Source organism: Balearica regulorum, chromosome 9, assembly GCF_011004875.1.
Source record: "Balearica regulorum gibbericeps isolate bBalReg1 chromosome 9, bBalReg1.pri, whole genome shotgun sequence".
In the NCBI taxonomy this organism is placed as follows: domain Eukaryota; kingdom Metazoa; phylum Chordata; class Aves; order Gruiformes; family Gruidae; genus Balearica; species Balearica regulorum.
The window spans coordinates 16,138,572-16,210,142 of NC_046192.1; the positions used below are offsets into that span (position 1 = coordinate 16,138,572).

At 46.6% G+C, this 71,571-nt stretch overlaps 1 protein-coding gene across 4 annotated transcripts; it reads right to left on the reverse strand.

Annotated features, from left to right (window-relative positions):
• Nucleotides 1–740: 740 nt before the first annotated feature.
• IL1RAP (interleukin 1 receptor accessory protein) lies at nt 741–50,243 on the reverse strand. Of its 4 annotated transcripts, none has more exons than XM_075761247.1 (11): nt 49,810–50,181; nt 33,219–33,286; nt 20,938–21,223; nt 19,987–20,179; nt 17,952–18,117; nt 16,911–16,982; nt 15,628–15,757; nt 14,525–14,673; nt 12,034–12,183; nt 10,937–11,080; nt 741–1,543 (listed from the first exon to the last, which is right to left on the reverse strand). In XM_075761247.1, exons 2-11 carry the CDS (start codon nt 33,283–33,285, stop codon nt 819–821), a joined length of 2,082 nt encoding a protein of 693 aa, XP_075617362.1. In that variant the 5' UTR covers nt 33,286; nt 49,810–50,181; the 3' UTR covers nt 741–818. The 4 variants fall into 4 exon arrangements, with proteins under 4 accessions (XP_075617362.1, XP_075617359.1, XP_075617360.1 ...); XM_075761244.1 differs by lacking the exon at nt 741–1,543 and adding an exon at nt 4,526–8,269 and having other exon boundaries at nt 49,810–50,243; XM_075761245.1 differs by lacking the exon at nt 741–1,543 and adding an exon at nt 4,526–8,269 and having other exon boundaries at nt 33,219–33,289; nt 49,810–50,211.
• Between the last annotated feature and the right edge of the window lie 21,328 nt (nt 50,244–71,571).

A 71,571-nucleotide genomic window follows, 5' to 3' on the forward strand; every position in this document is an offset into this window, starting at 1 on the left:
AAATCATATTTCCCTAGATTTGTAATGGTTTTCTTTCTTGCTGCGTGAAAGGCCACGCAACTGACAGAACAAATTCATCACATGATGAAGCTGGGAGAGGGACCAAGCCCAGGAGCCCACTGGAAGCACTGGGAACAGGAGGGGACCTCAGTCAGCTTGGGCAAACCACCTCCCCAGGCACCGCCTGGTGAACAAGGCTCCGGCATTTACCAGTTCCCACGGCACTTGTAACAACAGCAGGTTAAAGAAATCAGTTTTATTTAGAGAGAAGGGACTTGTCTTAAAACTTTTGACCAAGTTCTTTTAAACCACAGTGGATAACGCACCGTACGGCACGGCACACTCCTGCATTGGCAGGGGATCCTATTGCCCTCATTAACCAAGTTTTATCCTTTGCAAAATGCAGGCTTGCTCCCCCTTCTCCAGAAGTTACTACCAGGAGCACAGTTTCTCCCCCCCTCCCTCCTGACCCCCAGCTGGGGACCTCCCCTTCTGCACCCGACCCCAGCAGCAGCCCTGCAGCAAACACAACCACAGCTGAGGAAAAGCAACATCAGAGAAACGTATTTTCAGCTCCACTTTGCAATTTAAATTAAGGAGAAGGACCCGGGTGGGCAGCCCCCGGCCGCTGCTCTGTGTGTGGCTGCAGGTCCCTGGCTCAGGTCACCAACACCCGTGATATTGCTGCAGTCCTCTGTGTGGTGTGGGACTGACGGTGAACGACTCCACGCCAGCCTGTGATATCTTATAAATATCTTAGCTGAGGCTGCAGTGAGTCTCTTTTCCAGCCCAGCACCTGCGGTGCCTCAGCCTCTTGGCTAGAGGACGTAGAAATCGTTGTTGTTGGACAGGTCACTGTAATGGCAGAGGGCGAGAGCAGGAGCTTGTGCCGGCGGGGGCTCGGGTCGACTTCTGCCTTGAACCCCCTGCACCGTGGGCCTGCCCAAGCCCGGCTTGCAGAGATGAGTGTCCCACCTGGGCTCAGCCACAGCCTGATGCTTGCGCTTAAGTCTGCTGCTGCCATTGCAATATGTCCCACAACACCGGCACGTCAAGAAGTGCTTGGCTCGGTGTTTGGCCTTTGACTCAGGGGCTGGGGCCGTCCCTCTGGGAGTGAGAGTCCCTGCCACAGCACCCCGTGGGTCGGGCTGCCCTTTCAACCGGCTCCTTCTCCTCTGGACAGCGTCCAGGCTGATGTCCGACTGGGAGGAGCAGCTCTCGTTCCAGCCAGCGCCAGCACTCAGGCTGCGCAGCGGCAAGGCAAGCCGCAATGCCTTCCAGAACTGGGAGCCGGAGCGCTTGGACTTCTCCCCCTTCCAGGTGACGAAGGAGACGGACTCCTTCAGCTGGAGGATGCTGGGGTGGGTACACTGCAGTGGCCTGTACTCCACCACAATGAGCTTGGTGGCGATGGCGTTCTGGCACATGATGCCCAGCTTGAACTCCAGGAGGCTGATGCTCTTCTCCGTCAAGTAATCGGGACTCAGGACCACAATCATCCTGCGGCTCCTCTGGATGAAGTCGAACACGGCTTCGGTGGTATCTAAGAGCGCAAGGGCAGAGGAGTTGGGGTGGACAAGGGGGAGGGATCAGGGAAAGAAAAGCTGAAGGAAGCTGTTTGGTGGCATACCTGCACAGATCCCCCCTCCCCACAGAGGGAATCCTGGTGCAAACCCAGTGACTTTTGACTTGCCCATGCTCCTGCTGGCAGGGGCTGCAGGAGCAATAGCAGCATTTTTGTTTTGCAGCTGGTTTTTGAGAAGGCTGAAGTGGTAAATGTGAAGCCAGGATGGCAGGATAAGTCAGGACTGCACTCTGATTTCTGCCCTGCAAGGCATCACTCCTGCCCAGGGAAGTGCAGGTGATTGATGAAGGGCACCTTTTGTTTGGGAACCACCTACCACAGCTCTGGCAGCCCTTTGCATGGGGGCAACAAAGTGAAGCAAGCACGTAATCATGCCACAGCTCCCACTGCCGAGGCTGAGACCCACCCCCCTCCCTCTCATGCTTTCTCATCTAGAAGTGGAAGCCTCCAAACTTATGAAGCAAAAAATGTCAGCCTTAAACCTCTCCATCAGTTCCTCTAGCTGTGATGGGGGGGTGAAAATACTGTCCTTCAAAGCATTTCTTGGGATTAATTGCAGTTTGTAAAGCTCAGCAAGATGCTTAGCTGGAATGGTGCCAGGCAAGGGCAGCATCTCTTTTATTATGAACACTGAAAAGCAGCAAACCTGAAGGGTGTCCTTGGATTTCTATCTATGGCTTAGGATGTAGTAAGCATATTGAAGGTGTAACGGCCAATGGGCGAGCAGTGGAAGGGATGGGAATTCAGTGCTGTGGCACTTAGCAAATTAACCCAAGCTGATTAACAGAACTATGAAAACTTAAAAAAAAAACCCCAAACCCAAACCCACCCACTTACTGAGTGCTGGGGCCTGAGCTGGGGGGGGGGGGGGGTGTCTGAGGACAAGGTGGTGTTCAAGCAGAGCAGAGCGCACTGGAGTTAAGAGCTCTTCCACAGAGTAAGAAAAACCTTGTAGGAATGTCTTGCAAAGAGCTGTTCTGGGGAGAAGAGCTACCTGCTGCTTTCATCGCCTTTTGCACAGCTAAAGCCTCATTTCCTCAGTCTGGAGACTCCCCTTCCTCCCTGTCAGTGGAACACCGGTCTTTTATATAAATAAAAATACATCTTCCCTGCAACAGCAATGCCACTTATTCTTCCAGCACTTGGCTGTTTCTTTCCTTATCTCACAGCAGAAGGTGCACTGCGTTGCACCTGGATGCATCTTATTTTAATACTGTACAGAACAAATCTTTTTTTTTTTTTTCCAAGATATATGACTGACTAGCTGTAAAACTCATTGTCACTAGATTATTTGGGGACCAAGAACTTAGGATAGGAAAAATGATTGAATAATATCCTAATGGAGAAAGTAAGGTACTGTTTAGTTCTTTAACATAATATTGGAATTTAAAATCAAACTATTTGGAGTATTTTTTTCTTGTATACAAGGTTTGGGGGGATTTCCTCCCCCACCACCCTGATACACACAGGAAAACACTGATTCATTTAAACCAAAAGTAGATGATAAAGTAATTTCTATCAGAATTGTCACTTAATGCCGTGAAATGTTCTTACCACCCTATTTCAAAGGCACAAAGAATTGGCAGCAATCTCCCAATTTACCAAGTCCAGACCTCATTCAAACCTTTCTATAACTGATTGAGATCTATTTTGAAATCAGCCAAGCTTCAACATTTTGTGAAAGAAAAAGCTCCTTTGCTGGTTTGAAAGGTCTTTCTTTTTAAAACTGGAATCACAGAATCACAGCGAAACATAGGCAGGAGCAGCCCCTGGGAGGTCACCTATTCTACCTGCTTGCTCAGAAGGCACAGGTTCAATTAATGTGAATGATTCCAACACTGCTGAAATGAAATGTTTTGACTGAGCTGACAGTGATGGTTTTCTTTTATCGATTTTGAATTTGCAACACTTTTTGAGAGTTGACTTTTTTTGGCAGGGAAAATGCTCAAATTCCCAGAGATGGATTTTATTTCTGAGAATGTGATGTTTTTAGACTTGGCTGACCAGGATACCTTGGGATGTTCAGTTTACAACGCAATCCCAGCTCATGAAAAATCTTGAGGGGCCACTTCACAGTGTGCAGGTAGGATGGTCCCTCCCAGCGACACCAACAGCACAGGATGGGACAGGCAGCAATAATGCTGCGGGGGTTTGGGTACCAACAGAGCCTGGAATTTGAAGCTCTTGGATATCTGCTTTATACTAGAAAAATTCCATCTTTACTACACGGTTATGAAGGACACTGCATATTTTTGTTGATTAACTTGTGTCTCCCCTAATGCACCCCAGAGAGATAATAGAGAATTATAAGAGCCACGCATTTGTCCCAGCCCAGTAAAAGCTGGCAGATCATAGATCCCATACCCCATAGGCCCCAAATCCACAGCATTCATTTTGCCAGTGGTTTGGAAGTGCTAGAGTCTCTCAACTTACCTGCTAGCATGCAAACAAGGAAAAAAGCCAAGAAAGCGGCCTGGATGAGAAAATACAAAGCTGAATGAACATTTTCTAGCCAACTACCTGGGAGGTGATGGGCAAAGCAGCCTAACAGTGAGTTTGATTTCTGTGATTAGGGCAGATTTCCGAGATACCTGTTCAACACTCTGGCTTGGTCTCTCAAACAAAAGGATGGTATTTCCTTCCCATCTTTCGATCCTGTGATTGCCAAGTGAGCAATCTTTGGGTCAGAGACTTCCTGTGCGTGCATGTCCACTGCTGGGTGACATCTGAATGCTGCATGTCACTGTTTCTGCTTGCATGGCCCTGGTAGCAGTGGTGATGCCTCAGGATCTCTGAGGCACACCATGAAACAGCCAGGAAAATGCCCCCCTCTAAGGAGCTGTCCCCAAATGATCTTGATGCTTGGACTACACACAGCCATCCTTCTTTTCGCAGACGTAATGGGGAGGAAAATGATACTTATGAGAAATGCACAAGGACTGAAATGCAAAAGTGAAAATGTTTTATTGAAAAGCAAAATAAAATAATACTGACACTTCACAGACCAAATAACACAAAGGCAAAAACATATAGAAAAGAAAAGGGAAAACTCTGGAACAGCTGTACAACATCAAACAGCACGGGGGAAAGATATTTTTTCCAATTTGTGCCACGCTGTTTCTCCATGAAATAACAATGAGGAACTTTGTATGAGCTGCATATTGATAAATGTTAGGTTAAAGCACAGAAACTCAAATGAATCAACTGAACTAGACGGATGCTGTGACAGAATCCCATAATGGAAACCACACACGGCAGAGGATGAAATGGCAGGCGTGTTTGAGGTGCTTTGCAGATCTGCATTACAGCTGGGACTGGGATTTACCCCTGGCCTGACAGCTGCCAGTAAAGCCGGTGGTAAAGCTCCCGGGGGAGCGGAGCCTGCTCCAGCGTTATTCCTCCCATGCTGCTCCCTCTGGACCTCTCAGGCCCCGTTCAGAGCATCGCACCTTTTGCCTTGTGAGTGCTCTGCTGATGTCTCTCAGTAATCCTGTTCTGGGGTTGCAATGGCACCAAGGGCCACTGCAATGTATGCTGGAGAGAGTCCTAGTCCATTGTTTATTTGGAAAGCTCTTTGAATAAACTCAGTAAAATAAATGAGGTGGATTTAACTTCTGAAAATAATCAGACTAACTAAAACATCAGCAGAAGTTCTCTTGGTACCTCAGCCAAAAGCGAGACGTGATGTGATAAGGTCTGTGATGTTAATTGAATTTATGCGTATTTTAAAGTCAATTTTTTAAAAAGTAAATTGGAATCTAACAGAGTTGTGCTTTAGCCTCGGGGCCTTCCCTCTGCCTGCAGATCTGGCAGCCGATTACAGGGATGCTGAAAACACAAACAAAAAGGTGAAGCTGGGCAAAATGATGTCGTTGCAATGGCTTCATAAAAGCTAAGTATGGGTTTGGGTGCTATCTTATACAAATGAAGCTTTCTGGAGTGTGGGAAGCAGCTCTGCCCTTCCACAGACAGCCACAGTAGAAAAGCCCGTAACAGCAAAGCTTTTAAGCACCTCTGAGCAGACGAGGAGCTCCACCGCCTTCGGTGAAGCTGACTGCAATTTCACCTGCTTAAAGCAAAGCTTACTTGGGGGGGAGGATGAAGAGGAAGGTGGGAAAGAAGCTCTAGTTGTCCCAGGTTTGTACAGTACCTGCCCAATGGCATGGGTGGCTATGGCTCCCCGCTGCCTTGGAATAACATTATTAACCGTAAGAAGCTAAGAGCAGGGCTTTGCCGACGCCAGGGTTCAGCCCCACACCTTCAAGGCCGGGCTGTTCAGTGGGACGCCCTCGAACCTCCCTGCTCAGCTGGGTGAACAGCGCATAGCCTCCAATTTGTAGTGCTTTTTTAATACCATTATGAATGGCTATGCTTCACCGGCTGGACGCAAACAGAGCGAAAGCGTGAGTCAGAGGTGACTCAGGAGCAACCATTATCGACAAAAAATAAGCATGCACTTAGTGTGCATAATACTGAATTCCACAATTAAGTGGGTAGGCCTTTGCACTGGGAGCTACAGGAGTATGGAGACACTCCCAGAGCTTGTGGTTTTATGTGAAAACACTGTGAACAACGGTAGCAGTCAATGCAAGGATCCCGCCATGCTTTGGTCTGTCCTGCAAGGGAAGGGAAACTTCCCTCCTTGGTCTGAAAAGCCTGTCTGCCAGGGGTTAACTCACCAGCTCCTCTCCAATGCCTGCTGTCTCCCATTGAAGCAAGGACTGGTACTCAGCAGTTTTTTTATACTTCCACTTTGTGCAAAGGTTGCAGAAGCTGAGATACATCCTCTGTTCTGCAACCCTGGGCTAGAAACAAGCTGGATGGAGACTTGCTTTGTAAAGCCAAGGCTAGGTTTAAACCTGAGCCCTGAATTATGAATGGTGATGTTGTTCATACCCAGGCAGAGAACACTGAGTCTTCACAGAATCGTAGAATAGTTTGGGTTGGAAAGGACCTTTAAAAGTCATCTATTTCAACCCTACTGCAATGAGCAGGGACATCTTCAATTAGATCAGGTTGCTCAGAGCCATGTCCAACCCGGCCTTGAATACTTCCAGGGAGGGGGCATCTACAACCTCTCTGGGCAACCTGTTCCAGTGCCTCACCACCCTCATAATAAATTTCTTCCTTAAATGTAGTTTGAATGTACCCTCTTTTAGTTTAAAACCATTCCCCCTTGTCCTATTGCAACAGGCCCTATTAAAAAAATCTGTCCCCATCTTTCTTATAAGCCATTAAGTATTGAGCGGCCAAAATTAGATCTCCCCAGAGCCTTCCATTCTCCAGGCTGAACAACCCCAATTCTCTCAGCCTGTCCTCATAGTCTTAACCAGCTGGAGAGAACTAGTAGTTTTTAATAAGTTCAAATAAGTTTGTAGGGTCTCCTGGGGACTTGGACATATATACAGTGTTATCCCAGAGGCCTCAACAGCACCTTGCATGCTGGCTTTCCTGCAGCCAGCAGCACAGAGACAGTAGCCAGGTTCAGTAGTAAATTGGGGTTCTTTGCAGTGCTTGCGAAGTCCCTGAGTTTACAAAGAAGCATCTCTCTGACATGCTCCATGGCCTGTACTAATGAGAGATTTCCCCTGGATTATGAGCATTACAGCTCTGAAGGATCTGGGGTACTCCGGAGACTGATCACTTATTAGTAGATATGCTGCAATACAAATATCACCTAGCAGAGTTGGGTGGTTGGTGGGGGTTTTTTTTAAATACTTTTGTAACAGCCATTTCACATTGCCAAAATATCTGAATGCACCTGCTCCTACAGAAATGTGGTGAGCAAAGATGAGGAGCCTCAAGAGTCTCCGCTCCCCCCACCGAAGCAGAAATCTGTGACGCCACAGTGACTGTATAGCTGGGACATGTATGAAAGGCTCTATACTGGAGCCACTTTTCAAACTTCCCCAGCCTCTGCAAGAGAGACCAATGACCAGGAAGGAGTGAAGCTGCTGAGGAGGAGAAAGGACCTCCATCCTGGATGCTAACAAAGGTCCCATAGGAACTGGATCTAGGAGTACTGGCCTATACAAATACCGTGCTATCACAAGGTGTTGGCTGCATCCTGCCTGGACAGCCCAAATTTAGACCTTGAGCTTAGGGCTTGTGTGGTTGATGACAAGGATGTGCATTTGCAGAGAGGAAGTGTATGCATCTTTGGTCTCTGTACTGCCAGGGCAGTAGAAAAGCTGCAGGGAGGCATGACTGTCCTCTGAAATGCTTGGGGGACAGTCCTTCATGGCAAAAATCCCGAGTTCATTCCCGCTCCCTGACCTAACTTGTGGATTTTAGGGGTTTGTTTTGTTTTGTTTTCTGATGGTGTCAAACATTTTTCAGGCATACATATGAGCCCATCAAGGCTCAAACTCCTGCTAATTTTTTTCACTGGCATTTCCACCTGCAGCTGCTTCCAGAACCTGCCCTTTGGGAACTTGGATTTCTCGCCTTTCCATTTAATGACAGTCAAGGCCGCCTTGGCCTGCTTCAGCTCCTTCACTTTGCTCTTCTTGATGGCTTTGTACTGCACTAGAATGACTTTGATGTTGCCCTTGGAGGCCATATTCTCTAGACCAGCCTTGAGCTCCAGCAGGGCCTGTGTCCCCTGCAAGACGTAGTTGGGGCTCAGGACAACAAGCAGACGTCGGCTTTTCTGGATGAAGCTCAGGGTTTCGTCTGTGACAACTGGGAGAAAGAAACATTGAGGTGGTTAGTGATGGCCGAGAACGTGCTGCTGAGCTGTTAGCGTGACACCAGGTGTCTCTTGAAGGGAATGACAAAATCCCTTGGAGGCCCTTCTCTAGAGACTAAACTGGTGCTTCCCAACCCTACAAGCGATTCCAGGTAGGCCATCCTACACCATGGCCGGTATCCACTGCCCCATACAGCAATGTCTTCTACTCCCAGCCCCAGACTGCTACAGATGTGTTTCCTCCTCTCCATGCTATGTTGAGATGCCCAAGATGTAGCTACATCTAAAAGTCACTGTACTAGGTGGCAGTGACACCACCCAATGCTATGAGGATGCCGTATGGCCAAGAGGGCTGCTCTGTTAGCCTCAGATTTAGCTTCCTTCCAGTGAGAGTGGGAAAAAAGACTCTCTGGAGCAAAGCAGGAAAATTGCCAGCTGGACAACACATGACTTCAAGGAAAAGACTCAGCCTAAAGAGGCATGGGGAAGCCCGAATGTCTACGCTTACATCCTCCTCTGGCTGATGTCCAGAATGACTCTGGGTAATCCCTTCACTCCTCTTGCCTCAGTTTCCCCACACCAAACACACACAATAAGTACCTACACCCTCCCTGAGCGTCCTCATGGGTTAATTTGCTTTGGAAACACTACCATCCTAACTCCTGTTACTCATCCAGCTGTTCCTGTTGCTGTCATCGATGAAAGCAGATTTAAGTGTTTCTAGAAGTGACAAGTAAACTGCTCTGAGGATTTGTAATGAAGTGTCCCAAAAGTGACACCCTTTGAGCTGGAGACATGTCACGGTAACTGTAGATCCTCTTTGATTTTCTAACATCTGCAGGTAGACTGTCCTTATGCACCTTTCTGTAATTAATGTGAAATTTAACATGAATCATGGTGCCTGCACTCTCTGCTGCAGGATCTCCCACACTTCATTGACAAGGGAACGCTCTTGACTGGTCAGAAAATACAACGGAGAATAAAATAACACTGACAGGCAACTTAATTTAGCTGTCAAGCACATTTGATTAGTTCCTGTCAGCAAACTCACACGATAATCCATCTCCCACTGTTTCTTCACCAAGGACAACATAACTCTCTACCCGTAACACAGATGCACACTCTGGAGGCATGACACCAGCTGCCAAAAGCTATTTCCTGGCCTGCCATGCTTCCCTGAGAAGATTAGTGAAATCCCAGCTAAGAAGCAAGGGGGAAGCCCCAGCAGTGCTGCAAACGGCAGTGCCATGATGAGCCACCCCAGCAGTGCTCCGGAGGGCTGCGCTGGATCGGGGCTGGTGGTGACTGCCATGGTAAGCAGGGATGGGAGCGCTCCAGGGGCGAGGGTGAAGGGCAGGGAGACCACGAGAGCTGCGCTGGGACGAAAATTAGACCATCCAAAGGGAAAGGGGAAGGATGGCAAGAAGTGGCCGAGGGAACAGGAGATGTACGTCTTGAGGAACAACTGGTGAGAACAACCAGTTGCTCTGAGCCTGGTACTGGCATCAAGCAGAGCCTGGAGGGTGCCCTGCCGTGTCACCCAGGCTCTCTCCAGAAGGAACAGCACCAGGATTGCAGCTGTCTCCCTGTCCCCCGAGGCACATGTATTTATTTGCCCTCAAACTTAGAGGTGCTGTGCCTTGGCAACAACCTAGGAGATAAAGGTAAAAGATCCCAGACTGATTCTGCTCCTGTCATGCAGCTGGTGACAGAGGGAGCACAGATTCTGTCATCAGCAGGGTCCTGACCCAAAGCCCATGAATTCAAAGCAGGGCGATCTGCACTGACAAAGTTCAGGCTTTGACCTTTTAGTAGGCGTCAGGGATCATACAGCCAACCCAGCCCCCAGGACACTGGAAACTGAGAGCGTTGGGTAGATTTGTGCCCTTGCTGTGGTAGCTGTGTGGCTGTATGCATAGCTGGAGAGTCTCACAAACTTCTGTTCTTGGTGATTCCCTGCGTCTCTCCAGCAGATGCTGTGTCCAGAACCCTGTATGATTTAGCTTGAAACAGTGAAAAAAATCTACATCTTAGTGAAGAGATGAGTCTCACTACCTGCAACAAAGTACTCTTAAGCATAGCAACTTAATTGTATGCCGTGTTAGACACAGACTCTCTAATTAATGAGGGGGAGTAGGAGGCCTTCTGGGAGGGCAGGTTATCTTCTCACTGATGTTAGCGTAGTGCTCTCCACACCTCCCTGAAGCAGACACTCCTGCTTTTTACAGGCACTCACCATTACCGTCTGTGAGCTACTAGTCTGGTCCGGTATCACACTCCCCCTACCTCTTTTCTTTCTAGCCTTGACTTTATCCCTTTTTTTTTTTTTTTTTTTTAAGGCAGCTCAGAGGGTTTGCATGAAGGTCAGTGGTCCAGTTCCCTCATGTTGATAGATCAATCACTCCTGCGGAGAGCAACTGAAACAACCAACAGCCACCACTTGCCCACCACAGCCTTTTTGGTGGCCTGGGGCATCTGCAACATTGTCAGGTGAAGCAAAAACATTCGAAGATACCAACAAGAGATCGTTAATGGAGATGGAAAAAAACCCACAAAGGATAAAGTTAATCTGGATAGGTCAGTTCCTATCGATTATCAGTACCTCAAAGAACAATAAAGAGAGGATGCGCGTGGAGCACAGCTCCCTGTGAAATACTCACTTCCCCCAGGGAGGCTGTCTCTGTCGAAGATACACAGCTTGTACCCAAACTCATTCTCCAAGACTCCCCGTAGTGTCAGCAGCACAAATTCCTCCTCCTCCGCGTTGCGTGCGTAGGACACGTACACATCATACTCCTTCCCATCTGAGTGTTGGGAGCGCAGAAAACACAAAGGGCAGAAGAGACACTTGTGATACTGCACATGCTGAGCCTTTGACTTACGTCACGGGAAAAGCAGATATGAAGGCTTGCTTTGAGCCCAGGCGCTGCAGGTTAAGACACATCGATTTCCATAATTACAAGACAGCAGCGCTGCCTCTTTAACTACCCAGCCTGAACATGCAGGTACTCAGACACTGCTGGGTCACTGAAGGCATGAAACCACAGCAAGATGACCAACCCGTTCTGTCCAGGGTCCTTTTGTCTTTTAACATCTCTGACATTGCTTCCTCTCATTGCTGTCTATCCACATGAGCAGTCCCACCAGACAGAGACTTGCACCCTGCCTACACCCTCCGAGAGCTGCCGCACCCCCTTGGCAGGTTCACACAGCAAGCTGCGAGGGCTCAAACACCCTCCTCATCCTACAGAGGAAGAAATCTCAGCTCAGAGTCCCAAGAGATGAACTCCCAGTAACACAGGGAAGCTGTGGAAGAACTGAGGACAGAAGGGTGATTTCCAGATCTCCTTTTGGATGCCTTCCCACATTTTGAAGCAAATCACCCTGGATTTATGAATCCTCACATAGAGTCACCAGAGAAACTAGGGACTTATTGAAACTTGATGACTTATTTTGACCATCTAGATTGGATGAAACAGCTAGCCATCAGCAGGGCAATGCCCCAGGGAGCCTGACACACCCATGCTTCCCCTCTACAGAGAACAGAGAGGACTTCTCTCTCCTTTCCCCTGACCCAAGCCTGACTCCTCTTGCTCTAAAATGACCCACACAACTGAATGCAAGTATATAAATGGAAAGTCAAAAGTCGTTATGCTGTGAAAAGGGTTAAAAATAGCTTATATGAAAATTGCTATATGAAAATGAAGGATCTAGCCTGTAGCAGGATAACGTAAATGTAAGCCCTGTAACTCCTTACCTAGAATGGTTTCATCTGTTCCAAAATGAGCCCGATAGAAGAGAACCATTTCAAGCCAGTAAACGTGATAGATGACTATCAGCACCACAACCAGCAGGATGGTTGCCCCCAGTCCACAGGCCAGCTCCACGGTGTACTTTGGTGGTACAACTGGGTTTGAAAAAGAGAAAAAGAGGGGGTCTGGTTTACAGAACAGTTTGGATCTTCAGCTAAGCAGGAACAAGCTTGTCTCACATGCAGTCAAACACCCCAGAGGAACAGCCAAGGGCCAAGATGGCCCTTCAGAGAAAGGCAGCCAAGCCAAGGCTTTTCTGGCAGGACACGTGATGGCTGGCCACCCTGAAGTCCCCATTCTGGGTTACCAGGTCTGGTTGGGCTGGCAGAGCAAGTCAAAGCACAGACTGGACTTCTGTCTGCGAGTGAAACCCTGGGAGCAGCCAGACGTTAGAATGACCTGTTGATGGAAACCACCTGCACGGTCGAAAGCCAGCTCATGAATGTGACCTTCTCAGCAGTATATGCAAACTCTTGGGGCAACACAACAGCACTTCTAGGAGAGCCAGCCAAAGCTCACCTGCAGCAAAATAAAGGCAATGGCCACCATTTTCCCTCCCCAAATACAGACAGTTCTTGTGGCTTGTCCCAGACTGACAGTAAGGACATAACTAGCCATGGCCTGATTGTTTTCTACCAGGAAAGAAGAATCAGAGTTCATTACAGAAAAGCTGAAATGCTTGCAAACAAATAGGACAACCTGTGGATATCAAGCCAGAACATCACAGGTCCCCTTCCAACTCATACAGTGTCTGTCACACCACTGCTGCTTCTTTGTATTAAGGACAGAAAATAACTCTTCTAACTGTACCCCTGGGCAACTCTTTTTATGGCAATTCAGGTGGCAGCTGACAGGCACTCCGGCAAACTGCATGATAAAAGAACAGCAGTGAGTGGAAACACCACCAAATTCCAAGATTTAATAAGTTTTATTAGAAAGTGAATTACAAGAAAGAAAATGGAAGGAATTTAACAACTTTCATTAGGTGATGAGCAGCAGAAGCACGAGAAGGAGAGGGAAATCACCCAGGAAAAGCAGGAAACATATATAACTTAATGCAATAAAAGAGTTGGAGCCATCATATATAGCTACTTGCTAAAAACTGGCAGTGCTGAGGGGTTATGATGTTCTGACATACTTGATGTTCCTGTGTGCAGTGGGATGGTGTGCAGCGAGCTTAGCTTAAGGTTGCTCTGCCAGCAGCGTTTGGGGATGGTTCTTGGATTTTGCTGTGGAACAGAGCAGAAGGGGTGGTGAGTAAACAGGTCTGCTCAGAGCAAACCCACTCAACTGCCCAGGAGCAGATGGGGGAGGAAGAGAGAGGATAGTACAGATCAGTCCACTAGAAAACAGCATTTAGGCACTGCCATATAGAAGAAGAATCTGCAGATTTTAGATTCATTCATGCTACATGTAGAAACATTATCATCCTAGAATAATTATGTGTGTAGGATGAACACACTAGCAGATGGTTTCAGCCTCAGTTGTGTGTTTGGTCTATTGTTCCTTCCTAATGGTCCAGAAAAGGTTTGTCTCAAAGGAACGGGACTAAAAAGGAAGGAGGACAACTACTAAAAAGGAAGAAAAGAGCTCTTCCAGTAAAGACCTCTGTGAGCCTTCCCATGCTAATAGGGCAGAATGAGGGGAAGAAGGTGTCTGGCATGAGCTACACAAGGCAGGGCAGCATCCCTTATGGGAGAGGGAAGGTCCGACCTACAGCAAGCAGGTGTTGAAACTCTAGATGAGTTTCTAAACTCAATTATGAGGCTGAAATATCCACCTTAATCAGGAAACCTCACATGCCTATAGTGAACGTTCAATTCTTATTACTGAGAGGTGGGTCTAGGAAACACGAACAAAATCTTTGGTGAAAGAAAGATGTAGGAAAAAACCCACACCGAACAGGGCTGTATCAGTCCACACCATCCATGCTGAGATGGCTGTATCTAAACTGGAGCATCACCACCACAAAGAGTAAAACCACAGAACACTGCGGTTAGACTGTCTCACTCCCTGAGCAATGTCAACAAGTGTAGTCTGCCTTCTGGAAGATGCCAACTGGTAGCTGTTGCATCACACAAAACCCTGAAGCAACCAAGTAACCTGAAATCATTTCAAGCAGCCTGTCCCCTCAGGTCTGCTTCAATTGTGGTACATGGATGGGATGAGAACAACTGGTCTACGTGTCCCTCTATCTCCCCAGGCACTTGACTGTGGTAGGGTAAATATGACACGCGTCCTTTGCTCCCTGCCTCAAAGAAGTGGCGGTATGACAGCAATAATACAGCAGTGCGTACAGAACAGCATACGTTGGAGAAAAAAGGCTTTATAGAATTATTTGTTCCCCTGCTGTTTTGCAGGGCAAGGCTCAAGGCCGGACCGACAGCCCTCTCTGAGCATGCCTCCTTTCACACCCATGCTCTGCAAGTATTTTACCTTTCACGCGCACTACGGCCTGGCTATGGTCCTCGCCTTTGGCGTTTCTGGCATAGCAAGTATAATTCCGTTTCAAGTCCTCTGGTGTGGCTTTTGCAACTGTTAGAGTCCGTATGATAGTTTTGTCTTCAAAATCTCTAGTTATTTCACTGTAAGAGAAAAACTAGAGCATTACATATGTGAAACTGCAGCAAGTTCTTAGTGACAACTGCTCCTTTCCCTGATATAACCTGACTCTTTCTTTAAAAAAAACAAAACACCTAAACTGATATTTATAAATTGATACACACTTCAGATTTTAATAGAGCTGCAGCTGTTCATCTGATTTTCCTTAATATTTATTTTGCCACACATAATTTTCTCATTTCAGCTGTGTCACATTACATTTTATAGATAAAGGAAGTTCTTGCCTACAAAGCAACAAGATGTCATGAACTCAGGATTCAGAGCCGACGTCACATTCCCTGTGCAATCCTGGATGAGTCACTTTGTCTCTCTGCCTGAACTGATCATTTGCAAAATATTTCCTTTTGCCTTTTCTTTTCCTACGTAGGTTTGCAAACTGATTGGGGCAGTCACTGCCTTCCACACGTAATTCAGCACCCAGCAAAGGGGACTCTGAACCTCATTTGGGTTCTTCATCTAACTGAATCTCTATTCCTCCTAATCAATACTACGTATAATGAAAACATTTTTGTTTTCAGCCTCTGTTTTTTTGAAATACGTTTATCGCTTATGCTATTTGGGAACATCCTTCTAAATAAAATTGTATCTATCTGCCCTATTTTAGAAGTCCCACAATAGCACCAGCTGTTGGCACCACTACCAGGACCTGAACGATTGGTGATGTGAACCGGTAAACAAAGCTCCCTCAAACACTTCTATAAGATAAGACACTGTCCAGGTCTGGAGGCCTCCTTCCTGGAGCTTCTGGTGCTCCTCACAGCGTGGTGCAGACACAGAGGTTTCCGATTAACAGGGAAGCGGGAGACTCCCCACTCCCCTGCAAGGGAAGATGGAACTGCCGCCTATCCGCACCCAAGCCCCTCTGCAGGGCCCAAGAGAGGGTTAGATACAAACGAAGGTTCATGTTACTGTATCACCTTTGCGTGACTTTTATCCTGGGGTCCATGATGTCATCTGTGTTTTTCCCGTCTATGGTCCACCACACTTCAGTCCGGGAGTCCTTCAGGAAAGTGAAGAAGACATCACAGGACAGAACAAGGTCATCTCCTGGGAAGAAAGGACCATGGTGAGGTATTGCAAAGCAGGAACAGCATCACCCTGAGTTTTGTGCTTTCCAGTGATCCTACTAGGCTGAGCTCTGCATCCCTTCAGGAGGGAATGAGGCCAGCATCCACCTTCAGACATCTGGTAACAGCTTAACACCCCAGACATGTTGATTTATGACAGACAAATGAATAGAAAAAAAATATCCTGCCTTCTTAAATGTGGTACAAGTTCCTTGACTGCTCCAAGTGACCCACTCAAGGGGAGATGCTCCATGCCAACCACTTCCCTGGAAATCCACGCAGCGTTAATCATCCCTACTGCACAGGGGACAGATGCCATAAAGCGAAGGATCCAACTCCACAAAAGCATTTTGGTATGGGAAAACTTGTTCAGGCATTTAACTTCCCCTCAATATCAGGCTTGGGAGTGTGAATATCTTTGTGATCAGCCCATAAGTGATTTTATCTTATGGAGTGACTATGTACGAAGTCTGACCTTCTGAGCCAAAAAAGCTGTACTTTAAAGTGAAGACTCTGCTGCTAATCATCATTAGCACCACATTCATTACAGCAGTGTAATGGGACATGATCCATTCAATATAGGGAATTGCTCCAAAGAGCTATCAATCTAAACAGATGGGGGTGGAGGAAGGGGTATGGTACCCCATTACACAATGCTGCGAAGCCAGCAAAAGGAGAGCTGTCGTTAATTAGGAAGTAATGCAACAAACAGGGACAGGAGATGAGCAAGAAGTGGCCAGAAGGCTGAAGCCACAGAGGGGCTGAACGAGGGAAGGTTGGAGCAAACCACAGCCAGGGACAGGGCTGAGACAAGGTCCTACGGGAATTTCTCTAAGCAGCTGAGGGTCTCCATTTCATCTGCTTCTGCAGCTTCAGCCCTGCAACTCTGTGCCTGAACATCTCTCTGTTTGTGCTTGCAAAAATAAACTTTTAAAGCTGTGCTCTCCTATCCTGGCAGCGAGAACTAGAACCCCACGCTGTCTGCCAGGCAACTTGTGGCAGCTCGTGCGCTCTGGGAGGGAAAGCCCAGGGATGCAGTGGAAGGGGAGAGCTTCTGTGCCAGGCTGGGTCTCCCCGTCCTGGCAGGCAGGCTGCCAGGGCAGCCACAGCACGCAGTGAGCGTTGCAATTTACCTGCTTCCAGTTCATAGACAACTTTCTCATTTGGAGAGATGAATTGTGGTGGCAAGGCCTTGTTCGGAGATCCTGCAGGAGAGAACAAAGAGCCCCCACGGGGACCCGGACTTCATGAGAACTTGGTGTCCTTGCAGCCTTGCCCACGACACCCTCATGCCCTGCTGCTGCACATGCCCCAATCTAACTTGTGATACAATCCTGCTGCAGAGTTCCACACAAAGAGAAATCTAATCCTCACCCCCAAAGTCAGGGCCAGACCCAGATTTTGAGGCTCCTCCAAAGTTTAGGTAAATCTAGATACAAGATTTTGGGCCTCTCACATCAGGAGAGCTCCGTACCCCTCATCTCCCACAAGGCACAACCTGTACCAGTTTATTTTTATTGTTGCTTCTAAAAAACAAAATACAAACATCATTTCTTGTTGCAAGTATTTAATTCAGATCTTAAAGCAGCAGTTGCCATGGGACTCAGCGTGTGCTCAACTGCTCACTCGGTTTTTAAGCTCTGTCTACAGTTCCCTGGCAGGTAGGCTGATCCCTTGTGCCTGGCACGGACCTGTCCAAGAACTGGGCTGGGTAACTGGAGCCCTGCCTGGCCAACTCATGGTCTCAACCTCAGCAGACAAGGCTTTGAGATTGCAAGCAGACCGAGGCAAGCTGGCTATAATTGGACAATCCCACAAACAGTGACAAGCAAAGGGCTCTGGAGACAAAAATGAGCAAGAGTGCCAGGGTTATGCATTCACGTGCCAGCAGAGGGTACCCCCGGCCATCTCATGGGCTGTACCTCACCAGCCTAAGCCTGGTCACCCTTCGTGGTGTTTGGGGCGTTTGACATGGCAGTAGGTAGGACCTCCAGTGCAACATGTCCTGGGCACTCAAACGAGACTGACCCCAGCAAGCAAAAATGTACCAGGTCAGTTGGGTAATGCAGCTTGAGTACAACCGCAAACGGATCCTGTGGCAGACTCTTCTAGCAGTTTTTACCACTTCTGCAGTTATCTACCTGCATTTTTACACATTTTAAAGTCATTCTTACCCACCACCTTCATCTTTATGGTTCTGGTGAGATTATAGGTTCTTCCATGGTCCTTGAATGTCACAATACACGTGTAATTCCCTTCATATCCACTGCGGACAATGCCGATGACAAGCCTGGGCCCTTGGGGATATCGCTCATAGAAGCCATTCACCAAGTTGCAGTTCTGGAGTCAGGGAGAAAAACACTTGAGTGCTGGGATTCAAAAGTAAATATATTGGTTTAAATGCAACTACAAAGATCTGTTTATAAATTATGAATACAATATTTGGGATTGTGATGTCGGTCTTAAATACCATGAACTTTGAGCAAGTTGGAATACAAATTGGTATGTTCACCTTGAAAATGAGGTGATGGAGCAGATGACCCTAATAGTTTTATCCCACCTTAAAGACAGACAATTTTATAAAAGAGTGCTATGATCCAGAAGTGCATTTGCAATCAAGGTGAGCACCTCGGCAGAGTAAAGAGTCAAAGTAAAAAGAGACAGGAAGAAAATGATGATGTATTCACAAATGGATACTAAGACAAAAGGACATGTTCCCCATTGATGTCAGAGTGTCTCTTTCAGGACTAATCAAGCTACCCTGTCTGACTTCAGCTGAGGATGAGGCCCCAAAATTGGCAACTGGCAAATGAGAATCTGCAGTACAGAAACCTTAATAATTCTTCTCTTTCTGTCAGGCGAGGCAGGAAACCTCTGCCAAGTACCAAGCTAGAAATCCCTTTTCAGAAAGGGGTTATGCAGATGACATCTTGATTGTCATAAAACCCAAAGATGTGCACATTTTCTAAGAGATTATTTCTGAATGGTACATTTCCAAATCAGATACATCCTAATGGGGCAGTTTTAGACAGGGGTCATATAACATTTTTAATGATTTTTATTAGGCATGAGATGACTTGCTGCCTGAAAAATTACTTCCATGGGGCTTTTTGTTTCATTCTGCTAATTGATTGTTGAGCTGTGAATTTCAATGAATGGTACAACTAAAGCATTTCAACTACTGGAGTGAAACTGCTCCTCTTGGATTAAAAAAAAGTAAGTTTTTTCCTGCAGGGTTTTAGAGTTGTTTTGTTTTTCTCTTTTGGGGTGTTTTTTTAATTATTTTTTTAAATCAGCAGATATAGTTGTTGCTAACTTACTTTATTATTAAATTCATTCATACAGAACCTTCTATCTAGAAATACAAAAGTGCTTTATAAGCAGTTAGAGAATTCTGTCCCATAACCCTCTGGCTGCACATCCCGTGAGTATTCTTATTCTCTCTTGACTAAAGGCATCCACCTAGAGAAAAACACTGAAGTCAAAATTTATTAAAATTGAACAGTAATTCTTTAGGCAAGAGCCTGAGGATGACTAGAAACAGCCTAATTATCAGAGCAGGGGGAGGTAGGGATGTCTCCATCTTCAGAAAAGACGTTTGCTGGATTGTGTGAAACAGGGCACCCATGGTCCTTGCAGAGGCCTGATGTACAGCTTCATTTCCTGACCTCAAACGATTGTAGAAGGGATGCTCTTGTCATTAGCAGGTGGGGGGTTTGGTTTGTTGGGGTTTTTTTTTTTGTTTTTGTTGTTTGTGTGTGGGTTTGTTTTTTGGTTTGGTGGGGGTTTTGGGGGGTTTTTTTTGTTTGTTTGTTTTTTGGGGGGTTTTTTGTTTGTTTTTTTACAGAAGAGGGAATATGAATCACAGTTTCCTTTACAGGGACAGTGCCTTGCTTACACAGCAGGTCAGGCATACTGCCAGCAGCTGAACTGAGGTTCCTAAATCCCTGCTAAAGTATTCTCCACTTGTGCATGCTGGTCAAAAAAATTCCAGTGTTAGCTCTCAATTTTATTCAAGTTTCTCCAAGGGCAGATTTACCCTTGAACTAAATGGAAACAAAGCTCTTAAAATTAGTAAAGCTGCCTTAACAGCTTCATCAGTGGGGAGACACTGAAACGTAGCTCCGTGATTCTCATGCCAACCATTGCTTTTTCAGATACAACACTGCATTTCCCCCATTGCCCAGATAAGACAAAAGTCCTTCTTACAAAGTACCACTTGACAGTTGGTGTTACACTAGGAGGGTAAAACCCATCAATATCCGGACATATGATCTTCTCATTGGCGTGTTCCATGTAGAACATCTGCTCAGCAGGTTTTATTGAATGGCTCACGCAAGAGTGTTGGTCTTTTGGAACAACTTCCAAGGGAAATGCAACTTTGCTGCAGTAAGTTGTATTTCTAAGGAGAGAGGATGATAGGGCTGATTAGTTGAAACTTGTTTACTCCTATAGCAGTGAAATGAAATAAAAATCACATCTGCAATAACAAGCATCATAGCGCTGATGAGGTATATACAGCCTTAGTGGACTCATTTATAAATGGGAAGGAAAATACTATCAGAGATGGCCACACTAGCTCAGAAAAGCCTATAAAGATGACTAACAAGCAACGTCCACTCCCCTGCTGGTAAAGCAGATAATAGGGTCAAAGACACGATGAACAAGAAACAACATGAGGAAGATCAAAAAGAGCTCTTGTGCTCAGTGCATAGCAGATGCTATGTTCATTTTGTACCACACTTAAAGATACTTTTAATTTCCTAGAAGTCTGTATCTCATGAATCTTTGCCAAATTACCATGCAGTCAAAACATTACCCCTGCATCTGAAGCTATTTTTACTACAGACATACAGATCACTTCTTAATGGTGAGTGCCTGTGGATTTTGCCATGGGCTCAGCAATAATATTTTCATGGACACTTACAGCTAGAAAGGGGAGGCATGTTCATTAATGTTTGCAAGGCTCCAAGCATTATTACAATACAAATTGGCTCAGTACTGAGCAGTCTTATAATTGCAACATTCTTTCCCCATTAATGCTTATGTAAATGGTCTTCTCCCACAGAAAGATCTGGTGCTAACAACATAATTTTCCTGCTTCCATTAAAGTCCTTCGATTATGCTGAAGACATACAGAAGCTGGACCGCACAACCTACCTGAGCATGCACGTGTAATTCCCAGTATCATTGAGAAGAGCAGGCCAGAACCAAAGGGTGTCTTTCTCCTTACTGATGTGATTGTCCGGGAGACGAAAATTAATGGGCTCCTCCAGATCCCGGTCCTGCCCAATCCTGTACCAGATCAGGGTTAAGCCAGCAGAATGGGCCGTGCTGTAGTTATACTTCAAGAAGGTCTCAAAAAGCGGGCATTTGATCTTAGCAGGTTCCCCATCGTAAATCTGGATCTGCTTCATGGTGTCCACACCCCAGTCATCACAGCGTTCTGCAACCAGGAAGAACAAGGTACCTTAGCTTGCAAGTCCGCAGGAGTTCTGCCCATGTTGCCCACAGCCCTTGGTCCCGTCCCCATTAAAACCAGAGGCAAAAAGGTAGCAGTGGAAGCAAAGCGAGAATACTGCGTTCATTTCTGGAGAACCTGCAAACCTCTACTTTCATTTATACACCTCCTTCCAAGCTATTCATCCCCCATGGGGGCAACACGATAGGATATTTCTGCAGGCTTTCTAGAGAGCTCCAAGAAAATTCAACCTTAAAAATAACCAGTGTGGGAAGATAAAATTTGGATGAAAAGAATGCTAGAGGTGTGTGTGCATCCTTGCACAGAGATAGGGAGGATGGAAATAGAGGTGTTGGAAGAAGAGGAAAAAACCAAAAAAACCAGAAAACCAAAACCGCAAACATCAACCCTCCCTTAGAGTGATTGGCCATTGCCCCTCTCAGAGGAAGCTGGACTGTGAGTTCTGGAAACAAGGACTGTCTTTCCTGTGATGGATTCACGTGACACCTGCGCACGTTATGATAACACAAGGAGTCCAAGTCACACGCAGCGACTGTTTATAGTGAAGTTTGGGAAGGGAGGTGAAGGGGCAGAAGAGACAGTATGGAGGAGGTGGCACCAGGGGATCCCCAGGCAGCCCCAGGTGCATTCCCCAAGCTCAGTTCAACAGGCTCAGCACGACTTACTGCAGGCTCAGGCTGACAGAGAAACTGGGCGGCATGAGAACAACAAAAAAAAAAAAAACCCTGTTCAGTGCCTTTTTTTTTTTTAATTTATTCTTGTCATTAGTGACTAGTTTCAGGACAAACAGCACAGTCAAAGCCCATTTCTCTTCCAAGAGCTCCTTTCCACTCCATTCCTCCTCCCCATCAGGATGCCCAGTCACGAAGGGACTCTGTGCAAGCAAAGCACGGTACCGGGGTGTCAGCAAACCTGAGAACCTGCACTGCCGGCACCGGCTGAGACACATGGAGAAGCTGCTGTCACTGCATCTCCCATCTCCCCGCGCTGACAAGGCAGAGTGTGGCACGGCACGCTTCCCAGCGCGCCTCTTGTAGCTGCTGGGAGGCATTAGCTAGAGCAGCCTGATGTCTGAGAGCCCAAAATGAGTCGGAGAGGGGTGTGCTGCCTGCAGCAGTCCCCGGGAAAGGTGTCTCGGCACATCACAGGCACACCAGAGACAACACTGCAAAGCCTCTCCGGTTTGCAGATATTAGAAGAACTCGGACAGGGAGGAAAACCAGAATACAATATGCTCTTTGAGCCCAGTTCTTCTGAACTGACTTCACAGGCCCAAAGCAGGATTTCTGGCATTTTATCTTCCTTAAATAGACAGTGGGATGTGGCTTGGCCCAAAATTCATACTTATTTAAAGAAAACAAAAAGAGATAAACCTTTGAGAAGATGGGCCCACAGTGCTTTAAGGCAGCAATGCCAACTCCTGTGGCTCAGCAATGGTTAGTCACAGTGAGGGAGAATCTGGGCCAGTAAGAACAGAAATGTTTTCTGGTGGGTTTACACATAAATGAAAATGCAACCTGCACTGCTCCTCCTGTAGTATGCCAAACACCCATATGATAGAGTGCTACTTATGGAGGAAGAGAGTGAATTGGGCTAGGAAGAGGCAGTGAAGCTACCCAGAGTACAAGTATCTGCCAGTGGGAACCCCAAAAGCAAATGGCTGGAGAGTGCCATAGCTCATCATCTAAGAAACATATAGATATTTCTTTCAAAAATGCATAGCATCATCCAGGACAGCTGCTACCACAGCCAGTGGCAAGGCTCATTTTGAAAGGCCAAACCACTATTGGAAGCCTTATACCATGGCAAAGTGCATAGTCACCAGTCACCACCATGGTCAAGGCCAACTGGAACCAGTATGTTGCTTTATGCTGGTGGGGACAAGCTACTGGATTAGGCATGGTCAAGTTTCTATAGAGTGGTAAATGAGACAAATGAGCCTGCCAGAGACTGCCTGCTAATTGTATGATAAAGCACTGATTACTATTCATGGAAGGGGGGCATTTGTTTTTATAAAGAATGACTTTCCCTCTGAAACGAGCAGGCCTGGGTCTGTAAATCAGAACACTCAAGTTCTCTTTCCAGCACCTGATTTTGCTGTCTCCTCTTGGGCTGCATAAAGGCAAATTGTCCTTATTACTTCAAATGGCAGGACTGGAGAGGAAGCAAACTATATAAAACATTACAGTACTGAAATTCTTGGAGTCAAGATCAATGAAATTTGCAATCACAAACAGCTCTTGCATTTTGCAAGAGCTCATAAATCAGCATTGTAAAACTACTTAGCTGTTCTACTTGAATGAGTTATTGAAAATGAATAAAACTATTTTATTTTTTTTCTTCCTAGATGACTCAAAAGCAACGTATGGCTCTTGTCGTCTTGGCTCGGGAAGAGGTGACTGTTATTGCTCTTTAAGAGCTGTACCTGAAGATTTTGTCTGAGCTGGCTAATTCGCCTGACTTCAGGAACACGGTCACAGCAAACAGCTAGTCCTAAGGCTCCCCACGTGCATCCTGCCTTGGGGTGCTGCATGCTCTGAGCTGAACCCCAAACACAGCACATAACTGTGCTGCTAATGAGCAGCTACACCACAGATCGCAGGAGCAGCCATACGGCTTGAGATCACAGGCTGTGCTTGCCACCCCGCTGGCAAGGACGACTCCTGGCTGCCAGGGCAAAGCCAGCCCAGCACGGCTCCGAGGGCTCAGGGAGCAAAGCCACGACCCATCGTTCACAGCAGAGATGGCAGAAACACCATGGCTGGAGCGAGACCTCCTTCATGCCTAAAACACCAAGGACAGAAATTGTGGCACTTCACACAACCTCCCTCCTCCCCATGCCATGCCAACAGTAGTACTGCTCTTTTGATTTTTTGGGACATTTAATGCCTGAGATAGCTGAGCTCTGCCTGACAAGGCATGCGAAGGGACTACAGGGCATCCCTCACACACACCTTTGTAAACCTCTTCCTCCTCGGCTGTGACGCGGCTCTTCTCCCTGTGCCAACAGCATCCTCTGCCATGGTGGCACTTTTGCAGCAGACGACAGCGGCTGGGTCAAGCCCAGACAGCCGGCTGCACTCCCCGCACACGTGGGAATGCAGAGGGAATGCTCACATTATTACTATAATTTTCTTTGCATCCAACAGCTCCCTGTAACATTTTGTGCCCCTTCCACTATTTTATCCTTTATTGGGTATTCAGACCCTGTTGCTGCTAATGGCAGCACGCAGCTACTTGGATGTCAGTCTAACCTGGAGATAGCCTGAAAAAAATGGCATGACTTCACACTGAACCTTACTGGCATAAAGCAGTTCCCACTATGAAAAATAAAAACAACCCCAAACATACACACACAGAGATATATCCTGGCCCCAACAGCAATATCTGAGGGGGCATTACAGAAAGAAGGTGCAAGAACCCAGTTCTAATTGTGAGAAACAGCACTGACTTCTATGGTGCTGTGCCCATTTGCAGCAACTCATGTTTGTTTTCACCGGCTAAGCCTAGGAAGTGAGTTTCTTCTCTCTTGAAATGTTTCCTGCACAAAACAGCTGTTGGAGTTAAGAGCAGCTCCTGATTAAATCAAGTGGGATCAGCATTCATGATCTGACTTCAGATGTTCACTAACAAATAGAAACCAGTGAAGAGATGTAGGAGCTATATGCAACTCCATGGTCCCTCCCATGCTGCAGCAAATGGAGTACTACACACATAAAACTGAGGGATACAGTACAATTCTCTAAAAATCCACCATCCCATAAATGCATCTTCCCAGAAATGCCTCTGCAAAACACTTTTGAAAGAAGCCATCCTTTTCTCATTACCGATAAGGGGTACTGCAGATGCCTCAACTGACCCCTCTTACTGCTAGGTGCTCTGTAATCACACAGCAAGGCAGTCTATGACCCATAATACCTACCTGTGACAGACAATGCAGGAAAAAGGCAAGAAACAGTCCTGTTTCTACAGCCCTGCTTGGGAAAAGGGATGAGGATTACACAGGGTGGAGGGAGACTGCATGGTAGAAGGAAACACCCACCGCCAGCAACGGAAGAGAAATTGCAGACAGAAAGGTCAGGGTAAGGATGCCCGTCTTGAGTTCACGTGCCTTGTGATAAAGATAAGAGCAGGCTGGTGTGCAGCTGTTCCTCCCCGATGCACATGGGGTACTAGTTTGCATGAACTGGTAAAGGTAACTCCAAATATCTTCCTTGCTTGGACTGTGTGTTGCAACCCTTGTTCATGGGGATATCTACTACTGGTATTAGGGACAGCAACCCCTTCTATTAGATTAATTGCTCTGCCTCATTTCTAAATCTGGTGCTACAACAACCTTAAACATCAGGCATCCCACAACAGATGCCTCAGAAGCCAAATGAAGCTGAAGAACGTGGCTCCTCCAAATGCAAAGTAGAAAAATAAATAAGAGGGGGGAGAAAACCCTAACAATGCTGCTCAGCTGCATAAAGGTGAAAAACAGACATTTCTGGAAACATTTCCTAACCTTTCACTTGTTACACTGATTTACCCCCTCGGGAATAGAGCTCTGAATACACACACCTGAAATGCTCCTTTGCAATACACCTACAGCACCCATTACAAGCACCCATGCAGTCAAAACAGATGAAATCAGTGTGATTATTTGGATTTTCAAGAAGAGACAAACTGCTTAACCAGTGGATCAAAAAGGAAAACCAGAGTAAGGCCACATCAAGAAATACTGTCCCATTTTCGCCACAGTTTGGCATTTCTATGCAATCATTTGAAGTACCTCCAGTTAAAAAAAATTCTCAACCACCAAAACCCTACCAGCTCCACACCGCCTCCACCCCCTCCCTCCCTCACCCTCCCCTGGGGCTACAGACAAAGGCTTCCCCTAGTTAAAATTTCTGTATAGAAATAATAAAGACCCATCCTTATAAGAGGCCATCTATCATGCCGGCACAAATTACCCTGCCATTTGCCAAATTGATGCTCCCTTCTTAATCATCTCTAATCTTGGGAGGGGGCCCGCCTCGCACGCACACTGGGACTGGGCAGCAACAGGAGGACACGAAGCCATCAATGCTGCTGGTTGAATGGCACGGCAGACCCCTCTTCCCCATGCCATTTCAGCAGTAGCATCAGATGGGGCTGCACTATCTCAACAGTTTCCTACTTTCTTTGTCTGTCCCTGCTGCATTATCTTAAAGCAAAGCTGATAGGAATCAGCCTCCACCTGGGGAGCGCAGACAGGCCAGTGGTTAACTTGATGCAAGAATCAGCATCAATTAGGCAGAAAAAGCTGGTCACGCAAAGCAATTAAGCAAGAATTAATCATTGCTACCTTAAAAAAAAAATTTTTTCCCCCACCCTCTTTCAAGCTCTCAGCAGTCGGTGGGAAGGCAGCAGAGGAAGCCGGGCTGAATGGAGGAGCTGCGCTGTGAGCAGAGGAGGTACCAGCTGTGGCCAGCAGCCACGCGTGGGCGCGCCTTCCACTTACACTGCGTCTGCATTTTCCCTTTCACACGCACATCCTGCACAAGCCCACCCCACAGCAGCACGCTCCCCGGCCCCGTACTCTGCTCGGCAGCTGAGCAGCAAGGCAGCGTGGCAGGACAGCGTGCCCGTGCGGTCTGTATCCCGTCTGACCATACAGCACTGCAGAGGGAGGGTAGCACGGAACAAAACAAATGAGAACATCTTCCCTGAACTAGGAGCAGAGGCACAGATCCAAACACGCTGAAATTGGTGGGAATGACAGAGAACTTGGGTTAGCCCTAGCCGCAATCAGCTAGCTCTCACCATTCGCTCCCACTATCTCCGCAGCAGTGACAGCAGTCAGAGAATGCCTAAAAACTCATAGCTCAACGCATGGAGGCTTAGCCTGGAAGCCACACGAACTCCGCAGGAATTTATAATCTGACTTCCAGTGGAAGCACTATCAAAAAGGGCCTGTCATAACCTCACTGCCTTCCTCCCACAGCCCCTCCAGCAGAGGAAGTAAGTGGAACTGGTCCTGGCACAAACCTCCCCGTGAGCAGCTCCAACACAGCCCACAGCCAAGCCCCATCCATGTGGTTCTGCTGCAATGGCACCAACAACGTGGTTTTACGCTTCTCCCAAGTCCCACCATGTTCATCCTGTGATGCCTCCATGGAAGCAGCTCCACTGGATGCTGGACACGAGGATGGATTCTCTCCCCAACTGCTTTTATCATTAAATAGATAGGACAGCCAAGAAAGAACAAAGGAAAAGGACTTTCTGTTGCAGAACAGCTCGTCATTTCTAAAAGCACCTATACATTGTGGTTGTTTAACTTTAGATCCTGAAAGTCTAGTTTAAACAGGTGTGATGGTTTTCCCCTCTGCCAAATTCACAAAAAAAAAGCTGACCCTGTAAACTTCTGCTGACTTTAGAGGAAGCAGCCAAGGCACGACATCCAAAAAAAAAAGATGATTCCGTAACGAAACCCATAGATCATAACTCCAAGTTTCCTTATCTAAAGGGGGGGAGGGGTAGTTGTTGTTCGTGTCTTAAAACTCCTCCACAGTGAGCTCCGTGCCTTCACTCCCTATCTGTGCATAAAGCTGTGTTTACTGTATGTGGCACAGAGTATTTTGGTTACCTCCAGCAATTGGGCCAAAAAAAAAAAAGTATTCTGTTTTTTTCTAGCAACCTTGACATGTTTTCCTGGAGGCTTTTTTAAAAATTGAGATCAAAATGATAAAGGTAGGGGTATGAACTGCTTTAAAGCCTGAAGGAGAAAAGGAGCAAACAGCTACTTTCCATCCCACTTCATTGAGGAAATTGCTGCGTGAAGCAAAGCGGAGTGACACAGGAGGAGGAGAGACAGCGAGAGGAAATGGAATGGCCTGTTGCAAAATCATGTGTAGGAGAGGCAGCATGAAAAGGAGGTTTACCTGATTAGCACCACCGTAGAGCTGTGCTCAAGCAGGGGCAGGGGCTCTTCTGTGTGCCTGGCACACCAGGCTGGGACTTGACAAGGTCCAGGTTCAACCCCTGCCTCTGCCACAGGCTTGCTTAGTTAAACCCTTGCAGCTTAGTTATTGCACTTAGCCAGGGTCTCTGTTGCCTGCTTTAAAATACAGCCAACAACACTGCACTGCCCACCATGGACATCCACAGAGATGTCTGCATAAAAAACAGCTGCAGCCGTTGTCCTCGGACAAGGATGGGAACTGAAAAAACACAGCAGGCAGTAAAATGTACCGTAAGGGTCTACAAGCCTCACAGAAGTCACTTGTGTGCAATAAAACATATGAGATCGAGCACACAACTGTGCAGTGCAGCAGGGAGACACGATGGGTACGGAGGGTAGGAGACAGGTCCCTGAAGTCCCCTCCCCGATGCCCCGTTTGATACAGAGGAGCAAAAGCAACCATCCAATATCACGTCAGCAACACACCCAAAATGGGCTGCTTTCCTGCACACGTTTCTGCACTTCAATGCAGATGGGTCCCATCACGTTGACACCTGCACAATACTTGCCCCTCACAACCTATCTCCTCAGCTGACAAGAAGCAGAAGTGAGGTCTTATCTCCTCGGTGGGCATGACACTGGCTGGCACGGAGCAAGGCTGGTGGCTGCACCCAGGCCAGCTCTCCAGGTTTTATCTCCATCCACTTCAGGGCTATGTGCCGTTCAACACCGTCAGTGTTGAGTAACTTCATACCCCCAAGTGCCATAAACTTCTACAACGGCAGTAACTCACAGACGGGTATGGATAGTTATAAAATCATGTCCTAAATTAGGACAGCAAGAAGCCAAGATTGGAAGAGTAGGAGGAAGTCAGGAAATCCCAGGAGAAGATGATGGGGGAGGGATTTAGTCTCTTTAGAAAACAATAATGCAGTTTAATCTATTTTTCTTTTGACTTTACACACTAAAATAAGCTTCTCAGCTTCTGGGGCTGTCACAAATCATAAGGCAAATAAGGCCACTGGAACCCCATCAGTAGAATAAGAGCTATACAGTAATAATCCTGAGGAGCTGCGCAGGGTTTTCCATCTTCAAAGTGTTTTACAGACAGTAATTTATTAATCTGCAAATTTCCCCTGGCCATAAGTAACTGCTCTGCCTGTCTGTTAAGCACGAGAGAGACACACAGCACAGATCAGCACTCGGGAGCGACGGTGCCGGCGGCAGCTCTGACCTCCAGAGCCAGACCTCGGTTTCTGGCTCGCAGCAGTCAGACCTTTGCTGCTCCAGCCACCGCCTGAATCCAGCGGCACTCGTGATGTCTGGTGCTTTGGAGCCAGCTTCAGAGGGGACGAAACCAGTGCCAGAGAGCCTCTGGTATGGGGGAGCGTAAGAGACATGCTCACCATCCAGCAAATAACAGCAAAGCCCAAAATAAAATTCCCAGGACAGAGGCTCTTGGCTGCCTTACAGCCACCGCCTGCCGTGCTGGGGTGTCGCTCTGGGCAGAAGCTGGCCCCAGTCCTGGGCTCATCCTACCACGCAGGCCATCTGATAGCCCCCAGGGGAGGTGTCAGAGGAATCTCCTATGCAAACACAGTGCTTCCTCCCACCGAAGGGCTATTTCTGCACAGCAGTTCCCCGTTCACTCTAGGTGGGTCCTTTAGATAATCAGCAAGAGGCTGCTCCTCCTCTCCTGGCAGCAATATTCTTCTGCTTTGCCCAGTCCTTTCTAATTCCCCAAGACAACACTCCTAACCATGATCCTCTCCCCAGCCCTCACCCTGCAAAAGCTGGGAGCTCTTGGAGAATGAGAGCAGCCTGGTTAGCAGAGAGAGAAAAATGGAACAAGGACCACGACTACAGCCACATCTTCTGAATACGTCGGTATCTAACATAGGCTAGCTTTGTTTGGAAGCAAGGAGATAACATTATTCCAGATTCATACTGGCTGTTATGTTCTTTCTCTGACTGGTTTTTCATCTCTTAAGCCAGTATACACTCATATGAATTCAGTAATGTCAAGGAACTCATTGTAAGACCAAAACTGGGTTCATCGGGTTTTGCTATTCTTCTCTGGGTATCAGTACAGCTGGGTTCTTTAAGCATCCTACAACACAAGTGCAGAGATCTAAGCCTTATTTCCATCTTAAGGATGGCTGAAATGAGGCAAGGAAAGCAGAAGACCCCAAGTACCATCACAAAAAACGTCCCAAAGATCACAAGTAAGAAATTCAAACCCAGGCACTGCAGATCATGTATATTCTCAAGACCAGAAGAGATTTGCCCAGGCATACGGCATGAGTGAGTAGCAGACTCAGGCACAAATTCAGTCTTAGACTCCACATCTTTTACTCTACACTACTCAGATCACATTTCTTTCCCCTTCCAGCTTGCAGCTCCCTTCCAGCAAATTATTTGGTTTCAGCACCAGCCTCCATACACAGCAGAAAGAGCAGAGCCCAAAGAACGGATGTTTAGAGCCACAGTGCTGTTGGCAAAATTATTGGAGGGGAAAAAAAAAAGTTTCCAGATTTGTCTCTTCAGTAAGAAACCGGGTGAAGTACAACGCTGAAGCTTTCTGACACGCTGCCAGAGACTGTCAGCCATACTGGCTGAACTAGATGGAAAGGCCATCTGCATTATAGCCGGAGCAGCGCTGGTGTTTTATAGCTGAAATTTAGTAAGTGTTGGCTCTTCATCACTGCTGTAAGCTCAGAGAGCTCGGGACTCAGCAGAGCCGGTACCCTCGGCTTGGGCAGTCTGGTCAGTGCTGCTGACCACACCGCTGCCCTGGGAAGGGCCACAGAGGCAGGCAGGAAAAGCGGCAGCAAGCCACAACAGGACTCCTGCCCCTGCCTCCAGCCTTTCCCAGCCTCTGGCCAGCCTGCGCTGGAGAGAGCTGGTCCTGACATCATACACGTGAACGTTACAGCAAAGCACGGAAAAAGATCCGGCTGAAGTGACAAATCCCTACCAAGTTATACACCTTAAATATCCCAGGAGCCAGGTTCCCCAGTGAGAACTACACATCTCCATGGCCTTGCTTGGCGTTAGGAGACCGCTGGGCCAGCTGCAGACTGTGCACAGACCTTCTGCGCTCCCTCTGGATAACCTCGCTCTGCTCCCCTCACCTACGCTCCCCGCTCTGAGCGGAGAAAGTGAGCCCAACTGGTGTAACATTCTCAGATCACATCCGGTCTCCCACACTGGTCTGTGTTTATGGCTTTCCAAGGGTGAAATGAGCTCCAGCTGCCTTTTGGTGCCAGTCCCAGGAAACCCCACAGTGTAACAGAGGGCTGCACAGACGGCTGCCCCTCCATCCAAGTACAAACTGCCATCCAAGCCCGTCATGAATAACAAAAGACATTTTGACAGCCCAAAGTGGTTTATGGTGTCCGTGGAACAAAAAGGGAGCTCTGAACTGAACGGTGGGTCTTCCACCCACGGACCTACAGAAAATTAAACATATACACTACAGTGGATTTGCAGAAGAAATGTATTTTAACTGTCCCATGCATCACCCTTTGACACTTATGTTCTTGCAGCACTCTACAACAGCTCTAAGCACCCTATACAGGAAACCTCTGCTAAATGAGGAATATTTAAAAAGCACTAAATACCTCACAGAAACGCACAGAGGGTTCTGCCAGATCAATTGGTACGAGCCTGCGTGACCCAAACACCAGGGTGCTCATTTCTCAGCTTTTAGAGTTGCTCTAACATTTCCTGGGCAACCCTGATTCAAATTGCACCTACCTCCCGTTTCTGAAAAAGCCCAAGATGACTGCACGTGGGGTGTCGTAACGCTGCCTCAGCAGGAGGAGGACATTGCGTTGGTGGAGAGCAGAACAGAACGTCCAGAAGCACAAGCAAAGCGGGGATTTTCCCAGCAAGCAGCGGCAATCCGTGTTGCTGGGTCCCCCTCCTTCCCCAGGCACTTCTACTACCTAGGGCTTTGAATATACGACCGAGGTCTCTTCTACTTCCTCCTTTGGTGTTTCCCCATTGCTCACCACTTCCACCAGGCCCCGTTAGCCAGGACAGGACAGGACATCCCCTACTGATGACTACACCCAACTGTGAATACCTGCAGCCTTTGGGCAACCCGAGGAGAAAAGCCTCCCAAGCCTTCAGCCTCTGCAATGAGCCCCGCACTGCCATGAACCTTGCTGAGGAGAGCGTTGCGAATCTGGCCCCGATAATTCGGCATGGTCCAAGAGACCACGATACAGGAGTTGTTCATCTTCTCAGGGTATTATAATTGCTTGTTTGCCAGTGTTGCAGAGGGGCAAGGGCTCACGAGGGGATGCCCTGCACAACCCTTATTTCCGAATATTTCCCCCTATAAAGCCAGTGCCTGTTCTTCCCTCCCTCCCCCTTTCCCCTCGCCTCCTGCAAATCACGCTGTCTCCTTCCACCCCCAAATAGGAAGTCCAGAGCCGAGACGCACACAATCTGCCTCTTCACAAGAGCTGGGCTGAACGTGTGCCAGAGGAGCTGCGAGCATGACAACATATTTCCTGTCAGGAAAGTGACTCAGTGAGATGGGTATGAGAGCTCCTCTTACTCGAAGTTCCCCTCTCCTTTGAGCTGCTGAGGCATGAGTCAGAATCCAAGAGCCGGAATTTCAGCCCCCTCCGGATCCAATCACGAATAGCAGAGTTCAGGTTCAAGACCAGGTCCTGCTTGCAACTCGGTGACAACTCAGCACCATGTGCCGAGCCCTGGTTTCACCCCTCACAGAAGGGGAATAACAGTATGGCCCAAGCGGGCAACTTGAATTTTGCTTATTGCTATTTGCTAATGCCCCCATTTACACCATGCTCGTAGCCTCTATAAGTGAGCATTACACAATACCCACATAGAACTAACATCGCGTTCGTGCATTTTGGTAAATTATTTTACACATGACAGTTTCATTCATGAATACTGTAAATGCTTAAAAATCACTGCAGCCAGTTTTCTTTCTACAGGCTCAGATCAGCTCCTCCTGCAATAAGTGGGCAGACCCATCACATGCCACGTCCTTACCAGAGCCGCTGCCGAGGGTGACCACACACAGCCAGAGCGTAACCAGCAAAGCACTGACCATCTTCATCCTGCTGAGACAAAGCACACACAGAGCTTCTGGTTATTTTACAATATTTCATCACCACAGACAATTTTTTAACTCTGAATGTATGTGTTTATTCCTCTGCCCACACAATGATCCTTTAATTCTGGTATGTTTGGTTTTCTGGTTTTTTTAATTTATTTCATTAAGATTCCTTACAAAAAGCACCTGTATGTCAGCCCTGTCCTGCCTGCAGGCACCTGCACAAGCTCTCCAAGCCTGGCAGGTGACGGCTCAGAAGAGGACAGCTGAGTTCATTGACTTAAGTCAATGGAATGGTCTATGTCCATGAGCACAAGCAGTAAGGTAGGCTAGAAATCACAGAATCCCAAGCTTTGACTTCCAAAACACCCAAGTCCTTCGCCAAGACCTCATTCTGCTCGTTTCTAAGAACGAAAGCAGAAAGCACTTGCGATGGTGAGCGGCGGCTGAAGCACACTTGCACTGAACACGCATCTGACAGTTCGGCGTGACAACCATGCCGGTGTAGTTCGAATTCACTAACTCTGCTGGTGACCTGCGAAGGGGCTGCCAGAGTCCTGACTGCTTCACCCCGCTCCGCGGGCAGGTCAAGGCAGGACAGGGCTCCACCAGCTCTTTCCAGCCAAACCCTCCTTGGCACGGCCACCTCGCAGAATTAAACGAGTGCCAGGTTTGTTCAGATCATATCCGAAAAGCATACAAAGGTTTATACTTTCAAAGCAGCACTGATAGGCAAAAAAATAAATCTCAGACTTCTCCGTTCCTGCTACGGAGCACAATTTCCTGTAATTTGAGATAAACGTACACTGCCAGAGTTTCACTTGCCGCCTGCTCCGGTAGCTGGCGTTCAGCTCTCAGAGCAGTTCACGCACTAGAATTAAATTTCCCTGCGTTTCTAGGTTTTCCAGGATGCAACTTATAAGCCGGTCGTCACAAAAGCTGACATTTACTAGATGCTCTCATTATTGGGGCGAAGGTTGCATTTGATATTCCTGGGTGCTGTCAGATCACAAAGGGAGAAGAGATGGTTAAAAGGGTGAACTTCATCAAAGCATCTCAGCTCCGCCAGGCAGATGCGGTAATGAGCATGGTGATACTGTCAGAAGCGCGTTCATGAGATGACAGGGAAATCTGCTCCATCAGGGTGGGCTAAAAGGATGGGGAGAGAAGCCACAGAGCTCCCTGAAACATGCCCCTCATAAACCTGTCCATAATATATGTATTACACAGAAGGGCTTCGAGCATAAGCAGAGAGCACCTAAGATTGCACAGATTGCAGAGATTAACAAGAATGGGATGTGTGAACTGTACTACTCAAAATCCAGCAACGGATATTGAATCCTTCCTTTTCAATGCTGGCATCTGAAAAGCCTTTGTACGATGCTTTCCCTCTGCTGGGCTCATCTTGAGGACACAAAGGAAATCCGGAGCAAGCCTGCTCTTCCCCACACAGTCCATGCAAAGGGCTGCAGACTACCTCGGAATACATAAGGCCTTCAGAAACGGGCAAGAAGCTGGGAAGAAGGTGAGTTTTCTTCCTTGGGGTTCAGCTGAGAGGGCTGGTTGTCCCCTACGTCTTTCATCCAAACTGAAATGCCATCTGCTAATCAAACCCTTCTCTACTGCCATCTACAACCAGCTCCCAATGTCACTTAAGAAGACTCCATAGGGAGGAAACAAAATTAAGTATTCCTACCCTTCAGAAATGCTGAAGAAAGATAAAACATCTTTATGCCATCAGATTGGACAGACAGAACCAACATGATGTGCTTTTGGTGGGAATTTAGGAACTTTCAGGAATTCAGATGCTGGAAGAGAGGGAGTGTAAAAAGTGGGGGGGATCATTCCCATAATAAAGATCCCTCATAGTTCCCTCTGAATTTGTCATTAGATAAATACACGGTGTGTCCTAACTCCCTTTTATTCTCTAGCGATTCTCTCCTGTATTTTGCACAAATCAGACTGAATTCAGCCCTGAAGCAAGCAGGAGCAACTACTGACTTTGGATGAGTTTCTCTCATTTAGACCAAGGCCATTCATATGGCCTGAGGCCAAAATAAACTACCACGTTTCACTCCGTGATACATGAACTCTGCAGAGAGCTAATATTTACAGCCATTAACTATGCTCGTAAGAACATGCTCCTTTCAACTGTAGCAAAGAGCCATCAGGTCTCCGTTCCCATGAGCAAGGTATCTAAGATTTCCATGTTCTGCCTGCTAGTAGGAAAATTCTGATTTTATAGCCGGGTAGAGCAAGAAACACAAAGACCTGCACACAGTGATTTACTTCTGATTCATTCCAGACCCTCCAGAGAACTTATCAGTGCAGACAGACGGACACAGAACCTGTCAGATATTACAGGAATGGGACTCAGCTGACCACAGCCTTGGCTGCTCTCACTCTACACAAAATACAAAGGACCGTGGAAGGCACACGCATAGAGTCAAGGCGATCATCACAACCTCCTGGTTGCCCTGACCATGCTGGCGTTTGCCAGCTGAGATGAAGGAAGAGGATTCTCCTGCTTTGCTAAAGAATTGGAGAGCTCAAACACACACAATGAAGAAAAAGATAAAAGAAGAGAGGATTGTATGGCAGGATGACTTCTGCAGTCCAGCTCCTTTCCTGTGGCATATGATTATTCCAAGAAGTTCAATAAATGCCACAGAATTTGATGATTTGGTCCCCGTGCTGGGTTAGTAGCACAATTCTTATGTACCAGCGCTGCTAGCACTGTAATGCTTTGCTTTAAATGGCCCCAAATCTGTGATATAACCCAAAGAGAAAGGTATTTTCCACAACAGTCCTGTGGTCACACAATGCCATCGCTTCTCCCCAGGGAGGATAACGTGACTCTGCCAGTGACATCAGGGAAAGAGCATTGCACCCATTCAGTTGCAGAAAGGGTGGGTTTTGCAATGCTGTAAGAACCTGACGCCACAGGACTACAACCCACCCTGGTCTTGCCAGGAATGGAAGAGTTTTCACAGCCTTTTTCTAGCAACTTGCTGCTTTGTTTCGTGACATCAGAAAGCATGTTGCCATTTTCCCTGTACATGATGCAATTGCAGTGGTGCCTCATTAGCTTCTTGCACAACCTGGTATCGCTGTGCTGAAACACCAGCACCTCCGGCTGGAGCCAAAGGAGCCAGAGGTCAGAGAGTGCCAACCCCAGGCTGCAGCGGAGGGCTTCACCCAACTGCGTCCACCCAAAAAGGTCAGACCTCCCTTCTAGTACACATGCAAATAAAAAAAAGCAAACACTAAAGGGAGCCAGGAATAAATCAGTGGGCAGAACAATATAGCTTCTCAGAAATCACACCGCAGCTAGAAAGCAGGCAATCGGAGCAGCCAGAAGAAGGCTGGAGAGCTCCGATATATCCTCGGCGCTCCAGGAACTTCTCACGAGGCCAATATACTCTGAGGCGTTCTTAATGTCTCCATAAATTAACATTTTAATAATAATCATTCATAGAGTGGTTGGGGAAAACAATCCATCACTGCTGTTGCTAGAATTTATTTTTTTTTTGAAGGAACTTACTTGAAATATTAATTTTGGTTTTTGAAATATTCATTTTGTTTTAAATCAGAAATTGTTTCCTTTTTGTTCCTGACCATTTTCTTCTTCAAACTTTCACCTTCTGTCTGCTGGGGAGCAAAGAAAAGTGAGGTGGGGGAACAAAGTCATGGAAGTATGTCCTGTTCTTAAAAGCAGAGGTGGTGGAAAGGCTTCATTTTTCATATGATACTGGCCAGAAGTGGCCTTTATGCTAGAAAAAACATTAATATTTTCATATAAAACACATTTTAATAAAAACGCCCTTCCCAAACAGATCTAGGCAAGGAATCGTTCCCTCCTGCCTTTAGCAGCACGGACCCCACAAAGCCTACGTGCTTTCCAAACAATTATAAAACCCAAGACAGATGTCAAATAATTAACAGAGAGCTGCACTCAAAGTAACTACCATACACCTATTCTCAAAGACACTGTATCAATTCTACAGAACAATGCTGCATTTTCCAAGAAAATGCCTTTGTCCCTCCCAACCACCGGCACCTAGGGAGAGCTGACAGGTTTTTTTGCTTTTCACTGAGAAGTCACACTGTGGCATGCAGAACAAAAGCACCCTTCAAAACCTTACCACTAAGTGCTCTGGCTGAAAGGGCATTTAAAATAAAGTGATTTCAGAAAGAGGAAAAAAATAACACCGGCCAGAGCAGATTTTACATATTATTTTCTTTCTGTAATTCCTTCCCAAGCTTCTCTGAGTCAAAAGCATTTGAGAGCACAAGACTGGCCCCAGGAAAAGGCATGCAGACACAGGAAGGCTAGCAAAAACCAGGGTGGGCTAGCTTAGGAGATGCTTTGCTTCTATACCACGCGGACTTGGGGCTGAAGGTTGGTGGGCTGCAGAGCAGGGCTGGTGCTCAGGAGAGGGGCCCAGCTCCTCTGCTCCCACGAGCCCTGGGTCCCTGCATCATCATGCAGCACCGCTGGAGAAGGCTGCTCGATGAGTTTGCTGGGTTTTCTTATGGGGGAAATAGATGTACAGTCCAAGCAAATTCAAAGAATCCAAAAGGCAGACAAAGGGCAGCCTGCAAAAGCAGCTGCAGAGAAGTACTAGCAAAAACACTAATGGAAAGTGGGAAAAGGCCCTGTAGCCCTCCAGGAAACACTTTTGCTTTTCAGTATGTGCAGGAGAAGTCAGACAAAGGGGGGAATTACCGTAGCATAAACCTTCTTGGTGCCACTTAGCCAGGATTTGCGCAGTCTCCGACTGCCTCTCCTCCGGAGGCCATCTGGGTACTGCGCGACATCGCCCTTTGCTGCGGCACCAGCGTTTCCCCTCGCGCCCAGCCCCAAGCACGGCCACTCCTGCAGCGAGCTGCCCAGTCCTGCGGACAGCCCTCCCACGGAGCCTAACGTTACACTGAAATCTCTGGAGACGCGGGTACAGACAGGCGATGGGTCTCAGAAGTCCAGCATTTTCTCCCCAGGAGGAATTAGCACATTCACTAAAATTTTCCTTCCCAGACAGCTTCCAGGAACAGAACAGGGAGGAAATCGGTGCCAGTTTGATGATGAACACCACGAGCAGCTCAGAGCACTTTCCCTGCTCTTGTGCACGCTATGCCACACTCATCACTTCAAACGCAGGCACGCTGACCAACAAAGGGCCCCCAACGCTGTCCTCAGAAAAACATTTGCATCTCTCCCAAGGGCAGAGAGCCCAATTTGTCTTGGCAGCAGCTTCTTAACAGCCAGGCACATTTCAGCAGGAATCAGCCAGGGTTGAAGCCTGGCCGGCAGTCAGGGATACTGCGGGAGCGGTCAGTGTGACCCAATCAGCGCATCTGATGGGGACACATCCAAGGCAGATCGCTGCTTCCTGGGATAGCTGCACTCACCAGGCTAGTGCATGCCTGACAACAGAGCCTACTGAAAGGATTTTGTTCTGAAATGTTTCTATTATAAAAGCACTTTATATCATCAGAACCAAAGGAAACATTAAGATTTGAGGAGAAAACTGAAACTTTTTCACTAGCTAGCATCACAGCAAATATTAAATACTTATTTTTGTGGGGGTGGGGGGCGGAAGGTGGGGGGGAATTAAACTAGTGGGAATCAGATGGAAAGCTGCCCTGGTGAGAGGTCTCCCCCATCACTACCACAAAGCATCTTCTGTCTTCCTTGGCCAGAGCCGGCCACTGTCACACAGGACCTGAAAGCACTGGCTCCCAGCGCTGGGAAGCTACAGTGCTCACACACAGCTTTACGCCCAGGTCTACCAAGTACCTCGGGGAAAAAAAGAAAGAAAAAACCCAAAAAACCCACACCACCACCAAAATAAATCCAAGAAAACCTAGAAACAATCTTCTCGGTCAGTGGCTCAGCCAGCTTTTTGGCAACTGAGGACATGGCACGAGGCAGCCGAGGTGGCTCCGTTTGCCCGTCACCCACCACCGCCTCTCCCTGGCCTCCTGCACCGCACACCCACGCTAAGGGCTGCTGGCTTTTTAATGATTACTTTTTACTTAATCCCCAATACGAGGATGGACAAACTCAGCAGTGGTTCACCCCAGGAGGTGGTCCCAAGCTATTTCTCCTTCAACACAGCAGCGCAAACTGCAGGACCAAAGCTGACCTTCAAAGAGCACCAAGAGCTCCCATGGGCAGAGCAGGCAGCAGCCCCACTTTGAGCTCAGAGGCTCGGGGAAAAGCAGAGAGACATTCATTTACAGCGAGTCATTTCTGAAAGCTTCCTTGGTATTGCAAGATTTGCCTCTGCCAGTGCCAGTGTTTGGGATACAGAGGCAATTGCCAGGCAGGGAACTTGTGATTGGCTATTGGCATTGAGATACCATCTCCTGGCATCCTTTTGGCTCAACAGATTTAACACTAATAATCAGAATTCAGAGGAAGCAGCTAATTTCCCCCCCCCCCCCCCCCCCCCAAGGAAAAAAGTGCAATCTAGACACATGGCAAGAATTTTGGGGGGCTTGAAAATCTATCTGGAGAAAGTTAGCATCCCCTTCTTCCCTTTTCAGTTCTCCTGGGGTCCTCTCAGGGCTTGGCAAAGCAAAAAAAGCTACAGATCTTGCACACTGCTCTGCTGGAGCCCAGGGTGCTGCTGATTATACCCTGGCAGCTGTTTAGCAGGCAGAGCACACTGCATTTCATACATTTAAAATAAACTAAATAATCTGTCATCTCTCCAAAATATATGCACACCTGGACAAGACAAATAAACAGCTGGGACTATCACCGAGAGATCTGTGGAGTGGGCTGAAGAGGGGCAGGTTGAGCCACAGCTATGAAATCAAACAGCATGGATTACAAATGCATACACGCTGGCCACCGAGCAGTTCAAACACCAATCTACAAGAGCACTTCTGTGCTCAAGCAAAAGGTATCCAGCCAAGATAGTCTATTTTTTAAGTCTGAATAGCCAGGGAATGAAAAGCTTCCAACAGAGCTTCAAAGAGAGCTGAGACCTTCCATGAAGCCAGACACAATGCTTCTATTTTGGACAGCGATGTTATAGTGAAAGGAGAGCTCTGAGAAATACCCATGTATTGCGCTACCAGAAAATAAACCAACAAACTAATCTTTGCACAGAAAAAAAGAAATCCGCAACCAACACGGCTCAAAAATCTGAGGAGACTTAAGGAATCCAGAGTGAGATCCCTCCCTCACTGGAAGAGTCCTGATTAGCTCTCGTGGAGCACCTGGAGACATCTAACAATGAGCATTTAATTTATACATTCTGCCTCCTGACCTTTTTAATAGCTTTTTGATGTAAGCAACTCCACTGCCTTCTCTATGAGGTTATTGCACTGTCCCCGAACACATAGCAGCATGTCCACATTGTGCAACAGATTGCACAGCAGCAACCCCAAGATAGCTCAGCCCAAGTCTCTAAATCCAGAGAATACAATTCAGATTTGAGTAAGTTTATCGCCTGGGCTGACTGCCTTTCGCAGGACCAGCCTGGGACTCTTGAACACCAGAGCAGCTTTCCCGGGAGAGTCGCCTCCTCGCAAGCCCAGCCTGGCACAGCCAGTGCTCTGCAGCCCCACTGTCACAACGGGGGCTGAGCCCAGCTCTGCTGAGCACTAGCTGCAATGGGCTCTCAGTCTCAAAAAATGCTCCAAGAGTTTCTTTTCTTAAGTACAAGCCCTTGCTGCCAGCTACATACCTGCTCTTTCACTTCGTCTCCTCCCCTTATAGCCCTGAGTGCTTGCAGACCAGATTCCCAGGATGGCTGCTCTATATTCAGCCAACATCTTCCCCTTTCTGTTCTCCCAGAGAGGGACACAGCAGGCAAAAAGCCTCCAAGCACCACCATGCTCCAGAGCACAACATCACTGTGTTTCACTCCCCTTTCCAAGCATCTCTTTTACTGTGCCATCGCCACAAAATCCCCAGGCAGACTGCAATTCTCCAGCACCGCTGGCAGGTTTACCCATGCTGCTGCCAGTGGTGAAGACCTGATCTCCAACTCTCCCTGCGGTGTAAGAGGAGGATCTTCTCAAGTGACTCCAGGAATCCCCTGTGCAACATATTCAAGGGTAAAAGCAAGACAGCTGAGTTTTGTTTTTTTTCAAGATTGGGCCATACAGTGTTTCCACACCTGGCACTTATTAATCATGTTAATTTAATTGCATTTAGCCTTATAAGAAAAAGCAAACAAGAATAAGACATGAAGAGGCTTCATTCTCTCTCCTCTGGCTCAGACAGGCTGCTCTGTAAGTGTGCTTTACGCATCAACCCACAGCAGAATTTAAAGCAATAGAAAAAGGAGTAGCAGAGGCACTGAAAGCCCAGCAGCTACCTGCCTCTCCCAGGACAACACCCCACATACAAGCAGTTCTCTAGAGGTCCTTCTGGCCTTCCCACGGGTCTCCACGTTCCCAACCCACCCACTTGGTCCTCCTGGTGACTATCAGAGCAATTTTCTTTTGCACACCTGCCCCTTCCTGGTCAGGACAGTACAGCTGCATTCTGCAAAGGGGACTGGAAAAACTTGGGCACAGACAGAAACAAAAGAGGAAAAGAAACGGCGAGACGATCCTTCCCGCGTGTATTGCATTCGCTCCCCATGTCTCTAACATTTCCTTCTGCAAATATTAGGTTGCGCCATCACATGGAAGGCTCTGCCTGCACTGACCCCATCAGTGCAGCTCTAAATTCAACCTTCAAACAGCAGCACCCTGAATTTCCAAGTCCAGAGCCTCCTGCGAGAAGGTCTGCTCTGTGACCCACAGCACCTACACAGTGGGAAGGCTGAGAGTGAGCTGCAGGCAGCAGTATGCTGTGATTGTCATCAATATTAATTATTTGGGGAGAATATGATTGATCTCACGAGGGCAATGAATTCATTTCTCCAGCCGAATGACAAACAAAAGGCAATATATGCGCTGCTGACATTTCCAAAGGCTACAAGGAGCAGCGACAGGAGGAAACACCGCTATGTGTTAAAACCCTGCTGCAAAGGGCCAAAAATCAGAAAAGTCTCCAAAATTTTCATTTCTGAGCACTTTCAAGGCCAGCAAGTGGATGCCTTCATATTCTGAAGTCTGCACTGACCCTAGCCCTGGGCTGGCTCACCTCTTTGCATTGAGAGGAAGCAATCATTGAGTAGCTTTAGAAAGTCAGGTTGAGTTTCCCTCTTGCTCTTTGACACTTCTTGTCAATGACTACAGAGTCATCACACCTGGCAGACAAGGGGGGGAAAAAAAAAAGCTTAGAAAGGGGAAAACATTGCCTTCCAGGGTAGCCACAACCCAGGGCTATTCAGCAGGGCTGAAATACTGAGATGCAGCTCCCCTGTGCAACGGGAGGAGGACACAATAAGCCTGGAGAAAAGCATTTCCACCTCTCCATAGCCTTGGGTCAGGGGTGTCTGCATGTGCGCCGCCTTCCAGGGAGCCGGAATTAAACCAAGTGTCCCTACAGTCCACGTAGCAACATGAGAGAGAACAAGGAAGGTGGAGAAAGGTAAATACACTGAAGCTGCAGCTATTTTTGCAGGAGAATGGATGAGGGGGGAAAGACAACCCAGCCCACGGGGACGTCACTCCAGCAGAGTCTGAGTTTTGCCATGTCCTTCAGTCACGCCAGCACATCAGCCCTGTCTGGCTCAACTGCAACCAGCACAAGTTGCTAGAGCAACGCATTTGGGGATCCAGTAGCACATCTGTGCTCATTCAAAGAGGTTGGGTGTCCTACAAGCCCTTCACAGCCTGCCAGCATTATCACACTGGGCAGCAACATATACATCCTCCTCCCCTTATCCCAATCCCTCCTTATAAACAAGGGCTAGGAGTTGTCTGTGCTTGAAGGAAGAGGGGGGGAGGCAGTTATTTTTCAACAGAACGAATCCAATTATTTGTATTAGAGTGATTTTGTATGGCTCACTGTCAGAATAAGTATTTTCTACAGATCCCAGAGCTTTGAATCAACAGATTGCTGATAAATATATGTAGGTGGGGCCCTGGATGTTACTGTGGTAGGATGGAGGTGACATTGTTTTACTTTTGGTTTCTTGCAAGATTTGCTTTTTGCAATAGGGCTAACCTCAGGGGGAGAAAAAAAAAAAAAAAAAGAAAAAAACAACCTAGAAATTTGGGCTCCTGACACTGCCATTTACTATGCTCCTGTAAGCCTCTAAGGTTCAGATTTTAAAACAGTCTACCAGTTTAGGGTAGCAATATGAGCTTCTGGTTAATCTACATGAAACCTACAGAGGCATCAATCACCAATTGTAATGCATGAAAAATTGCAGTGCCTCCCTGATAATCAGGCATCGGAGAGCTCATAAACGGCTGTGCCCTGAACTGAGCACATTAGTAGAGGCTTCCAAAATCCGTGCCTCTGTTTCCCTAGCCACTTTTATAACAGCCTCTCCCCACCTCACACCACAGCTGTGCATCTTAATGTCTCTAAAGTGCTTAAAGATGCTGAGATGAAAGATAACATATGAGTGCAAAGTATAGATTAATTCCCTGAGCTCAGCAGTCGCTGGAGCTGATGGGGCTAAATGTACCACATACGCACCACAGAAAACTTGGGGCTTGAGTCTGTCTTAAATAGTAACTACTTAAGCAGCAGTTCCCTTGGAACAAGTCATTTTGGGGCTGTTTGGTCGGGCACATGGAGCCCCAGCAGGCAGGTAACACAGAAATGCAATATACTACTATGAAAAATAGATGCTTTTCCAGAATAAGGTCTCAAACGTGTTCCTATAGAATTTGGTAGTGGGATTTCAACTCATTTCAGTAGGAATACAAGAAAGCTGTTCAGGTTTTAGCAACCAGCACGTTAAGAACATGACCAAACATAATTTGAAAAGCTATTTCCATTTCTGTTTGTTTTTTAAATGATTAAAAATCCAGTTTAAATATTGCAAGGAAAACTTTAAATTGAGCAAGATAAGTTTTGGCTTCCTTCCGAGTAGAAGGCAAGCCCCAAAACACTACTGAAAAATCTAACAGATGGGAGTTATTTTTCACTCTTTAAAAATTTCATTGCCTTGCACTAAGATTAACTGTAATTAGCTCTTTATTTACATCTAGGACAAAAGGTAGAACTATAAAGAAAGGCAACTATAACTATAAATCATAGGCAAAAAAAGGCAAAAAAAAGGCAAAAATCCCCTCTAAGAAGAAAACACATCTTTCTCACGAAGCAGCATAATTGTTACAAATATATAGTTAAGCAGCTCCACAGCATCCTGTCAGCACTAAGGGTAAACATTTAGGTCACAGTTTTGCAAGCTTTTACACACAAGTTGATCAAATATATAAGAAACATCTGAAAATACCACATCCTTATGAGTGGACAGCATCAGGCCTAACAGTCAAGATATTCCATTACACTTTTATTTCAGTCATGCAAGGGATTAAGCAAAACCAGGAGGGAAAAAAAAAAAAAAAAAACAAAAAAAAAGAACCAAACCAAAACCCACACAAAAACCACACAGGAGCTTTTCTAGTTAAAGAGACAGAAAGGTTTAAGACTTTTTTTTTTAAGTCCTCTTCTAATTCTGATAACACCATGCCTTAATACAGCTGAAGAGGCTTCTAAAGTATTTGTGTGAGTGCATGATTCATGTTGTATCTTTGCCTTTCAGTTGCACAACAAAACAGTCCAAGGAGCTCCATGCCAAGCTGACGACCAGCCTTTTACCATGGTACTTTCCAGGCTGCAACTGCTCCCAGCTTGCACCCAGACAACCCACTGACCCACAGCCACGCTGGCTGAAGCCAAGAGCTAGATCCAAAGCTGCAAGGGTTAAATAGTAAAGCTTGCCCAACCACACCTAACCCAGCTGTTAGCAATAAAGAAGAGCAAAGGGCTTTGAGGGTAGCCTCAAGTGCTTCTGCATCAACTGGATACTCTTCCATGCCAGCCCAGGGGTCCCAATATCTGGGATGGGAGCGCACGACCATCCAGTTCTCCTTCCGCGCGTGATAATGCGGTCTCCTTCTGTGGACACCTAGAGAGAGCTGGTAGCTGTTGATGACCCTGCTCTGGGTGGGAATTCCAAGGTAACAGCTCTCTGGCACCTCCTTGGTGGTCCCAGAAGGAGCCACGTACCACTCCCCTGACTCAGCCCAGAATTCACAGCAATCTCTTATTCTCTGCCCCAAACACAGCTTTTAAGTTAACGGTGCCTTTTTTCAACACATGTAAATCTAAAAAGACTCCATAAGAATCATGTTTTCATTTAAATATTTAGGGAGTTGGATTCAATGATCCTTACGGTTCCTTCCAACTCAATATATTCTATGATTCTATGAAATATGGAGTCAGCAGATAACAAAAGAGAGAAGTAGAAGGAAAGAAGGAAGGAAAGCAAGCAGGTCCAGCCCCGACACCAGGGACCATGACTGCACTCACCGCAAAAGTTAAGGACCATGATAATTCTCTGCATTTTACCCACACAAGAAAGTGAAGCTCTCACTCTCTCACACTCTTCCCTTCTCTTTTCCTAACACTCTCAGAGACTTCTATCTTTAGCCAGTTATCCTTGCTGCAATTTTCTTTAAATTGTAATTGGATAATCATCCAGACTCGGGGGAAACTTGTGTCAGAACAATTCCTGGGGATACAGTCCCCATTTGATGAAAATGGGATTTGCTAAATTAACAAAGGACTGACTAAAGATACCATTCTTTGCTTGTAGTAGAAATCCTGGTTTACCAGCAACTATTTTTAAGGAACCCTATAACAAAATACGTATGCTTGTACATTCACATTCTATATTTTATTTTCTGTCAGTTAAGACTCTGAATTTATGAATATCATGACCTGTGCATGTGCCTCATTGGGACCTTTGAGGTCGAAGGTAGCGAGTGCACTGACTAAGGTCAAAATTCCCAAAAGCGTTGGCACCATTTGAACTAATTTCCCTACACTGGTTTCCTTTTTACACTCTCTCCGAGCATACATGTGGCTCAGTTACATGCAAAAGCCCTACGCATAACAAAACTGTGGCTGAGAAACGTGAGATCAGCCTTCTGCTTTGTGAAAACACTTTGGGGGGGGGGCGTGGGGAGGAGAAATCCTGAAATACTTCCCAAAGGAAGAAGCTGTTTTGTTCCAGTTTAGCAGTGACCAAACCTCAATCATACATTTTGCTGATGGCGGAGCAGAACAAAGCATTTACAAACCACGGAGGGAAAGAAACCCACCTGCACGTGGGTCCCCGAGCTCCACCCAGGCTGCAGAGCTGGTGCAAGAGGGGGTCAGCTCAAGCGTGGCAAACACACCAGCCAGCTCTGCCTGCCTTCTGCTCTGCATCTGGCCCACCCCGCACAGCCAGAGGAGCGCCAGCTCTCTCCCACCAGGTACAGAGATGCTACCGGCCAAGCTGCATCAGCCTGGCAGCACAGAGGAGATGGCTCTTGGCTTTGGTTATGGGGACAGCGAAATACATGAGCTGTGTCAAGAGAAACACAAGGGAGGAGAGAGGAGAGCAGGCAATGTCTGAACCGCGAGCTTCTCTGTAGAAAGTGTTTCAGTTCCCAGATAACGTGGCGCTGTTCACAGATTTCAGCTTATATAGGCTTTTCCATATATCTACTTTTATGCCTGAGGCATTCCCCATTGCTACATGATGAAAAGAAAGACTGGACAGTATAGATGCTCAAAGATATGTGAACACATTCACATGCTGATTATAATCTTCCTAACTGTCCACCTGGCTAATGCAACCTGTGCTCTGAGAGCCAAGCCAGGACACCTTGTCTCCCACAGCTGCAAGAGTTATCTTCATGGCAAGTTTTTGCAAGTCAGAGTCTTGCTGAAATGGGAGGACATTTGACAACAGCAGGGGACCTGGGACAGATGGGGAAAGGAATATGAATCATGTGCCTGCCAAAATAACTAACATAAAAATCCAAACATAACAATAAGTGAGAAGAAGGAATAAAAGAACATGTTCTGGCCTCTTATTCTGAAGGAGTGAAATGCTTCTTCCCTAGTGCTGGCATCTGGCACACGCAGGTCTTAAAGGAATAAAGCTGGGACAAACTCTCTCTGTCTCCTCCTTCCTATATGCATACTTCAGAGCATTAAATTACAGCACCAGGGCCAGCAAGGAGGTATTTCCCATACCTCCACATTCCCAGGCACCATCCAACCTCCTGCCACACCACTCTCCCAACCCTCTAAAGTCTCTCTTACCTATGCGTCCTGCCAGGCGCTTTGGGGTAGCACTACCTGACCCAGGGTACGAGCCTGCTCAAGCCCAGACCTGTGCAATACTCATCCCCAACTCACACTAGCTAATGCTCAGATGCAGGATACCTGAGCAGAGCCCCAGAGGTCTGGAAGGAGAGAGCCCTGAGGTGTTCAGACACAAGCTTTCCTTCACACACGCTGGAGGGACCAGGCACACTTGAGCAAGCACAGCTCTTGCTATGTAATACATAGACACTTTGAATTCAAGCTACATCCAGAGACAAGGAAAAAAAGTCACAAGGCTGCGTGTGTGTATACCTGCCCTCTACCTTGCACAGATGCACTGTGATAGAAACTTAATCTCTCACCCCACAGAGCTCTGCTTCACCTCCATGCAGAATCTCCCACCTTCTCAGCTTAATGTTTCCTGATTATTTCAGTGCCCTGCACGCTTCCACCACCCCAAGTCCTCACAGCCTTACTCTCCACATCCCACATTATTCTGCATCCTTAACTGCTCCTACAGAGGAGATGTTCCCAGTGACAGGAACAACTCTGCACCTACTTCAAGAAGGTAATCCTCTCCGCTTGCCCTTCCCTGCTCACCACAGCCAGGCAGGCAATGGGGGCAGAAAGCAGGACCCTTCCCAGCACTGAGCCCTCCCACCAGAGAGCCCTTGGGCTGGAGTGATGCTCTCCATCCAAACAAGAGAGGCTTTTCCTGCAAGGAACACAAGACAGCAAGTAAATCTTCTGGAGCTGCCAAAAGCAACCTGTTATAAATGGCCCTCTAAGTTATGAGATATGGACTCCCCACAGCACAGTTAATAAATAATACCCTACAATCCTTCTGTGTATGGAAGTGCGAGTACAGTGACAGTTCTGCTTACACAAGAAGGGCCACAGTTAAAAATGGAGTGTCAGGAAAATAGTACTTTTTTAAAAAAAAAAAAGATTATTTGCTATGTAATTAAAGAGATAAGGAGTTTGCTGTGATCTCCCAAATCCAGAGGTAAAAAAGCCTTTCCTAGGACAACAAAGCTAAATGCATGGAACAAAAGCCATCATTTTATAAGAAAAGAAGATCCATAAAAGAAAACAGATTTTTATCCAAGCATTATAACCAGCTATTTACAAAACAGAGGCTAGGATGGAAAGAGAGAGCATGCATGTGAGAATGTATTTATAATCCAGTTTACACTAACATCCTACGGCCCCGAGACCAGGATCCCATTGTGCCAAGCACTGTACAGACACACTCGGAGCAACCAGCCCAGACCGAGGAACAAGCTGGCACTGTAACGAAGGGAAGTGACACTGGCACAGAAAAGGGCCACCTGAAGCACTGGAGCCCTAACGGTCTCTTTCCCTCCCCTTCCTTTTCAGGAAAGCATTCCCATCACCCGGTTTCCATCTAGACACCCCCTCCCAAAATGCTTCACATAAGGAGGCAGTTGTCCCCAGCAAGCACACAGCAAAAGGCATCTTGCTGCCAGCATCTAATCGCTTTCAGGCTGTTTACTTGGACGTGCCTCCTCCACTTTATTTTCCTGCTGTGGCTTAAGTCTGACCCCTTCCTCTCTCCCTTCCATTTCAGAGATCTGTTTGACAGCAGAAGAGAGCAGGTATCAGAGGCTCACGCATTTGCAATGCAGATGAAAATTAAAGTTGCATTCATCAATGCGTGTAGCGCTCTAGCTAGGAATATCCAAATTTCCCTGGCCCAAAGGAGGGAATTTAAGCAAACCGCTCCGCATTTCGGGTACCGGCGGCACGGCCAGCCCGGCTGCAGAAGCGGCGGACACCGCATCCGCGGTCCCGCAGCTCGGCTCAGACTCGCCTTCGCACCGGCTGCGTCCCTTACCGAGGGACAGCGGAGGGGCCCCCCGGTTCCGGCAGCAGCACAGGCACCACAGCGCCCGCTCCATCCCTTGCTCCCGTTAACCCCGGCCCGGCGGGGCTGGACGCGGCCGCACACGTTCGCTCTCACCATGCAGAGGCGTCTCCGTCCGGGGGACGCCGGGCGCTGTTGCCGCGGCAGCTCCTCGGGCTCTCCCGACCGGGCGTCTCTTCTTTTTTTTTTTTTTTTTTCTTCCCTCCCTTCCTTCCTTCCTTCCCCGCCGGCCGACGAGCGGGGGCTGCTGCCGGCCGCGCCTCACGCCGCGCACCGCCGGGGCTGCGAACCGGCTCCTCCGCCAGAAACTTTCCCTCGGAGCGCGGGGAAGTTCACGGCCGGAGCGGACGCCCCTGCGCGGGGCTCGGGGCCGCGCCTCCCCCCCCACGCCCACAGAAACACGCGCGTACCCCTCCCAGCCCCACGCGCCGCGGCTCACCTGAGAACACGGAGAGCACGCGCAGCCACGGCCCGCGCGCTGCGCTCTCCTCGCTGCTCTCTCTCTCCTTCTCCTTCTCCTCCTCCTCCTCCTCTTCTTCTTCTTCTTCCTCCTCCTCCTCTTCTTCCTCCTCCTCCGCGCCCCGGCCCGCGCCCCGCCCCGCGCTCACCGGCCGCCCCTTTCCCCGCCGGCCGCGCTGATACGCGCACGGGGAGGGTGTCCCCGTCCCCGTTCCCGGCCGTGCCGCGGCCCCGAGCCCCGCGGAAAGGGGGGGGGGGGGGGTGAGGGGTGTCGCTCCGGGGAACCGGCAGCAGCCGCGGGCGTGAGGGGGGGAAGCCGATCCGGCGGGCGGTGACAGAGCAAAGGCGGGTTTGTAACGCGGAAGGCTGCCGCGGTGTCCCGTCCCCCTCGCAGTTTGCGGGGTCCTGCCGGGAGGAGGCGGGTTACGCGGCCGTGCGCGGGCCACGGCTCCCTCTCCTGGCCTGAGCTGTCCTGCCGGCTTGAGGCTGCCGCCGGCGGAGGGACGGGCGGGCGGGCAGCTGCCTGAAGTCAGGTCCCCGTCCCCCGGGCGGCCGAGGGACATCTGGAGCCTTTGGAGCCAGCCCGCTGCCTGTTTCGGTAAAGCGGGCTGGCGTGCACAGCCCTAATGCTGCTGCATCCCCTTCTGCTCTCTGCAGGTCACTTGCCCCTCAGGAAAGCAGAGGTTCCCCTTCTCCGAGGTGTGCTGGGAAGGAAGGGCTCGTTGGTGAGAGCTGTAAACAGCACCCTGGGTGCTGCGATGCCACCTCGTCCCAGAGAAGTGGCACCTTTTTGCTGTATCGCTGCCGTGGATGCGGCCCGGATGAGGCCGAATTCGTTGCTGGACGAGGAGTGGACATCTAAAACGGACTCCAAACGGTAGTGAGGCTGAGGAGTGGAAGAAGAATCTGCAGAAATTTGGGCTGGCACCTTCTCCTGGAGAATGTGGCCAGTGACAATCAGTGCAGGAGTGCCCTTGCCCTGCTCGGAGAGGAAAGATCTCTCTCCTCTCAGGTTGGCCGGGAGGGTCTTCCATCCTGGCAGTGAGTGACCTGGCCTTGTCTGTGCTTTTGTCACCTCTCAGCAGTCTGACAGCAAAGCGCTATGTCTGGACACAAAGCCTGTAATGCTAAGGAAACTCCTGTCGGTTCAAAGTGCTGCGGCACTTCTTAGCGTTATTGGCTGCAACACTTGGACTGAGTTCAATATCTCAGTCGTTATCCCCAGGAGGTGGCTCCAGGATATCTGGAGACCAAAGTTTACTCCACCCCACGAAGCTCCTCTGCAACAAACCTGTCCCGGAGAGCAGGGCATGGCCAGGGCACCTGGCACAACTTCTGACAGCCACGGCTAGCACACATCTCCCCGTCTCTCCCTTGCAGGCCATGCGAGGCACCACTGCACACACACTGCTGCTGTGAAAGGGGGTCCTTGCCCTCATCAGCCCAGCCCGGCTCATCAAGGTGGGCACACCTCAAGTTCTCCCCCACCTCGAGGAAGAGCGGCTGTGGCCTGGCTGTGCCACAGGAGCTGTGATGGGAGGCCAGTGCTTGTTCCTGCTGCTCTGGCAGGAATAGCTCTTCCTCCTGCACCTCTCTGTCCTTCCCTTCCCAGGGCTCTGGCACAGCAAAATTAGGCAGAAAGTTTCTTGTCTCAGCAGCTTTCATGTCCTGGTGGTGAATGCCCTTGAAAATCTGCCTACTTGGATTGTGCTTAGAGTCAGCTCTACTCAAGCCATCTCTAACCCAAATGCATCCAAGTATTAAAGCAACTTGTTAAGGCAGAGCTCTGTGCAGACTAATTTACCACACTCTTAGGGCACATTAGTCTGTGTTTTGCTCCATGCTACCCGCACAGCTCCAGGATCCGAGCTATCTTGTCTCGAGCTACTTTAGGTATCCATGTACTTGGCTGCATTACTGAATATAGGCAAAACTGGAATAGCAAGGCACATTTTGTGAGCTGTATTTTCCAACATACTTGCAGAGGAATATGTGCTTAAAATCTGTTGAAACACGACAGTCCACTTTTCTTATAGAAAATGAAATAACAAAAGGATTGCATATTTTAGTCACGATATTTAATGCAGCTGTGGGAGTAGCTCAGCTGCTCTGGTGATCGTTACAAGAATTAAATAATAATAATAATGATACCTTCTTCAATGTAATATCTGCCGTCCATAGATACCGATCTGGGATAGGACATGTCATTATTCTTGTTTGGGAGGGTCCAGGCACTGTGGCAATACTGGTAATGCAGGTTAACAGTCATCAACACATACACCCTGGGAAATTCATACCGTTCCAAAATCCTAGCCTGCCAGTGCAAATTAAGGTCTTTAGGCCAGTGTCATTAATTTTCTCCGATTTTGATGAAAAGCCAGAATTCAACTTTAGTCTTCATTGAAAGGCTCATGGATTAAGATTCAGGACCAAGTTTCCAGAGATTGTTTTAAGGCTACAGCTGATAGCAAAGCCCCAAACCACCACACCTGCTTATTGTGTTTTCATGGGAAAGGTTTCAAACACTTTTTGCTTATAGATGGAAAGAATCAGCAATCCCCTACTGTAAAGTAAGGGTAATATTGCTCACTTGGGCTCAGTGCTGTCATAAGAATTATTTTTGTATTGCTATTTTTTCTCCCATCCTCTCTCCACGCTTGTGCATGCTATTTCTGTGCAGGTTAAAATGCAACACAGTAACACTCTAGAGTGAATTATACTACAGTTCGAAGAGCAATTCAGTAAATAGAAAACATTTTTTAAGCATAAAACCCCAGCATTGTGCCACAAGTTTTGGGCAGGGAGCAAAAAGTAGCATTACTAAGTGAAACCACGGGGGGGACTTAAATAGCAGAGGAATGTGCTGGTGTTTAGCCAGGACACTGGAGCTGCTGGCATTGCAGCTGCTGTGAAAATATTCCACAGATCTCCAGTAGCAAGTGGCCAAAGGCCTTGGTTTGCTGCTGTTGTATTCTTGTTAGGCAATTTAGAGCTAGAAGCACAGGAAGAGCCTGGATCATACAGCCCAGTTCTCTGCCATGTCAGGCATAATGTTGCTTATGGTCCTTTTCATGAAAGGACCATGCTCCAACTTAAAACAAGTTTATGTTTTCTGCCTGTTACTCCTTCTGGGAGATTCTCCCAGACTGTTCATGTCCCTGATGGTCAGGAACTGTCATGTCGTTTCCATCACCAGTTTATTCCCACATATTTTGGCAACAGCATCGGCTCTCATTTCAGTAGCTGTTTTGCTCACTGCTCCCTACTCAGGTATTTTTGTGGAGACAGTTCTTGCCTCCTGTTTCCCCCTGAGCTACACAGGTCTGGTTTTTCAATCTTCTTTCCTAAATGACTCTCAATTCACCTCAGACTTCTTCCCTCCATCTGCTCTGGTTTCAATTAATCTTAGAGTGCATGTGGATGACCAAAAGTAGTTATAGTATTAAATGGGAGGAGGTCTCTCTAATGCTTCATACAATGACATTAAAGTCCCCATTTCTCATTGAATTATCTCACCTGGTGATCCCAAGATTGCATTTATCTTTCCCCAAATAAGCTGTAGTGCTGACCTCATATTTCTCCTCCATTTTTGCTTGCAAAGCTAAGTTCCCAGGCTGGATCAGAAACTTGTTACTATTCCCTTGTCGGTTCCCAATTCTCTTGTATTTGTCCCAACTCCCAGCCTGCACACAGTTTTCTGATTTGTTTGTTCTTAGCTAGCACTTCTGATACTGGGAGATCAAGGTAGTTTCATAACCTCTAAAAGACATGTTCTTGCTTGTTGCTTTACTCACACCCACCTAACCCATTTTTCCTCCTTCCTAGTTCAGGAAACAAGCCCTAGACTACATATAATTATAGTCTGTGTAGTTATAAATGAACGTGCCTTCTGTGATTTACACCTACGTCTTAACTGGCATTGAGAAGAGCATGCCTGATAACCTAAGATACAGGACATAGAAGAAATGGGAGAATGACAGACATTTCTAACATAGCAGCACATGGACCTCCCATCTGCTTCTGTCAAGGAAGCTGAGGTTACCCACACATGGGTGTAAGGGCTGAATATTTTCTGCTGAGACCATTTTCCATCGAGGAACCTGTGCCTGGCTGTGCAGGCAGGCATGGCTTTCAGACAGGTACACACTGTTCATTCACCAAAATGCAAAGGAACTGCAATTGTATCTGTGTCAGATGAGCTTGACTAACACAGATTGTGTATTCTTTGCCATATTGTCTATGTCCAAACTAAATCTCAAATCATCTCCCTCCCCGGTGAGGCATGTTGTGTGAACCTCTATAAGAACCGTGCACGACAAGGAGGGATTGGAAGCACAGCTTCATTGTGAGTTCATCTACGTTTATTCCTGAGGATGTAGCAAATAGCTGTTGTCCATGTTCATGTGCTAAATATCGTTAGTGTCTCTTCCTCTGCATTACCATGGTAGTAGGACTGCTAATGCAAACAGTTCTCAAATGGAAACTTGACCTTACATGACTTGCACCTAAGTCCATTCAAATCTCTGTCACAAATGTTTTGATACAGCCTAAGGCCAGAGATATTTTCCAGTCCTATGAGTCTGTGTTTCATACAAGCTAAAACTATTTCAAATCAGCGATGGAGAGGAATATCTTCTCATCCTGCTAAAAGCTTCCACTTTTGGCAGGTATCTGACCCACAAGCACACACATGTTGGACACGGTTCGTATTTAGGATGCCTCAACATCCTTCTGCACAACATGTTCAGACGTACCGAAGTTGTATAAATTGCCTGACTGTGGAGCTTGCAGGGACACTTAAACTGGGTTGGCATTTCAGTTGGGCAAGACCAGCATCTATATCAAACAGTCTTTGTAGAAAGCATCTAGCCTGGGCATTAATTAGCTACAGCTTACCTCGCTCACTCACTGATGCCAGTGAAAAGCAGCAGGCTGTCAGCACATTAATAAAGCTAGATAGTCTGAATACAGCCTTGGTCATCTAGGCAATTCCCTACTGCTGGGTATGTCTGCATGGAGTGGTCCCTGGAGCTGTTTCCAGGTACCTTGCTTCTCTGGCTGATGGTTTGCTGACACCATTGCAAAAGGGAAAAGGCACTGAAGTAACACACTGTCTTTCCTGCATAAATGGAGCCAATTAAAAGATCTTAAGAAAGCCAGAAAAGCCTTAATACATCATGTTTTTATCCTACCTAATTGTATAAGCTCTTCCTGTCTTGACATGAGTTTATACAGATGTTTTGATGCTTTGATAGTTTTTCAATAATATCTTTTTGTGAACAAACCCCAGTTTTCTGAGTAACTGTCTGATGATAAACTGCAATAGTTATGGAAAAAAGAGACTATCATGTCTGGTGAATGAAAAAAATTCCATTACCACATTCCAAAAGCTCATTATGATAATCAATAACAGTTTACTTTTCCCCCTAAAAATGCAAGATCATTCTGCAGAATGGCCTTTTAAATCTTTGGTTTCACTTCAGCAGTGATGAAACAACATTAGCCTTTAGACTCTCGGTTTATCTGTGCATAAGTTAAGGATTTCTTAAGGAAAACAATCCTTTTGTGTAACTCTTAGAAAGCTTTACACAAGCAACAGAGGAATTTAGGAGCAAACTCAAGAAAGTGCAGAAAACCTTACACAGTCCCTGGAGAGGGCAGCTGCAGGTTAGCAAGGTCTTGATGTAGGGAGATGCTGTTACTTGCCAAAATTGGGAATCTCTCTGTAACAGGCTGGCATGTTTAAACCAAGGGGCAGGACCCTCTGCTCCTGCTAATGAGCGCTGCGCTGATGGAGCTGCAGCAGTTCATGCTGGTGGAGGTTTTTGGCAATGCCGAGCACTGTGGTTAGGCAGAATACCCACCTGCACAGAGAGATTCCTGGCATCCTTGCAGCTCATTTCCCAGGTTAGTATATTTCCAGGCATTTGAAAGTTCCTTTCTCTTAATTGCTGTTATCCATCATTATAAAAATAAGCATAACAGACAAAGCAGAATGTCCAGTTTTGCCCTAACTCCATTGACCTCACTGGATTTACATTAGAGAAGACTTTGGAGTAATAAATTTGCATTTGCACAATTACTAGAAACGTGCTGTAATTCCTCCCACCCCGACTGCTATTGATTTGCTGTGTGCCAGATCAATGCAATGCAGCCCCGTGCAGCTGCAGTGGTCCAGCTCCGGTGGCAGGAGCAGGAGGACGTGCTGGCCTAGTGATGCTGCTGCTTGGATGTGGGTGGCTTCTGCTAAAGGCTCACCCCATCCTTTTACTGTTACCCGCTGAAGCACCGGGGAAGAAAGTTTCTGGAGCAGCCTCCTGGCAGATGCAGGAAGGGTAAAATAGCCTAACAGACTGATCGATTTTTAAATGGAAATCGGTATGATTATAAATGTCATCATGAACTCTGTGAAACCAGAGGGCAGGACTCAGGGATGCTCCTGGTAACTTCTAGTCCTGGGTTTCCACAACTATCTTCAAGTGAAAATCAGAAGCCCTTAAGACTATTTTCTTTCCTGTAGCAGGAAGAGGGATTGAGCCAAAATTTGCAAAGGTGCAATAAATGCCCCCTTGGGCATAGCAAGTTTGGACAAAGGTTTTTGAAGGAATGGGTGAGCCACAGGAATATTTCATTAATTGCGGATGGCATTTGGAGAACAGCTGTAAAGACCGGCAGAGGAAGTATTCCATTTGTATGAAGAATGATGAAAGGATGCTGCCCGCACGTGTGGGTACAACAACCAACAGCTCTCACAGGAATGTGGGCACCTTGAGGAAAACGCTTTGGTTAGGGCAGTTAATAACTGCTGTGTAATTTGACAAAAAAAGACTGAATTAAGTCAACGGAAATTGAATAGTTGTATAGGCAGCCTTAAGACACAAGCCACGCTTATGGAAACTTTTTTTTTTTTTTTTTGGAAGCAGATCACCCACCTGCCTCTTCCTTATGAAATGAGATCTTAAAGATCACTGAAGAGGAGGGAATCAAGAGCAACGCATTTGTTAGCAAGTCATAAATTTGCAGGGAGAAAGCGAGGGGAGCAGAAAAAGAATGAACTTGAATTTCACAAGGGCGAGAGGCACCCTCGAACCCCAGCAGTTGCTCGGCTCATGGCAGAGAGCCATCAACTGGGAGATGCAAAGTCGCAAAGCAGCATTTGACAATGAAGTTCACAAGTCGTTAACCAGCGATGTAAAGATGTGCTTGACAGGCTGCAAGTTAAACGACCTCCCAGGTTTAACACTTAGTCTTTATAATATGCCAGAGAAACTTCTGAAAAGAGTAATCGGCCAAAAAGAAATTAACAATAAACCCTGTGATGGAAGTCAATGCTCCTGGAAACTTTTATTATTTTTTCTGTTAAATTTCTCTGTATTATTATTTCTCTGTGTATAGCATGGATGAAAGATCCTGGGTGAACTGAAGTCTTCTGCCCATCTCAGAAGGCTGAAGTTAGAGGACGTTTCAAAGCAAGGTTGCTCATCCTGGTAAACATAAATTCTTCATCTGATCTGAAACAAAAGGTGTCCTTTCATGTTTGAGCCACTCAACTTTTTTAAAAACCATTTAAAATACTTTAAATTTGCATTTTTTTTCTTTAAGATTTCATTTCTATTTCAAGCACATTAAAATTCTCCCCTCTACTCCTTTTTAGTCAAAACTCTTCACTGAATTCTTCTTCAGTTTATAAATAGTTTTGGTCCTCTAAACCATCATTTTTATGACTTTCATATTTCTGGAAAAAAGGCACTGCTATTATTAGTCAGCTACAGTCTTCAAGATATTACCCAAAGTATTGTCAAACAACTTCTGTTCCACTGTTACTGGGAGTGCACCCTATTAAATGGATATTTTTTCTTTGACCAAGTACTTCAAACAAGTTTCTCAACCCACAGTTGTGCCATCAGTTAGCAAATTATTCTGAGGTTGAAAATACCCTTAGACGAAATTTCCAGTTGATTCTCACATGGATGTGTGCTCCCAGCCGCTTTTCTCTCAGCTGAGCCCAAATCACCATGTTCGGGTTCACCAAGAACGACACCTGTCCGTAGGAGAGCGAATACATGTGACATCCCACCCCAACGTAGAAGTGCATTGCGTTGGGCCACAGTAAGTCAGGAAAAAGTCGAGTACCTGGTGCTACAGTATAATATGGGGAATTTAACGTTTCTGATGCAAATGTGGGTTTATGGGGAGGGAGCTGTTTGGACAAGAGCTGTGACTCCCCATCACTTTCCAGATGTATCCGTATGTAATGTCTAGCTGGCGCCTCCCCTTAGCTTCGCTTTCCTGCTCTTGCCACGTACGACATATAATTACAACCTATTTCATCTGTACTTAAGTCAGGTTTAGAGTATAATTTTTAGCATGTTCCAGATATAAGTAGAAGTTCTCCCTTGCAATGGGTGATAGTAGAAAAGGTAACAGAAAACAAATGTCTCCTAGCAAGCCAGTTAAATAACTTGTAGTCTGGACTTCCTCGTGAGGATAAATATGGGGCTGCAAATCTTTGCTTCCCAAAGAGCGCTCTGCTCTACTGGTGAAAAGAGATTTCCGTAAGGTTTTTATCTGGTGAAATCACCTAACCTATCATTTTCAGGCATGGACTTTTTCTGCTCACACATGCTGTCAGTTGTTCTGTGGGGTTATTCCTCATGCAAACCAAAATAGTTCCTGATTTAAAATGTTCCTCAACCTGACTGTTCACATGATAAATGACATAATGGAGTCGCATTCGTTAGCACCAGAAGCAAACTCCGAAATAAAACCAGACAATTACTAAACAAACATTCTGTAATTATCTTTTCTTTCCTGACCAGCTGAACGATGAAGAAAGCGGCAATGTGTGGAGCTCATGATTAGAGCTGGTCATTTAGGCAAGAAAAAATACTGGATTCAAGTGTATTTCATCAATCAGAGTGTGGAGCGAGCTCGTTTCAGCCGATGGAACCAATATTGTGGCGGATGTTGATTGTTTTCACAGTGTTGACTCCCAAAAAGTATAATACTTTTAATCTGTCTCCTACATCACTTCATGCAACCTTCTCTGGCTTATTTTCTTCTATCTTGCATTATTAATTCTGTTGCTTTTAGGAATGCCCTTGAACTTCATCCATTACCAACACCTTGATATACATCTTTGGACATGTCATGCTATATATCACATTATACGTTTGAATACTACATGGAGGTGTTTGCAAGAAGGCATGTCCTCACAAGAACTGCAAGAGTCTTTTCCAGACCTTTGTTAGTCCTTTGGAGCTCATTAGTCCATTATCTGGCAACATAATAGTCTTATTCTGAGGCACACCATTATTTCAATTACAGAATGATCATAATTAGGCTCTCTGCTCATTAGGACTTCATTGCTTAGTCTACAGATGGGAACCTGTATAAATCTTAATTAAAGGAAAAAATATTGCTTGTTGTTTAAACATGAGTTTAACCTTAAATACTATCCTACAAATTAAGGACAAGCTTGAGTGCTCTTTTACATATAGCGAGGGTAACAATTATTTGATTACTTGCCCAAGCAAAAGAAACGTTCCAAATGTTTGTGGCAAAATAGCTCAGAGATGATGCACCAGCTTGTGAAAGAATTTGTGTAGTTTGGACTCTTAAGTGACTCTGAGCAGACACCTCTGCTCTGTGCACCCCAGTTCCAGTCCCCAAGGGCCATGGCTACCTCAGAAATGTTGACTGTGGACGTATTTGTTGGTGATGCAGAGGAGGAATGCGCAGCGAGGAGGGCTCGGGGAGGGGAGGTTCTGCATGATGATGGCTGAGCAGCAGCACGGTTCCTTCTGTGGGCTGGTAAAGCCAGGTCCTGCCTGGTGGTAGAGGGACAGAGAGTTTGGCTTCTTAATATGCCATTCTGGCAAACATTGCATTTGTTAAATGAAGAATCAGTTTCTTTCAATGTGAAGCACAAATTGTCACTAGGGAATATCCTGAAGGGAAGAGTCTGAAATTTAAGATTTATTTGTTCAAAATATTCAGCGTGTATGTACAAACAGAGAGGCACAGGCAACAACTCAAGAACTGCAATGCGGAGTGAAGTTTTGTCATTCCTGAAAGTATTTATGAGAGATATTATCATTAGTTTAACTCCTGATGAGCCCTAACAAGGGAGTGTTTGGCACCGTGAAGTTTTGCGGTTCCGTGGAATGGGGTCTCTGGAACAACCATTGCACAAGTCCTCGCTGGGGCTTGTTCTAGATAGTGAAAACCCAAGCAAGGTGGATTGCTAGAGACTCGCCTAAAGCAGCAGCATGTGCACCCAGTGTAACAGAGCTGGTGAATCCCGCAGGTCTCCTCCGTGCCTGCCTGCAGAGGAAAGGAGATGTTGCAAGTCCCCAGGGAGCAGCTCTCCATTCCTCTCTCCCGCTGTAGCCAAGTGTGCTACTTCTGGAAGTAGTTAGGTGAGTCCTTTGCATTTCAGTTGTATATCCAAAGGGCATGTGCTTTTCTTATTGCCAGTAGCATCTGTCATCTCATCTGAAACAACTCTCTAGGCATGAGGTAGATAAAATTTGGTGGCACTGTGGATAAAATCAATTACTGCTAGTTTTTGTAACAAAATAAGGAACACCCAGCCTTGCATTCAACACAAGAAAGAAGGTTTAATATGCAGAGAAAATACAAGAAAACTGTTTTCCTCTTTCCATTAACCTTTAAGATTAGCCTAGAGAAATATGGAAGATCTGTCCTTTCCTCCACCCATTATTGTGTTTGGTACAGTGTCCAGAGCTTTACTTGGTAAAGTGCTATCGGGCAAAGACAGGTCTGTCTTATGCTGCCTTGTAATAAGCAGGATGAAGGATACAAGCAAGCTACTTCATCACTGTGACCTAATGACATTCAGTAAATACAAGTGCTTTGAACTGCTTTGATTCGAAGAGCAGGGGGAGCAATGATTGATTAAATCTTCAGTGTTTAAGATCAAAAATAAAGTCAGGGGGATGCTGCAAAAGGCCAGGAAAACTGCAGGAAATATTGACTGAACATCACTTCAAGTGTTAGGGAGCATCTCATCCTCCCAGACCCAAGGAAAACATTTATTTTTTTTAAATTTATTTATTTAATTTTAAATCAAGCAGTATCATCAAACTCATTCTGCTGGTAGACATCATTCTGCTCTTCCCGATTTTTATACACTCAGCAGATTATGCAATATCAGATCAAATATTATTGCTCAAGGATTCATGCCTTGTGGTTTGAAGATGCAACACACAAGTGGAAGTGCTGGGGCAGAGGTGGAGCTGCCTGTGTCCGCCGTTGCCGGTGGTGAGAGCGGGGAATGGCAGGAGCAAGCAGAGCTGCTGGCTCATGGCCCACCTGCCCCGTTGTCAGACACACGAGTATGCCTGGGAGAACTGGGAATTTTTTGGCTTTGAAGATGAATCAGAAAAGTGGAAGCATTTGTCTAAGACCACTTAAAATCAAATTTGGGGAGTTTTGCCTTTTTTTCTGGTGAGTACCCCCTGCTTCCATTTCATGCTGAGCCACTCCCAGTGCAATACACAATTTTTAGAAGCCTTATGAAATGGTTGAATTGGTCAGGTCTTAAGAATAGTGTTATAAAATTAAAAGTTACAAAATTGCAAATATAAAAATCAATCAGCTTTTTTATTTCCTTACTCTTTAAAAATATCTCTTTCATTATTTTTTTAGACAAAATTATTGAGTATGGCCCACGTTAATTTGGGGTGTTTTTTCCCAAAAGTATTGCCTTGGTAAAACCCAGAAAATTCTGTCTATCTATCTCTGCGTACAAATGATTGTTTTCAGCTCTGATTTTCTAAGTCTCAACGGAATTAATGAATAAAGAAGAGCTCTTCATAATGCATGTGTATATGCGTGTATGTCTGTATATAGATATTATATTGCTTATTTATTATTTATGTCACAGGAGCTTACTCAAAACATTGCTCTATCTTTTTCTTTGAAAATACTCATCGAGAAAAATTACTGGCCCGTCTTTCCATCTCGTTCCTTTCAGTGAAGGTTCAGGTCCCTTTTTGTGACCCCACAGTGGGCTTCAGTGCAATGCCTCAGCCTCTGCCGGGCACGGGCTGGGAGCTGGGGGGCCTCATTCATTCTCGTGGTGCCAGTTGCTGGTACATCTGAGACCTGCTGTATGACACCAGGTAAGTTGTTTCACTCCTGGTGTCGGCTCCTACCCTCGCCTGCAGTGGTGGCAATGAGGAGAGGCACTTGGACACACACGGGAGGCAGTCCATGGCCCCATGGAGGCAGACCCGCCTGCGTGCTGCCCGGAGGAAAGCCTCCATCACCCCCTGGTGAGCCAGGACCTGAGATTTCAGCATCCCGCTAGCAATGCCAGTCTTCTGAAACAGCAAGACACAGAGGGCTCTTTTGATTTAAAAAAGGTCAAGATTTAATTGAAATGAAGGTATGTTTTCAGATGTGTAGAAATTTGAACCAGCACTGAACCTTTCTTTTTTTCCCCCAATTTGATGCTCCTTATTTGAAAGATGTGCAAAATTTCTGGATTTCTGGAGCCAATGGTAACCCAATAATGTAATAAAGTTCTCCCCTCACCGCCCTCTCCCCAAAAAATTTCCTGAAGTGTTATTCATCATTTCACACATCACTAAGTAAATATCCCCCTTCCCATCACTGGCCTGATGGAGAATTACTGCATTACTGTGTAAAGCCAAAGGATCATGATAGGAAATGCAATAGAGGCACAGGCAATTTCAGTATCCTTGAGGTATCTCTGCCAGGAGCATGGAAAGCAGTTCAATTTCAAGTGTAATGAGATTAATTTGCAAGTCACTTTTACTGAACCTTTTGTGATTTTGCTATTCTCTCCAACAATTACAAGTCTTGACTAATAAACAGTGTTATTATATCTAACAGGAAACTTTTCCATGTCTCTCTGTGTAGCGTGGCTGGAGAGGATAGATTTCAGCTTGTTTTTTTGAATATTTTCCAATTAGATGACCAGGAAACAGCGTTCAAACCTGTTTGGTGGAGGTTTCCAATCATGGCTCCTTAGCAACTGAAGCAATGTTAAATTAAATTGATAAATGATGCTCTAAAAAAATGAAGAACTCCAGCAGAGAGATTAATTTGTGATGCCCTTTTAGGAAAGATTTACGGGATGTGATGTGCATTTGCTATCTGCCAAGTGCAATTCTTCATTACCTGAGTACACAAGCTTTGCGAAACTGTTTTCTGATGAAGCGTAGAGTTAGATCTGCTCACCCTTCCCAGCTGGTTAGGAAAGATCTACCCCTTTGTTAAAGCGCTTCCTCTCACCCTTGATGCAGCCCTGGGGAGACTTGCCCAGCCTGGGGGATGGCAAGGCTGCTGCTCGAGGCACTGGCCAGCTGTTGGGCACTGAGGCATCGTCTCCTAATGCCCCCAGTGCTGATGCTATGGACCAACGCTCTTCAGCACTGGTTTCTGACATGCTGTTCCACGTCTCTGTTCACAAGATACCGAACTTATAAACAAAACAAAACCACAATCTCCACACCCCAAGCCCTGTTTTATCATTCCTCCTCTGCCTTTTCCTCCCTAGTTTAATTAAAAGCACAGTTTGAATCCAGCACGTGGAAGACATTGAGACCAAGCCTATGCATTTTTTGGTGATGAGAGAGGGTCTGCTCCTTCCGCTGGAGGGCCAGGTGTGTGTCCCTGCCTCCTATGAGCTGGTCCTCCATGTAGGCTTTCATGTTGGGTAATGCTGGGACAGACCAGTGAGGGGTGGGGTGTTAAGAATGCGGTTTGGGGTGGGCATCATGGGCACAGTGAGGTGATGCTGTGCCTACCTTTCCAAGCCCACCCTGGGAGCCTGCCTTTATATACCTGGAGAAGGGGATCAACACTCAGGCCAACACAAGGCTGCAGGTGCTTTTTCCGGGCTGAGCTCCCCAACCATTTCCATGGCTTTCCTTTGGACTATCCTGATGCATGCCACTGCCCTGCCATGACTTCCAGCTCCTTTACAGTGAAGTCACTAGTAAAAAGCTACTTGTTTTATACCCTCCAGTTCCCTTTTCCTTTTCACTGATTGCTTTCTATTGCAGTCAGTCCTTCTGACATGTGCATTTAATCAGTTTGTGACAGGAAGATGGGTCAATGGGTGAGCTCTGAATAAACAGCAAGAACCCAAAACTGGAAATAGGGATTGCTCTGCTGAGCACAGTTCTGGTGTCCTGGCACCCACTATGGCCAGAGGAAAGTAAGAGAGTAATTATGAGTTATGTTTCTTCTGCAGCTCTGTTAGTGTGAATCTAGTTTATGCATCAAAATGGAAAGGCTTTCAAAAAATACTTTATTGTTCTGCAAATTCTCCTTTTCCATGGTGATGTCCAATTTCTTTCTGAATTGTGCTTGGCTCTTGTCCTCAATAATTTTCAGCAGCCTTGTATTTCACAGGGCATTTATATACTGGCTGTAAAATCTTTTGATGGGCTTTAAAAGGTTGGATTAAAGGATTTGACACCCATGAACTACCTGCCAGTTGGCTGCCAGTGCCTTCCTTCTAGCTTCATTTCCTTCTGTTGTTGCTATCAAGCAAATTCTTGCCCAGAGAACATTTGCAATTTACCTTGATGGTGGCAATGATTCTCAAAGTATCTTCAGGCCCTTCATCTCTGATAAAGACTGAAACATCAACCCCAGGCTGGCCTCCATCAAATCAACATATCTAGTCGCATGGGATTGCACAGGCTTGAGCTATGCCCCAATCCTTTCCCCTGAAGCCAAAGACATTAGAGATGGAAGCAGCCACGTCCAGGCTAGTTATTCCATCTCCAGGTGAACTATTCCATCCTTAGGTTAAGTGGCCCACCTGCTTTCCCAGACAACATAGAGCTGAACTTTATAACACATTCTCCACTCCCCTTCTTAACAGGTTTTGTAGCAGAACTTATCCCTGTTTCTTATTCTGCAAGGGTAACCCATAGACTAATGAGCAGGTCATTTGCTCCTGATAGTCATCTCTTGCCTCTCATGACAGTCCTCTGTGATCTTTCCCTGCTATGAGCAATGACTTACATTTTCCAGTATCTGCGCAGAGGAATAGATGCCCTTGGTGTCTATGCAGCCAAAACCTTCTTTGTGGTTTGAAAACATGGTCCTTCTAGCATTATTTGCCCAACAGCCTGCAAAACACCAGACTATGGGTCATCAAAGTAGTATAGGAAACCCAACTGACCCTTGGATTTTAGCGGAGTGGATCTGCTTCAGTGCAATGTTCCTGATGTTCTGTTGATTTTTAGAAAATAACATAAAAATATTCCTAGACTTCTTGAGAGACCTAAGAGAATAGGTGTTTTGTCATGGAGCAGAGAAGAGTTTGTGGGTCTCTCTCACTTTTAATGTCACCACCCGTGAATTCTCTTTGTAATGTGTTGGATATAGTATTGTGTTTCCCTCACTCCATGCTGTTCTCAAGTTCTTCAGGCAGATAGCAGCTCTATCACAACCGTGTGTGATGCTGGAACTTACGTTCCTTCAAAGAAGATAGTTTCCAAGTAAAAGTATACTTGGAGTAATTCTAGATTTATTGAATCAAGTCTTTAACCTCAAGAGGTAACGTGTGCTGTATTTTATATAGAAAACAATTTTCCCTGCCAGATGAAATCTTAGGGCAGAGTGTCTCGTATTTTATATAGCTGCTTGGGCATTTCTCTATCTTGGGATTAATGGTGATGGTGTAATTTAGATTCTGTAACAACTTGAGACAGATGGATTTACAGAGTTATCGGTCTAGCCACATACAGGCGGCTTTGCTTTAATTGAATTTAGTGCTGAGGAAAGGAAAAACTTGGTGAAAGAAAGTCCTTCTCCACCTGCCTTGAGAATAAAGGTCCAACTGAGACAGGACCAGCACACTTTGCCTTTATTGCCAGTGCAGGCAGTAGCCGCAGGTGGGATGGCAGAGGAATGATGTCTGGGCATGCTGTCACAGCCTGCACAGAGCAGGAGGCAGGTTTGCTGCCTTGTGGTGCCCATGCCAGGGCTTGAGCTGAACGGCAAAGGCTTGTGAAGCAGTCCAAGGGCAGCTTATAGCCCACCTGGAAGTCCATATGGAGGTGCATTTGTTTGCATCACCTAATCTCCTAAAGAAACAGGGCAGCATGATCATATGACTGATGTATTGATGTCCATCCATCTCATTCCTGGGAATCCACAAACTGCTGACCATTTTTAGTCTGATTTGAATCATCTCAAATCAACTCAAACATGATAGTTACTTCCTACAAGTTTAGGAAAAATAGCCGACCAGTAGAAAAGAGAATGTTAATGCTCCCCTGAGGAGAAGGACACGTCAAATACAATGACACTGGGACAGTAAGAGTCTGGGGCTCTCAAGCTGAGACCTCGAGAAGAAAAGGACCATCTCCCTAACCAGGACCAGCTTCTCAGCTGTACCCAGTGCAGCAGAAATGCCAATCTCCCTGCTGCCTCACTCAAAGCCTGGCCACCCTCTCTTTTTTCTCACTGTGTTGGCAGGAGATTTGCAAGTACATCACCATGTGCCATTTCAAGCTTCATTTGAATAAGCATTCCATATAATAGACTTTTATAGCTCTCTTTCTGTGAATTCTAAATTAACGCAACTAATTAAAATGTTCCAAAGTTTTATGTAAATAACTAATTAGCATTTGAGAAGGAATAGTAAATTCACAGATGGTTGTGCTCCATTCAGCACTGGCTGTAGCCAGTGCAGTGTTGGGTCTCTGGTGCAACATCCTCCTTGGTAGGAGCAGACTGCCCGGGTTTCACCCCAAGGATGACCCAGCACCACCCATTCTGCCTGCAGGCAGTAGGAACTCTACATCTTGCAGGATTAGGCCCATTCTTTCTGTCCCTGACACCAGAGCTTGCAAGAGTAAGGAGAGCATGGGACCATGGATGGGAACCTCAAGGAAGACGAGGTCTGTGCACAGGAGATGAGATGGGCGCCTGAGCTGCAAAGCATTCGTACTGGAGTTGCTCCAGAGATGTTCCTCTAGAAAGCCTTCTCCAGGCATACCTTTTAGGTGTGCAAGCTATGATACTTACTGGAGCTGAACCTCAGCACTCATGGGTTCCAACCCCAGCACTGCATCCCTGGAAGATTCTGTTCAGTCACTCAAACACTGCCCCAACGTCCCAAGAGTCAACATAAGCTAAATGTGTTCTTCTCTCATAGGATTGAGGGTAATCAATGCCTGTAGCATGCTGGAGAGACTCAGGGAGAGGTGGTACAAGAGTAATACCTTGTAAGAACAGGGAGGTTTAAAAAATAGATCCCTGTCTAATGCTGATCAGCATCCAGGTGGAAGTGAGAAGAATGTTGCTTCTCTGACATCCAAACTCCCATATGTATTGGGAGCCATACATTTATACAGCCCCTATCACCCTACACACCTAAGTGCTATTACTGCTATTACAGCACAAAACCCCCCCTGCAAATACAAGAAAGGAGTTTACAGAAGTGACCAGTTAGAGTTTGCTTGCTCTAGAAGGAGGAGATAACTGCCAGAGCCAAAGGGGAAGAAACCTTTTTCCCCTTCTAATAAATAAGTCCTACCCAACCACCCTCACCTGCGGTAAGGGCAGCTCTGAGTGTTTGCACCTTTTGCTTCCCGAGCTGCAAAGGCCTGTGGGAGATGGGGGGATTATAAAAACCTGCTTCAGGACAAGCTGAGGCTTTCTGCTGAATTTGAACCAGATCTCTAGGGAGGGGAAGATGAGCTTGGGAAGATTCATGTTGCTAGGATAGGTACTGCTTTGTTGAAGGGAAATTGAGGGAGCAGGAGTCAGGGAAATCAAAGAGTTAGTTTTAAGGGACAGGTTAAAAGAAAAGTGTGCTGAGCCTTGGTGTTTGAGTGTGTTGAATTTAAAAACAGGAGTGTGTTCTTCAGGCATATTACTGGGGGAAGATAGAAAACTGGGAGATTAAGTGAAACAGTATAGCTGGTGGGGGTTTTGCAAGTTGAGGGGGAGAAAAGGCTATGCTAAGCATGCCTCTTGCATGGTCTTATTTGCAATCCCTGCCTGCCCTGGAAGAATTCCCCATCTCTCTCTCTGTTTATTTTATACATGCAGAAAACTCCTGGAGAGCAGGGAGGAAGATGTGAACTCTCCATCTGGTCTTCCAGTCAGCATTTCTCACCCTGGCACCAGCCTGGAGAGGAGGTGAGCTGAGCTGGGTGGCTGGAGGATAGCTGGGCTGTGCTGCAAGGCTCTGGAGGGGGGCAGATGTGGAGGGGGAGAAACCCAGGAGAGCCTCATCATCTCATCCCTACCCTGATCCCACTGACACTGCTGCAGCATGCTTGGGGAGCACAAAGCAGGTGGGCACACAGCATCTTGCCCTGAGCATCAACCTGTCATGTTCCCAGGCAGAGCATTTGAATTTTTACCTGTCACAAGAGGGATGTTGGAGAGCAGCCTGCTGTTGCTGTGTTTCTTGAATCCATAAGTGCTGATGTGAGCCCTCCCTAATTCTGGTTTTGCAGGCATTTTTGGCTGCAGCCTGTCCTGAGCTGACTCTGCCTGCAAGCAATGAGGGTCAGAAATCACTGCTCTTCCCTGCCTGGAGCCCAGGTGGGCTGGGGGGTGTTTGGCAGGGGGCAGGCTGCACCTGAGGCCCCCAGTAATCCAAAATAAGCTGATAAAGGGCAACTGGCAAGAATTCAAGATGCAAGGTAAGGCTACAAGCAATTGACTGTGGCAGCAGTCACTAGGTATTTGGAAAATCTGGGGAAGCCTTCGGCTGAATGCCAGCAGGTGTCTTCACTTAGGAGCTCAGCACACCAAGCCTTTGGTGCCTGTGGTCTGGATGTTGCAGGAGGCACCAAGATGTGTGTGTGTCCCTGTGTCCATGCGGCCCCTCTTGCAGAGCTAACCCCCAGACTGGGGGGTTTCTTGGCCAAGTAGTGCGCGTACCAGCTGATAATGACCGGCAGTGTGATGTATTTCAGCATTCACTGCTAAGTGGTTCTGCCTGGAATATTGACTTGAAAATGTGTTTCAGGATCTGCCAGATATTCTCATGCTAATTTCTCAGCCAAAACCTCCCATGTGGTGTCCAATGTGATATCAGTAACTCAAAGGCAGGGAAAAATGAAGCCTCTATCTGCTTTCAAGCAATTTATTCTCCTTTTGTCTTTGTACATCCAGCAGCTAAGTAAATTACAGGGATTAAAATACAAAAGACATTTAATTTTTTAACTGTAATTTTTTAGCTCCTGGCAACAGTGTAACAAAAAAAGAGAAATTAAGAAAAAGAATTAAAACCCAAATATAATTTCTAATGATTAAAATACAAATACAATTTTAACTGATTAAAAGTAAGAGGACCTGTTTGAGCACCAAGAAGCAGCAGCAGGCTTCAGAATTCAAGTAGCTGTAATCAGCTTCAATTTCATATTAAAAAACCAAAGGGGAAAATTTCTGCTGGTGATTACTTTGACTGTATTTCTGGTATACTTCATCTTTTTATTCAAGCTGCTTTTAATTTTATCAGTTTTAATCTTTATTCTGCTTTTCTCTTACTCAAGTCTCCAGGGTTACCCAGCCCTTTGAACTGATTTCTGACGTGCTCTGTGGGAGGTACAGTACCTATCTGGAGAGCTTGTGAGATTAAAGGTCTCTTGCACCCTTTTTCCAGGTGGGCTGTAATACACAGAGGTTTGTGGCTATTGTGGGAAGTCAGTGACAGAGCTGGGAATTATCTTGAGTCCTAATGTTCAAGTCAGAAATAAAAGAAGCCAACCTACCATTTATTCCTCAGGTGCAGTAGATCTTAAAATGTAATTCTGAGCTCTGAATTCTCCTGCAAAACCAAACAACTGGTAGGCTTAGCCCAAATCATGTTATTTTGGCATTTTTTTTAGGATCTAACTTAAGTTTTCAAAACAAAATTCAACTTGGGGTGGGGGGGAACCCAAACAAATTATTTTTTTCTAAATTTTTGCAGCTTCCTGTTACCCCACCACATCACAGCTCTCTGTAAAACTCTGCACACTGTTTTATGTTTTTAAAGGTGAGAGCGAGCAGAGTCAGTACCAGAGTTGTAGGCATACACAAGATGCTTGCTGGAAAGGTGCACTTCTCAAAGTTCCTTCCCTCATGAATTCCAGAGCAAGAAAGCTCCTGCCTAAATCCTTTCATGTGTGCTCAATATTTTAGTTGTAGTATCTATTTCAGGTGTTCATTGTAGGTCTTGGAACAGGGGTATTTGCACAATTCACAGCAATTTCTCTCAATGGTTCAGTGGACTTTATACTTTGGCTAGTTTTAAAGTGTTGACTTCCCATTAATGTGTAATTTAAGGATTTGAGGACTCCATGGACACCTATGTATTGAACAGTTTTTTCTGCAGTTCTCACTCTGGGATATGCACATGCATATAGGAGAAATCCCTTTTATAAATAACTAACCTAAATAGAGATTCCTTTTCCTTTAGCTTTCTGCCAGGCAAAAGGCTTCACTGACTCTGTACTCTATCGGATTTTCCCTACTGATACACCAAGACAAATAAAATGGCTCTGGCTGGTCTGAAGCACTGGAGGTAGCTGCAGTTGCCTCAGATCTGAGGGTGACCTGCAAAGCCTTGCTCCTGGGGAGGATGCAGCAGAACAATGTCATCCTTGTTTGCACTCGGTGCCCAGAGTCTTTCCTTCCCCCTGTGCAGCACGTCCCCCACACAGGCTCACAAAGGGCCGTATTCATCAGTGAGCAGCAACTGGTTACATTCCTTTTGAAAGACAACAGGCTGTGCCAGCTCTACCAAGGCTTGTTTTACAGAGTTCATCCTTCCTTGATCGTGCAAGCCCGGAGCTGTCTCTGCTGACTCCTGTACATGCAGATGGGTTTGAGGGTCTAAGGACCAACTGAGGTGGTTTCCATGGGGTGGGAAAGGACTCCCTGGGTCAGCAAGTCCTGCTGAAGTGGTTACATCCCCTGTGGGAGCTTGATGACTTCCATCGCAGGAGCCATTTGGTTTCATGCCCACACTCCTCCCACAGACAAGCTGCTGCTCAACCTCACTGCTCTGGATGGGATGAACCTTCTTTGCATTTCTAGCCTCGATTTATTCATGGCCAGTTTGCTCCCATTTGTTCCTGTGCCAGCACTAGCCATTAGCTTAAATAGCTCTCCCTGGCACTGGATTTATTCATCTCAGTGTGTCTGCAGGGAGCAAGCAGCTCCTTGCAGCTTTCATTTTGCAAGGATGAGATCGAAGCTGCTTTTGCTCTCTTGTTGCAGAGAGCCAATGTTTGATCCTCAGTCCTCCCTGTTACCCTTCTCTTAGGCTAAACTCAATTTACCTGCCTTGAGTCTTCCCAGGATAGGCCAGGAGGGATGATCACAGCCTGGCTGAGCCCAGACACTGAGGATGCAGCCACAAAAGCAAAGACTGAGCCAGCCATGGCAGTGAAGTCGTGTAGGAAGAGGAGAGCTCCCAACAGATTTGGGCTGGAGAAAAAATTGATTGTGGTGGTGATGTGAAAACACTGTAATATAAAAAAGCCAACAGACACTTAACTTGTCAGTCAACCTTAATGTAGAGAGCAGGGCTGCCCTGCCTTTCCTTGTCTCCCTTCCACATCATGTCTCTGTGTTCTCCACCCTGACCTATGTCCTTCCCTGTGTCTGTCCCATCTCTCCTTCTGCCGCTCTCCTTTCTTGTTTTCTTTCTGAAAAAGTCTTTTACAGTCCCATTCTGGACTGTACTGGGAGGCTGGTCAGAGCTTAGCAAGGTAAT

Coding starts and splice junctions, on each gene's coding strand:
- IL1RAP (XM_075761247.1), bottom strand. CDS start 33,285: ATGAAGATGGTCAGTGCTTTGCTGGTTACGCTCTGGCTGTGTGTGGTC. Junction 20,180..20,937: donor AATTACACGTGCATGCTCAG/GTAGGTTGTGCG, acceptor CTCTCTCCTTAG/AAATACAACTTACTGCAGCA. Junction 12,184..14,524: donor GGCCGTAGTGCGCGTGAAAG/GTAAAATACTTG, acceptor TTTCAAACCCAG/TTGTACCACCAAAGTACACC.